Here is a 71,168-nt window from a genome sequence, read left to right as displayed (position 1 = left end):
TCACAATGGACGACCAGCAGAATAAATACAACAAAGACCAACTGTCACATCTTACTGTGCTAAACAAAAATAATGGAGGAGAAATATGTTCATATGGTGCATAAATATGAATGTTTACTGCCATGAACCCATATAGACCTTCAGGTTCGTCCTCTCTCCATACATGACTCAGACGTCCCTTCATTCAGAGCAAGTACTCTACCTTGCTCTGACATTTTTACTTAAGCAGATATTCCACATCATAGCAACCAGACACAACCAGAATGTCTTGGCTGACAAAATATTTAAAACAGGTAGATTACTCCCAAAAAATATCTCCCCAAAGGAGCATGCCCTCTTGGGCTGAGCCCCAGGTGTTTACAATATCTGGCTCCGTCCCTGCTTATACATTTTATTGAAGACAATAGTGCAATAAAGTCTATCAGGATCAAGTGAACAGAGTATTAAATTGTTAAATTATTGAGTTCTCAGCCCACAATTAGTGGTGTGGGCAGCATGAATGTTGGGTTCTGTGATTTAATGCACATTGACACCTGCAGTAACTTCCTAAAGCTGTTTTATGTACCCACTCTTTTACCTTTTTAAACGTTTCATTGATGAAACATATTTTTCCACGTACGTTGCTGGTGATTCATCTGCAGAGTTTTGTGAAAAGCATGGAGGTGCTTTACTGGTCAGTCACTGAATATCATCAGTGCAGTCTTATGCTATTTTTACTGTGTTTGTCTTAACACGCTGACAATGGACAGTCAGAAGCCATAAGGTATTGCTCTGACCAAAACGTTTTGACGTTTTTACCCCATTAATCACTAAGGAGCAAGTCGTCTCTGACGAGTATAAAGTGTTTTTAACTGTCATCATCTACATCTTTCTCTATATCTTGATCCATCTCTATATCTTTGAGTATAGTTTTTTTTTTCTTGGTACAAATAGCCATAGGCATACATTTAATTGTTTTTTTATCAAATTGCGGCAGGGACAGTAAACAAACTGACTCGAATTTCACAGGCATAAGTGAGATTTGTGCACCCAGTCAGGATTAAAAAGAGAAGTGAAGATGAACATTTCAGATTGGAGTTAGGAACACTGTTACGTGCTGATCGTGGTTAGACTCTGTTGCCACACAGAACAAAAAAAAAACTGCTGTGCAACTTTAAGGAGTCATGAGCTTTTACCATTAATGCGTGAGAACAAACAGTTTATGGAGCTGCTTCTGCAGCTCAGGTCACATGAAAGCATCATTCTGTGAGTACAACTGGCAACACACAAGAAAGACCGGCTGCCGTGTATAATGCGTTTGGCTGACTATGACCCTATAAACAGTGCAGACCCAAAAATCCACATGTTCTCAGTCTTTATGATGCTGTTTCACTATCCTAGAGGAGATGTCATGCTCCACAGGAGAGACTCTCTCCTTGTGAGCAGTGAGCAGAAGGTGTGACATGCTATAAGATCAATTTCTCACTGGAGGGCCGATCAGCTCACTGCTTGAATTAATCTTACAATACCATTTATTTGTTTTGTTTGTGGCCGTTTCATATTCTTATAGACGGGAACATTGAGAACCATGAGTTTGACATTGCAACTGTACTTGAGACTTGTTATAACTGTGAACTACCAGCCATCTTACAGTGAAAGGACAGTCATCTCCAAGGAATTACATTTGTATTTTACTGAATTACATTCAGAAATACATAGTGGTGACAACATAATCGCTGCCTGGATTATGTTCAGAGACATTTTTTTGAGTTAACTAAAATAATCAACATGCTCCCCCAACCACTGCTTTGTCTGCAACCCTACACATCAAAATATGACGCACCGGTAACCCTCCTTTGGGTTTTGGACTGTCAGGGAGGGTGTGCTTGGTGACGCTTGTTACAGGCATTGTGTCTTTTCAAAATACACTTACGTCTTCACAGGAAATGTACAGTTTCTGCTTGTTAAGTGCATACAGTCTCTTTTAAAAATAAACTTACCATGTATGGGAAATACTCCCTTTCTCAGTTTTGTTTCCTTCAATTTAGGCAACAAAAACACATAGTTAGGTTTAGAAAAACATCGTTTGGCTTAAAATAAGTACAGTTGTTACTAATGAAATGTGACGTCATGTGACAAGCATCAGTACACATACTAGCACACTATGTTATTATTGTAATAACGGCATTGGCTTTTGGTTTTACACAGGAAACAGCAGAATTCAGGTGAAAGTATAGACTTTCTCACCCTTTATACTAAGGTTGTCGCGTGCTGCATCAGAAACAGCTGCCGTCTGGTGTGTATCATACTTCCACAAACAGTGCCTCTATGCATCTGTGACCGACGCTGAGGTTCACTGACAAAGTGGCAACATTTGATGAGTTCAGGTGTTTGGGTGCCTCTGTGTGTCTATATCTGATTCTGAGGTCCACTGATAAAGTGATATTATTTAATGAGTTTGGAGTGAGAAAGGGCTAAAATTATTTAGTCACAAGTTGCAGAAAAAAACATAATATTTATTTTTTGCTTTCTTACTTTGACATTGAATCTCTCACCTCAAGGTCTAGGCCCACCATTTGTGGCATTGCAAATGACCCTGTCTGCCATGACAAATGTCTTCATGAATACAGCAGTTGCCTACATGCACCACCCAGAACATAACACCCTGAAAATGATCAGTTGAGACATTTTAAGAGTTGCTTTTTTTCTGTGCAGTTTGAGGTTCAAATCCCAAAGTCATTAACATTAAAAGGCTTAATACTGCTGTATAAATAGCATTAACCTAAAAAATATAAGCCATTGCATCCCTGCTGCATTGCTTCAGCTCAGCTAAAGCAAGGTGATTATACAGTGTAAATACTTGTCATCCAATCCCTATTAATCCAATTTCCAGGTTAGGAGGCCTTTCAGCTACAGGTTAATAAGCATATGAGCTGAAACAGCTGAGTCAGCACTGATTGACTGCTGGGTTTTGATTTACTAGATGTTCTTTTTTGGCGACTGAGGATACATTACTTGCCAATAAAGCATTTAAAAACTTTCTACTGGGGTTCAATAAATCACCCATTTATGTCAAATATGACCGCTGTGTTGTCCTAATGCTGAGCCCAGCATGTTAGGGTCAAGGAAGTAGGTCAGTATTGTAATTTAAAATGCATTATTCATAAATTTTATTTATTCACCTCGGCAGCCAAGTAGCCAGCAGAAAATGTTGGCCTTGTGTTTTTAGAAACTATGAAAGAGTTATATTTGCATGTTTCATTTGTGTCATATCAACATTTCTAAAGTGAAGTAATATGTGAGCTGATTTTGTCCTCTGGAAGAGGAGGGAACGGTGGACGAGACAGCTGCCAAACTGCAGACTACTGCAGACCACCATTTGAGACCAAAAAAATAATGAAACCGGTCGTGTTTTAATGACTTTTAGATTCCAACCATGGGTATTTTGTAGTGACCTGTCAGCGGCGGTGATGCGAAAAAAAGCCATCGTTTTTCACCAATACATCACAGCTTTTCCTGCTGGGATTGTGCCCCCCAAAACAGTGCTTTAAACCAAAATATGGTCTTTTCCAAACTATACCATAAGTGGTTTTTGTGCCTAAATTTAATCTCACGTTATTCATAGTGTGGTTGAAATGTAAAATTTCAACATATCTAATGTGAAAATGTAACATATCTGTAGTTTGTAGAAACATTCAATGCCAACATTTATTCTGGCTTGTTGACCTCAGAGTCCGTGCACACAGTCACTCAAGTACAGTGCCTTCTACGCAACTTAAGAGTTTTCATTTAGGAAAACACTATCGAGTACATTTTGACCACCTACATTTCTTATCGCTATATTTACTTTTGAAATTAAGATTTTACAAATAAATTCAGTAATAAATTGATTACACTGTCATAGATGAAACTGCAAATTTTGTACCAGTTAGCATTTCTGATGCAGGACTTTTACTCATAATAAACGCTGTGGTATTACTGTTTTTAGTGAAGTAAAGGATCTGAGAGCTTCCTCCAGCGCTCAGTTAAAAAATACCAACACATTCTGACTCCTAACTTGAATACCAATGCTTGGTCAGTGGCCCTTCATGCCAAATTTTGATGCTCTGCGTACCCCTCTAGCATTAGTTTTGCACGCTCAGGGATGGCGTGTAAATTTCGCTAATTATTTGCATCTTGTCTTTTCAAAATGCCTCATACTGCTGTGGAGGAGTGCCTTGGTACATCAGTATGTGATGCCAAGGACTACTGACCAAGTGTGTGAGTTTGATTTTTTGGGAGTGGACCAGGTTGAAAATGTACAACAGTGTGGCCCATTTTTCTGCACCTAGTATTTTGACAGAGTACATTTGTGTTGATGACTTTTTTTTTTTGTACTTACATCTCTTTTTTTTTCCCCATTTCTACATACATTTTTACTAGTGTTTCTACAGTGTGGTGCTCAAGTACAGGATTTAAAACCTCTCCCGTCAGATTGCTGTATTGTAGGTCCGACATGCAGCATTTTTATAGGCTGCATGTAAAATACACGGTTAGTATTGATGATCAATATCTAATGAAATTGCTTTGTGGTTGAATCTTTTGTCAGGACTTGTGTCTGTCTCCTCTATGCTTCACTTAACCCTAATCAGTTGTTGCCAGACCTCTATTGAACAATTTGTCTCATACACTGTAGATAAATAACACTTTCTCCATACATATATATTTGTGTATGTGTGTGTGTGTGTGTGTGTGTGTGTTTAACTCTGATGCTGAATCAATGCGACACCTCAGGGATGGCACAGTGGAGGGGGGTGAGGAAGAGGAGGGGAGGGTCGTATGCCAGGCTCGTTCTTCACACTTTTTTTAAAGGAAGGGGTGTGAGCGAAATAATACTCGCTCATTAGGAGCGCGCGGGCTCCTGGTTAATTCATCCTGGACTGTCATGGGCTTGTGTACGACCCCCGGGTAACACATAAATCACACGCAGAACCAACCGGTCGAGCGGCAAGCTTCATGCCCCTAACGCCGCTGATTTATCAACCAAATTACTGCGAGTCCTGCTCGGCCCCAACACTTTGCCGAGGAAATCACCGACTAACCCCTGAGCGAACCGATTTATTGAAAAGCTGTCCCCCTCCACTTCCATCTCCCCGCCCTGCTCCGCTTTCTGTGTCACTCCACTCATCTCTCACTGACTTAATTAAAATCTATCCCGTTGGCTCGTTGGCATTTATTACAACCACTGGGCTAATGAAACAAAGAACACGACAAAACCAAAGCTGCTTTGTGCCCATAAACGTTCATTACACTACAACACACACACACACACACACACACACACACAGACACTCACACACTCGCGCGCACGCTTCTGACTGTACTTATTGGCATCTAAACAAGGTGTGCTTATTGGGATGTGTGTGTCTTAGTCAGCATCTCACACCTAGGGGGCTTTGAGATATTGAAAAAAAACAAAAAACTATTAAGTGCAAAATAACCCTCCTATTTGTTGACTTTAGTTTTGCTTCTTCGTGGGTTCAAAGCTGTAGGGCCTATGTGTTAAATTAACGCTAAAAATAATAAATGCAAAATCAAACATTTTCTTCTCAGCTTATTGAAACCTAATATGTAGACAAGTATTAAGTGGTGACCCTTCATTTGCTCTCCCACAGACTGATCCTTACAGAACATTCAAAAATGTTTATATAAAGCATTGTTGTTGCCCCCAATGAGGAAATATTTAATGTTTTATATGCTATTTTGGCTATACATAATACAAATACATGTTATTTTTATTTACTGTGAAGCCTTGCTTGGTGTTTTCACTTAATTGTTGGTTAATTAAGCTGAGTTGTAAATCCATGTCAAACTTACAAAACTCCAATAAAAGAAATCCAAACTTATTTGGGAGTGTAAGCAAGGGTTAAATATACTGTAAACACCAATCATAAAACGTAAAAAAAAAAAATCCATTGGTTCAAACCACATTTTATAACTGTTTCTGAGATGCCAAACAGACGTAATATGACATTTTCTTCAGGTGGCTGATGATTAAAATAATTTTTATAAGCAGTTCCCAAAGAATTAAAAAGTCATAAAGTATCAAAGTGATAAAAAGTTAAATATTTTTTGTGAGCTGTTCAATATTCTCCAGGAGACCACAGAACATCGGGTTTAAAAATAAACCAGCTACAAACCTTTTGATGTGAAAAAGAAAATCAAAAAACTCTGAAGATTGGCTGACAGGCTATTAAAGTATTTAATTTGTGTTATCTAATACCTCTAATTAACTTTAATTGAATAACACTCATTAGTTTTGAGAGAATTCAGATTATTTTAAATGAAGTGTAGCTTGATTTGAAAGAGTTCAGGTGCAGCTGCTTTAGAAATAAATTTGGCTGAGGTCTAATTTAAAATAAATGCATGATTTAATTGTGAAGGAAAAAAAGCTCACTTTTTTTGATAAACGAGTCACCTTATAAAAGTGAAAGATCATTTAAAGACCTTGGAAAAAGAAATTTGACTCCCACAATAAAGCTATAGCAAAACTTTCATCCACATCTCACAATCTTCTGCTCAGTGAAACAATGATTAATAATAATGAGTTTAATTATACAGCACCTTTCAAAAAGGTGCTTTGCAGTAGTGATTAAAAAAAAAACTATGCAAATGGAACTTCAGGTGTTTTTTCCCACTACCTTGCACTGTAAATCTGACATATTGATCTTACTTTATATAATCTTGGAAACCAATTGTCATGAAAAAGTTAAGTAAATGTAACTTTAAATCTTAATTTAAGATTACTTTATATCTACGAGTTACGTTTACTTGAAATGTAGCTGCTTTACTTCATTTTGTGAAATTGTTGCAACTTAAAAATGACAAGTAAAATTACCTTGTCCTTTTAGTGCCAGCAGCTTCTGTGAAGCAGGTCAGTCTGATTTAATTTGATCATGACAAAGAGTATTTTGCCAATAATGAAATGAGGAGATCTGCGAGTTCTGTTTTATTAACATGCAAATACCATGGACTTGTTTGCAGCTGACAGAGCACAGGACAGTAGGGTTTGTCAAAACTTAGAAAGCTGATTTAAAGTAAACTTGTCATTTTTAAGTTGCAGCAACTTTACAAAATTAAGTAAAGAAAAAATAATGAATAAAGACTGATGGTTAAGTTTACTTAAATTTTTAAGGCAATTGTTTTCCTGGATAGTTTAAAGTAAAAACGACTTGTCAGTAGATATTTCTGAACAACAAATAAGAATATACCATCTGATCTATGATCATTTGCACCTAGACCTGTCATAATAAAAAATAAATTACAAATAGGCTACTTATTTTTAAAGGGAACATTGCTGTCTGTATGGGGGTTAAGGCCCAGTATATCAGTGGAGCACTGGCTTTCTAACAGAGGATCCTTGCTGCCTGATGTTGGCTGCAGGCCCATCCAGTCCGGATCAAAGACGCCTAAACCTAATAACAAAAGCTGCTAATTTACTCCGTGTCAAAAGGAGGGAGGGAGGTGATGGAGAGTCAGAGACCGGGTGGTGGTGGTGGAGCAGGAGGGGTTTATAATAGGTTCTTGAAATTACGTTGATAATTAATTGTGCAAATTTGTTTCTATTAAATAAAAATAACACGTATTGGAGAACTTAATTAGCGTTAATTAATCCTGCTTCTAAACTGCGTAAGATTGGAGGACTTTCTCTTCTTCTCTGACATTATTTTTCTGATTCTTTCCAACCTCAGGGTTTTTTTTTTTCTTCACTCCTGGAGGTTAGGCAGGCATTGGACTCTCTCCTCTCCTGCTTTTTTTCTCCTCTTGCCTCCTCTTGAGAATTGGAAATGGGGGATGGAGACGGGGAATGTGGAAGGTGCTAAATTAGCTGGCTGATCCGCGCTCATTGCCGCATACACATCCCCCTATTACTGCGCCCCAGCGCCGCTTAATATTCCGGGCATGGCGGGCGCGTCTAGATAGCAGATTTATCAAATGGGAAAATGAATGTATGATGATCAGTTAAATTGAAAATCAGCGCCCGGGTGACAGGCCGCACTGACACCTCGGTAATTAGAAAGAAAAATGATGGCGTCCGAATGCATAATAGAGCAAAAACAATTTACGCTATCCCCCCACGCCGTAATGATCGCGCGTTCAAATTGAAAATTTCTCCCGGTTGAAATTGAATTCATAAAGTGTGATGCATGAGCGGCACGGACACAGCGGGAGGGCCTGTCCGGTCCAGGCTCGGCTTGATCGATTGGTCGTTTGTGCTGGTGAAACAACTCTCTCTCTCTCTCTCTCTCTCTCTCTCTCTCTCTCTCTCTCTCTCACCCACACTCACACACACACTCACCCACTTTCATTCAGAGTCAGTGTTTCATGAGGATAGAGTTACAGGGGCCTTTTCTTCCCAAAACTTACAGAAAAAGTAAGATTTTTGTCTCGTTTTGACATGCAGACTGCAGCTCAAGGACATTCTTTTTATCTTTTCTAGTCCTAAAGAAGAATAAGTATCAAATTTGCACAATACGACTATAATTTGGTATAAAAATGCAGTTTGGGGTTATCTGCTAAAGACAATTAGGCTGCACTTCATTAGGCCTTTTATCAAGGGTCCAATAAACATTATATGATATAAGGTGCTTTGGCTTAGTAAATATTAATTTTTCACATTCTGATTGGATCTTAAAAGTGCAAAACAAAACAACAAAAACATCAAAACAATATACAAACGCAGCTAAAAATCACATGGTGACTTTTTTTTCGAGAGCTGATTTACACAATATGACTGCACCTCTAAATGTCGTTTGGGGTTATCATTATTTCCTACCGATAAATAGGCTGCACTTACCTGACTGTAAGGCTCTTAATAGAGACAGATCCAAATAAACATGCTTAAGCTGAGTAAATATTAATGATAATTTACAGTCAGATTTTGATTGGATCTTAAAAGTGCTTGATCGTTCACTATGTATACCTCTGATAGGCCTATGTCCAAAGTTGTTTCCACGTAAAATGGTAACCCTATTTTCCACTTTATTTCTTTAATTATTTAGAGAAAAATGCTCATAATCTGCAACAAAGGCGCATTTTATGGGCTCGTTGTCTCCACACACGCACTCTCACACACACGTGCACACGTAAAGGCCTTGCGGAAGGGAGATCAGACCTATATTTTCTAATTAATCGCACTCTTGAAACTAACCGATTATAATAAAGCGTTTCCTCCTCCCCAAAAAAAAAGGCAGAGAATAAAAGTCGAAATTTCACACAGCGCACGCGGAATGAACGATTTAATGTGATTGTTTCGGTCGAAGGGGACGTTTCCTTAGGCCTTATGGGAAAATAATGTCCTTATGAATTAAATAATAGGGTTATTACTTTCATTGATTTTAGCTGTCTGGGAATTTAGTGTTCAGCTTCGGTCTTAACCCATCCTCCTCCTGCTGTTTTTCACTCTCGCTCCCTCCTCGTCCTCTTGTCTAATTATTTTTCTATAAGCCCCCCGCTTCCTACAGCGCAAATAGCACAGTCACTGAGCGAAAATTATGTAAATATTATTAAAGGGACTCAGGCACGGAAATTCATTTTAGGTCGGCGCAGCAAAGTAAAGCTCTGTCCCTCGGATCCCCCTCAATTTATTTGCAAATAAAGGCGAGGTGACCGGGAGGGATCAGGGATATTTAGCCGGGCTGTCAACACGGCTCCTCCGCGCACTGGCTCACCAGAATTAATGGTTTTAATAATTGGGATTTCAGTTTCCGGGGAATTGGTGGCGTTTACACTTCATAAGCTAAACACACTCTTTCCTAAACGGGCACGACCAGTCAGTGCACGTGCACCTGCACATTTAGGAGAATCTGCCCCCAAAGATTTTTAATTTCAGCCATGTTTCACTTTCTTACTTTTTTGAGCTAAGCTACTATTGTTGTAAAACTATATATACCTAAATAAATAAAAATAAATAAATGCAATAGCACGTCACTGGCCTGCACTGTAAAATCTGACAAGCTGAGTTTACTTAAAATAATCTTGGAAATAGAGTACCTTGAAAAAGTTCATTAAATGGAACTTTAAATCTTAATTTATGATTACTTTATATCTAAGAGTTACATTTACTTGAAATGTAGCTGCTTTACTTCATTTTCATTTTTGCTGAAATTGTTGCAACTTTAAAATGACAAGTGAAATTACCTTGTTCTTTCCAAGTGCAACTTCTGTAAACCAGGTTAGTCTAACTTAATTTGATCATGACAAGGAGGATATTGCCAATGATGACATTAGGAGATCTGCCAGTCCTGTTGTATTAACATTTTTAAGGAAATACAAGTATGACTGCCTACTTTGCCACCAGCAGAATACGGATATGTAGCACAGAAAACTCAGTTTACTGAAGTTACTCAAACTTAGAAAGACTGATTTAGGCCTAATTAAACTTCATTTTTAAGTTGCAACAACTTAACAAAATTAAGTAAATCTCACTCAATTTTACATAAACTCAACAAATGGACAACAAACAAACATAAAGTCAGTTTCATAGTTATATTTACTAACATTTTTCAAGGCAATGAGTTTCCTAGGTGTTTGTAAGTAAAATCAACTTGTCAGATTTTACAGTGTGCTCGCTCCCTCTTCCTCTCCTATATCTTTATCTGTCTCCCCCCGAGGGACTCACAGTCCTATTAGAACAAATGACGAGGGGCCCAGGCGCTTTTGTAAAAAGGCGCAGGCAGGCGGGCGCGCGCCTGTCCTATTATGTGCGACACATGATCAATAGGGCGATAACGCAGCAACATCAATATAAGCGACAGAACAATGAGGGATATCATCGAACATCTATCTTAATATAGCCGACTACAAGGGCCGTCTGACAACCGCGGCAGCTCATGAAAATTCCGCCCCACGAATCTACCACCATCTCATCCTCCTCCTCCTCCTCCTCCTCGCGCTCAATACACTATGCGCACTCACGCACACACGCCTGCAAACACGCACACATGCACGATGCAGCTGGCGCGGCTATTATTTTCCCATTTCAATTTGACACCCCTGCCTTTCATGCTAATTCTATTATTGTAGGAAGTTTATGTGATTCCATATCACTAGAAATCGGTAATGTCTAATAACCCTTTGGGCTGAAAGGAGGGGAAAAAAACTGCCTCGAGACCCGCGGCAGCCAGTGGGAAAATAATTACTTTCATATCAAAACTCAGCAGGAGGCGCAGGGTCCTATAGCCCGCGGCCACTAACCTCATTCCAGCTCGGCCTTTCAAATGAATAAATTTGTTAAAGCAATAAATACAAACAGCCAGACGGACTTGAGCCCCAGCTCTGGCTCACTACACAGAGAAAAAGGGGGATTTATCTGCTGTAACACGACAAAACTCCAGCCGCCATGATCCAAGGTTCTGCCACACAACAACCTCTCCTTCTTTACCTTCCCCTCCTTCAGTATGGCTCTAGAAAGACAGTGATTCAATTTAAACAATAACTTTATTTATCAAAATGTTTACATATAAATATCATTTTCTCGTTTTTACAATATCTGAGGATTTTTGTTGTGTGTAAGATGTTCATTGTAGCCTAGTTTTTGTTACAAGTTGGTCACCAAAAAAGAGAGAAAGAACCTGCTTCTAAAGGTGTTAAGGCCTAAAGCCTGAATATGAAGACAGCCACAGCTTTTGGGGGCCATCTGGATTGATCACACATTATGATTAAAAAATAGATGAGATTAAGTCTCCTGATTCCTGATATGTTTTTCGAGTGTCTCAGCAGAGCTTTGGGAATGTTTGAATAGTCTGAGCAGTGTTCCTGGTCCTTTGTTTATGTTTGCTCCTTGCAAGTGTTAGTCCATATCGACATCCTCTCCATCTGTTCCGGGTGTTTCTTGACAGTCTGTGTTTGCCTTGAGACATTCAGAGAGGTCTGGAGACGCTCGCTCCTCTCTTGCACCCTTCTCTTTAGCGCACAGCTCGGCAGCTTGGCAGCCGTTGGTCGCTGCCTCCGTTAGAACTTTCAAACTTGTCTCCTCGCCACTGTCGCCGGACTGCGTGGAGCTCAGCCTGACCACAGCCGTCTGAGCCACACTGTTTGGTGCAGGAGAAATGGGGAATCTTCCATTACTGCAGTCACCACCACACTCCTCCAGGTCTGTTCCATCCACTCTATTGCTAATGTGACTGTGGTGATGCTGCGTGTTATGCTCCATATGATCCGAGTTTAGAGGCTTAGTGACAAAGCTGGAGAGTTCAGAGGGGGCAGGACTCCCTTCACTTGGCACACACCTCTGTCCCAGGCTGAGTCTGTTGTCCTGACATGGCGAGGCCTTCAGGGCTGTTTGGGGCACTAGAAAGCCCAAGGGCTGATGGGTAATGGGGTAAAGCAAGAAGTGACCTTTACCCACCAGTGTCCTCTGACTGGGCAATGAGGGGAAGTCCAGCTGAGATTTTCGTCGAGGCGTGGCGTCAGAGAGGAGGCTCTCCACGCTGAAAGGGTTGCGTTTCTGCAGAGCCGAGGACCTTGGGCCTCCAGGACTGGAGCTGTGCGTGCTGCCTGGAGAAACCTGCTCAGGTTCCCCTGTGGTTCTTTGGTTTTGGTGGTTTTGTAGGTGGCTGAAGTCGTGTCGTGTTTGGTCACAGCTGGATTCAGTTTGGTGTCCTCCTGCACCCTTTGATGCTGGCAGTTCAATGTGAATAGTCCCAGTAACGCCTGAAGACTGCTGCTCGCTGTCGGTGAACTGGGAGACCCCGCTGTCACTCTCTGAACCTCCGGGTGTGTGGAAGCTGTCACCTGCGAGAAGTTTGTTCTGCGACTTCAGTAGCTTCCTCTCCTGCTTCCGTTTCTTCTTCTCGGCCCGCTCTCGATCCCTGCGTGCGATCTCCTCAGGGTCCATGGGCTCGCCACTGCACGTGGTCGGGTGGGAGTTGTGAGCAGGCCGCCCCGGGCCTTTCTTTGTGTTCTCCTTTTTTCTCCATTTAGCACGGCGGTTTTGGAACCAAACCTATGCACACAAACACACACACATAAAATACACAGGTGGAAAATTGACACGAGATGAATTTTTTAAAAAAGTTTATTTCCATGTCACCATCTGTCAAACACCACCTATTGGTTGAGAAAATTCTTATCAATTTGTTTTTTTAGTTTGGGGAATTTATACTTAAAATGGCTAGTTAATGAATGAACCCATTACCAAATAATTAAGCATCAGCAATTTTTATAATCAATTAATAATTCAAGTCATTTAAAAAGAGGAAATGTCAGGATTTGCTTGTTTTAGAATCTCTTAATTTATGGGTTTTTTTTCTGATTTGCATCATTTTGAATAAAATATCTGTGTTTTGTGACATTGGTTGGACAAAAAGAAGCAAATCAAAGACATCTTGTGCTCTAAAGAATTGTTCTGACATTTCAGACTAAATAACAATAATAACAAATGATTAATTTGTCATTTAACACAATTGTTAGTTGCAGCATGAGTTGTGTCAACAATGATAGTACAACAGCCCATTGATTTATTTTAGGCCAGACTTGTAGCTACATCTTTTACACCATTAGCGTGAACACCCCCACAATCTGATGCAATTCAGTCCAAAATCTGAGCAATAAATGCCTCCTGTTTGCACTATAATGTTAACTGTTTAAAAATGTATCTGAAATTATTTGATTAAATTCTGTGTTCATTTCTGAGAATTAAGCGCATTTTGGATAAAAATGTTCCTGGTAATGTATCCCTCTCAAGAAAATGAAAGTTGCATAACACAAAATTATCCCTCTGGTGTGTATTTAGACAAACTCAGACCTCACACCTGCCTTGACAATAGTGAAAATAAATCAGTGTCATAGTGTTTATCAGATGGTAAGGACAAAACCATATTGTCTACAAATCCAAACAAATTCCACAAAGCCCTGAAACAAGTGAAACCACTGTCCTCCGCCTCCCTGCCTGTCTGTGTCTTTGTTTACTGCAGCTCTAAACGTCGAAAGAGTACATTAGGTTAATAGGTCACAGCGGTGGACCAGCAGATGCACAGATGTGCCGGTGTTAATTACCAATGAGTCTGTGTAATGGGTGACTCCGCCAATTAATTGCACCGTGAATAAATCAGCCATATCCCGTCTCTCTATGTTCTTTAACACCCAGCCCTGCACTCATATGGGGCTTAACACTTGCACGGCAATCCCCGGCTCTCCTCCTCCGTATACCGAGCCAAGCGAGGGAGCTTCCCCCGCCTGAGAGCCCTCACTGCCCGGCCTCTGGGCGCGCTCAGGGCCGTATGTTCGGCGCTGATAACGCCAGGAGTTTAGCATGCAGAAGTAGGATCCGCGCACATTGCATAATAAGGACGGGACACCAACATCATGTGCGACAATGGCGCTTCTTATGAATTGTTAATGTTGGTTATATCTTTCCCCCGCAAACCTGGTGATAAAGGAGCGTTAAGCAGCTTGAGGGAACAATAATCTGAGGTTTAGGAGCGAAATCCCCAAACAACATACAGCAACTGAGAGCTCTGCCTCTGTCCCGCTTCTCCTCGATCCAGCCGTGCATGCGAATTGTATGTTTCTCATCAAAAATACACGAATATACGTTATATTACACAGAACTCATAAATGGATACACAGCTCCGACATGTTGAGGAAATAAAACGTGTTAGACCGTATTTCTTGTATTATTATTATTATTATTATTATTATTATTATCATTATTGTTATTTTATTATTATCATCATCGTCATGAATATTATTGTTACGATATCAGGCTACTATTAGCAAATTAAATAAACATCTCATGGTGAAATATTAAACATGGAAGCTTTACTTTTAACAAGATTACATTTGGGATGTTGTGTATTGTATTTCTCAAAAAACACATCATATTAAACTCTTACATATTGTTAAATAGTAATTATTATTATTATTAGCTTTTTTGTAATAACAGGGTTATTACTTTTATTATTATTTTTTTTATACATTGTGTAAATAGTGTTAGTATGAATATTTCTAGTAATACAAAATATCATAATTCTAAATGATTGTACATTTACTATCATTTTCTGTATTTTGTTTTTATAACAATAGTAATAATAGGATAATAACAGATTTAGCTTAAATTATTGTAAACCTTATATTGAACCACCAGTGTACAAATAAATTAAAAATAAGGGGAACATTGTGAATAAATTGAGAAAAAAAATGATCATAAATGATATCGTATGTAACTGAAGGTAAAGGAAGAATACTAGTTGCCATTTACACTCCTTGGTTTGCTCAGTAAATAGCCTTGTTTTTATTAACCCATAAATCAATAGGTTGCCTCCATGCATAATTCAAAAGAGACCCTTTATTGATGCTTTGATAATTGACAAATAGCTATCTCAGTATGGGGCAGGCCTCCACAAAACAAACGCCCCTCTGGTATTTTATTTATAATAATATTATAGCCTAATAATTTGTAGATTTTGATACATAGGCTAAGTCAAATTGAAATTTATTGAAAAATAACTCAAAATACGTGTTTTCTATCATCAATTAAAAATAAATGAATTAATGCCTCTGAAAATATTTAACTAATGTCTTTGAGTCTTTACCTGGACCCTGGACTCCACGAGGTCAAGCCTGAGCGCGAGCGCCTCCCGCATGAACACATCCGGATAGTGACTCTCGTTGAAAGCCTTCTCGAGCTCCTCCAGCTGCCACCCGGTGAAATTCGTCCTCGTGCGTCTCCGTTTACAACCGGGACTATCCTTATCCGGATCCCCAGAATCTGCAGTGGTCGACGTGCGTGTTTGTACAAGTGTGTGTTTGTGTGTGTCCACGTGTGTGTGTGTGTGTGTGTGTGTGTGTGTTTGAGTGAGAGAGAGGAGAGAGAGGGGACTGTCATTACTTGTAAAGCATCAGTTTAGTGTGAAACTGACCACTTTCATACCTTTCATTTCTTTTTTTCTTATTTCTTTTTTCTTTTTAAATTATAGCTCATGAACTCTTATAAATCACGTCACAAAATTCAGGCCAAAAAAAACCAAAAAAAAAAAACACTTAAATCCTATGTTTGAGGTTTGGAAGCATTCAAAATAACTGCAAAATTTAGCTCTGAGTGATTATTGGCTATTGGTTCTTGAGTATTGCATGGTCAATTAAAAAAAGATGATGGAGAAATTGTTGCCTTTACTGTAACCTCAAGTGCATTTCTTATGGTTGAATTTTTTAAAAACTTTTTTTTAAAATTCATTATGCTAAAAACTTTAAAACATGTTCTTCTCTGCAGACTGACTTTCTAGTTCAAAATTTATCCCCAAACGCGTGCAAATGTCTAATTCAGCCTCAAAGTTCGCAAAAAAAGCTCTTATTTGGCCATAAAGCAAGCCACTTACTTCTATTACACTTCCTGTTACAGCGCATTGTTTCCACACGGGTCTATTAATGAGACAAAAGAAGCAGGCCTACCTGAGAGTTTGAACTGCTGGCTGTCGGGAGAGAGCAGCGGGTTGGAGCTGACCACCGAGGCCGAGCAGGAGCCGTTAAGTAATCCGTCTATAGAGAAGGGGCCGGCGGCCGCAGACTGCAGCTGGTGTCCGCCGGCGTAGACGTGCTGGTGATGGTGGTGGTGGTGGTGATGGGGGCCGAGCGCGTACGGGAAGCCCACCAGCCCGCCCAATGAGCCTCCGAACTGGGCGTGAGGATGCTCGAGTACCCGACTGTCCATGCTCGCCCGGGCTGCGGCGGGGCCGAAGTGAAGATGCAGAAGGAGGCAGTGTGGCTGAACATGCAGTCAAAACACAAAAAGTCAGGGAGAGGAGGAAGAAGCTGCGAGGAGGAAGAGGAGGTGAAGGGAACCCAGGCAGAAGGACCGTCTCCCGCGGCCACGGTACGATCTGTGGAGGAGCGGCGGACACCGGGCTGTACGAGGTATTTCGCGTTTACGGTCCAGCCGAGATGTCAACCCTGCTCTTTCTCTCCGCGAGCCAGCTCATTAGGACTCCTCCATCTGCTCGCGGGACCAATAAGAAACGTTAATCGCCCTGTGACGTCAGAGACGCGGTTAATGGAGTAACGGAAGGCAGCACGAGGAGGAAAAAAAAAGAGAAAGTGAGAGAGCGTTTCTTTTTTTTCTGTCTGGATCGATCGCTAATTACACCTGGCGCGCTCCTTTAATTCAGCCCTGTCAAAACAATGAGGACGAGGCTAAGCTGGCGCGTGGAAATAACCAAGTGATTGATGGGCGGACTCCATTAAATTCTCGGGAATATAACCTGTATTTATGTACCTTTATCACGAGAAAACGCGCCTTCTTCCAACTTTACCAAGCAATGGCTTTTCTCCACGTCTGTTCTCACGTGCGTGCGCGCGCGTTCCCGGATCGCGCGCGTGTGTGTAAGTGTTTTACAGGGGGCATTCAGGGCCAGATTGATCCAATAACAGCGCCTTTATCATCCCCCCTTTTTCCTGAGCTGTCACATCGCATTTTAAACTACAAGCCTCTCTCCATCTCCCAGGCACCCCACCACCTCCTCCACACACACGGTCACACACTCACACTGAGCCGCCCGGCCAAAGCCAAACTCCGCATCATTATCTCGATTTTTCACCTGAACAGCTTACAACGATTTTTAGTTGTAAATGTGGGTTGTAGCCTACATGATGTGACGCTTCAAACAATCCAATACCCGCACGTGCAGGCTCCATTCAGGTATAACGTGGGTATGTTATTTGGACAGCATTTCTTTGCCATTTATTGCTTTCCCCTCAGAGGGTTTGTTTCTTTGTTTGCTTAGCTAAATGTAGAAATAAAATGAACAACCTAGGTCACGCGTCATAGAATACTTTTCGAGTTTTAATTAGTCTTATATTGATAATATTAGCCAATAAAAATAGCATTAAACTTCACAACCTGTAAACTTGTATGGAATTCATATCTAAGCTATTAAATGCACAGTATTGCAGGATCTCAGTCATGAAAACGTAAAATTTATAATGAACTAATTGAGAAAACAGTTTCATCTCAAGGTCCAGCTGTTCTGCAGCTTTCAATCACATCACATGACAACAGGGCAAAATCCATATAAACATCATGTGATGTGATTTAAGCTCCACAACAGCTATGAATCTTGAAGTGAGATTGTTTTCAAATCTAGTGCGTTGTTTGTAAGTTTAAGAATGAACTTCAGTCAATAGCTAACACAGACCCAAAATACATCCAGTGAATTTCAGAATGACTGCAGGAATGTGGCTCCCCCATAGTAAAATACACTGTTCTCCTACCACTAATGGATGGAAGCATAAAGAATGTAATATAATCTATAAACTACAGTATATTATTAATGCTAATTTTAATTTGTTGTATGGCTGCCCATTATGATACAAAAATCTACAATTGCTGTTTTACTATTTTTACGCAAAGTTTACATTGAATCACATAGTTATAGTCTTTTCCAAAAAATTAAGATAAAAAATAAAAAAAAAAATAAAAAAAATAAAATAAAAGCTCAACAAGTAAAGGATCAACTCACTTTGTCATTGCTGCAGTGGATACTACCCTAAGTGTTCGGTCTTCATGATAACTTTGCTCTGTAATTATGCCATTTTTGATATTATACTGATGCATTTATGTTTAGATCCAAACATAATTACATGCTTATCCTCACACTTCATTCTACACCTACATATGACCATTTACTACACTGTCCCACAAAGGCTACAAGCAGTAACTATGCTGAAAGAGAAAAATGGCTTCAAAGTTTTTTGACTGTCCAGGCAAACGTGTTACAGGTAGAAAAAATGGTAACACATTTATTAACTAGGTATTCATAAAGTCTTTTTATGCCTAAAAATCATGATCAATGATTTGACCTATGACCCCATAATAACGCACTAAAATTGTATTGCTGCGTGTTGCCCTAAACAGCTAATGCAAAAGCACAGTGCAGTAACTTCAATTTTATATTCTTATCGTTTTCAGTATGTTTTTCATTGCTGACCAGATTCAATTTGAATTTGTTTCCTTTTTATATGTCTGTTTTCAAAAGAAATAAGAGAAGTAACAGAAAAAATTAAGCAAACCTTATGTTTGGTTGAAATATTCACTTCATCAGGTATGACCAAAATGAAGATTAGCCTACTTGATATCATCATCATCATCATCATCATCATCATCACCATCATCCTCATCTTCATTAGTGATCTTACTGTGGTTATTATCACATTATTGATAACTTTGTCGTTGGCATCATCCTCATTCTCATGTTCACCATTCGCTGTAATACACTCTCTGCAGTTTTCCTTGGACTGATAGAAACCCAAACATCTGGGAACACCAAGTAGAGCGTTGTAACTACATTTCATGTGTTTTGCATTTGGTTTTGGTTGAATTTTGTGATTTCTGCAATTTTTACATCCTATTTTTTCTAGAATGAAAGAAGATTGAACCAGGATTTTTTTAAAAGAAAGATAGCTCAGATATCCAAAGGTTTAGTATACATACATTATACAAGAAACAGATGCTAATAAACATAATACATTATGATGTTTGGGTAGAAATTACAGTTGAAACCGGTTCTCCCACGTACCTGGTGGTACTTCTCTGTTTTCTCACATGCCACTTTTATTAGTGGCACCCAAGGTTAACAGCATTTGAACTCAGGTTAGTGTTCCTCTTAGTATTGTGCCTCTTCTTTGAATCATGATCTCCTTTGAATAAAACCACACAATAGACACAAAGCTTTAAATGGCACGGAGGCTCAGCAGCTAAAGAACTGCAATAGAAAAACACAAGCACTGCTAATGGAGTTAGTGGGCCCTGGTGGTATTAAGTCAACCACTATAATTGCTCCACCACGTACAGTTTAAGAAACCTTGGAACAACCAGTCACCACGTGTAGCCCGTTGGTAAGAACATCAAGCAGAACAAGCATGACACTGGACTTCTTTTCCCTCTCTGACTCATAACATAGTTACTATAATAAAAAGTATTCTCTATAATAATCTCTCAGAAAGGGCACAAAATCACACCTAAGAGCAAACAGGGGCAGTTTAAAGAACCCGTAAAGATAGCGTTGAATAATTTGAATATTTTGACCCTGAGTCCAAACACACACACATGAGGACTGGCCTCCGTGGGCCCTTGGGATGAGAAAACCCAAAGTTATGACTGATAAATTCTTCTGAGGAGAACTATAACAACAACTTCATGGTAATTTTTTTTTTACTTCTACTTTGATCTATGACATTGAGGTAGGGAACACAAATTACCGAGTCCTCTTCAAATTAGAGTGTATAGACTGAAAATTCAAAGCACTTAATCAATTATTGGTAAAATTGAAGATCAATTAGTCGATTAATCATTATTTGACAAAACCATAAAAACATTGCTTATTTCAAACAATACCAAATGTGTCTTTTCAATCCCTCTCACAGCAACATATTTATACTTGGACAGCATTGCATATCCTATTGAATGAGTGATAAAATTTTACATGTTTGATTAAATTCTTAACGACCGATTAATTGATCATCAGTTAATTATTATCATCCTGAATGTATACCATTGTTAAACAAGATATTACCAGATGAAACATGGATCATCTTTACGGTCATAGGTTACAGTTCCAGAAGACACTTAAATCACAAACAACCAACGTTTTTTTCTCTACAGCTTTGTCGATTTCTGCAAAATCTGGATGACTATGGAAACCAAGCAATTAATAGATCTTCTTTGACGTCAATGTCATAATTCTCTTCATACCGTCACACAACATTATGGATACTAATTTGACAAAATAGTATCCCTTTTGACATAAAAAACCCCAAATTATATGGACCGCAAACATAGGGAGAACATCTGGCGACGTGTAGCAGTAGTATACATATTTCCTTGTTAAGGTAGGCTAAAAGTAGTAATTTCTAAGTGTGTTGACTGATGTCATGCTGTGGACATTATACGTGTCAGAAATCACATTTAGTCTTTAAGAAAGGTACACTGTGAAACCCTACTATTGAGGGTAAGTGAAAGAATTATATCAGCTGTTTATATTATTATAATTATTATTACCAGCATTAGAAGATTATGAGCTCACTTTCCAAGAAAAAGCCACTGAACAGGTATTATACGCTGACCATTATATACTAACCATTAAACGTCGTATTAAAGGTCATGTATAAAGACATACATGTGATAAACACATTTGGAATCAGTCCAGTCATGAATGAGCCAGTGCAATGAAGCTCAGCGTTTAAACTCTCAACAATAACATGGCACCACCCAAAGGAAATACAACCCCATTGTAACTTTTCTACACACTATTGCATACTTGGAGTAGTGAGCCAGTTCCCAGGGTGTAATGTTGGGTGTTGGTTAAACACCAGTGAATTGATGATTGTGTGATTTTTTTGACTGAATGCGTGGATTGTGTGAATAATCATGTTGGTCAGGTGTGAAAGGTTTGAATGTAGAAAATCGTCACTGGATATTCTGCGCTTTTGTCTGTTTTTTCACTCTGTCCCGGTGTTAAAAGGCCTTAAAGCTGGATTTATAGCTCTCCAGGTTCCAGGTGTTTCTCTCATACATTTTGATTGTGATTTCTTTTATACTTGTATGTAGTGCATTTACATTTGTTTTCATCTTTTTTTGAACTCATCTTCCAACGGGAGTGGAATCAATTGTTCATCTCACTTAAAATGTATGTCTGTACAATGCACTCTTGAAATCTGAGAGGTATGCATGCTCATCTCTGCAATCTACTGTAACCCATAACACCCTTCCTTGTGTATGTCTGCAGAGACATTTATGTGTGTCTTTGGAGAAGCAAAATTCAAACATACGAGTCCAGAGTCGCACTAGCAGCTATGTTAATCTGTACTTGGGTAAAGTGGTGCTTTGAGCTAAATGCTAATGTTTCATGGTAACATGCGGATGTTTTACAGTAGCAGCCCATTCCCATTCCCAGGTCTTCATATACAGAAACTTTTTCACACCCCCTCGGTGTCTGGTCGTGAAACCAAAGGCATCCTTGGCTCTATGAGATGTCGGACGGGGGGGTGGAAAGGCCAAATGATCTCAAATTTGAGACCACTTTTCTAGTCTTGTTTGAAACCAAGACTTGATGCTGTTTTAACACAACTTACATAGGTGTGTGTACATCTGTGTGACACTAAAAGTCAACATTATTTTAACATAAAATGATGTAATTTATGCAGGTATGTGACATACTTACATCTTGCAGCTGTGCATCAGATACAAATGCTAAAAGGTAGCTTGTGCTTCGGTATGGGACACTAAAGAGGTGTGACAGTGTCACTGTGTCAGTAATCAACAGCCTTAGAATGAGAACAGGTTGGTCATGCTTACCACATTTAGTTTGGTGTGTTTGCTAGTTAGCGCTAAACACAGAGTATACAGCTAAAAATCTCATTAATGCTGTGGATATTTGGTGATGAACCCAGGCATTGGGTAGATAAAAAATCTGACCTGATGAAGACCCTGAATGAAAAATGAGGTGACCACCAAAGTTAATATAGTTCAACCTGTGGGGGACATACATTTCATAGCAGTCCATCCAGTAGTTGTATTACATTTTACTCAAAACCACAGAAGTCAACCTGATGCTTAAGGAATAGCAGGGGACAAAGCCATCAGAATTCATCCTCTGAGTCTGTAAATAAATGTACCAACTGGCTGCTGCTGCTGCTGCGTCTGTGGCCAGAAGACAAACTGAAGATTTCATAATGCCATGATCTACAGTGAAATTATGAGTGGTTCTTTCCAGAAAATAAGTTTAAAGTTTAATTGTGAACGATAGACACCATCTTTTCCAATTACCAAAATAGCCATTTTAGGAAATCTGTAGTAGTTTTGAACAATATGTGGCGTCTGTCTGGTGCAGGTGAAAAAAAAAAAAGAAAAAAAAAGAAAAAAGATTACTGCAATTAAAATTTCAAGTTATCCCATCGAGTTAAGGGTCTTGTCTAATGCAGGGGAAATGGTGCTTGAATTGAAGTGTGTATTGGAAAATGAAAGGTTTTTGAAATTTACAATCATGGCACAGGCCAGGAGCAACTGGGTGTCCGGGTGGACATCTTTGGTGAAGCGATGGAGGAGGGGAGAGAGAGAGAGAGAGAAAGATTATACATATAAATTGTAAACGGTGTCGCAGGGGCCAAATCTTGCCCAAGGCGGTGACTGCTTCATTTTGTGTTAAATTTCTTGACAGAAAGCCACCCGCGTGCTGGTGAATACTGAATGGTAATCAGAGCTGGTTGAATAAGTGCCTCCCCCTCCCTCTTCCATTACTGTGAATTAATTCGACTTTATTTATCCAATTTCTGGAGCTGACAGAATGTTAATTTGAGTTGAGATTTCTCTCTGCTGTTCTGCCTGTGACCCGTAGCCCTGGGATTGGCGTGTTGTAATAACCTGAATCTTTCACCAGAAGCTCCGATAATTGTTACCTTATTAGCATGTAAATTGTTTAATTAATATTATTATGAAGAACCATATAATCCCTCCGTTACTTGACCCCGAGTCCACACACGAGCAGGCTTTCTGCATTTCAATGTCTAGTTTTTAAATGGACTCTTTAATGTTGGCTGGTCGTCGGGCTGTTATAAACCCCCTTTCCCCAATCTCAGTGCAACTTTGAACGGCTTGAGAGGAGCTTTTGATGTCACCCCGTCTCTATCTCTCTCTTCTGCTCTCTCCATTCCCTCTTTATTTCTTTGCTGCTCTTTCTGATGTGTATTTATTTTCCTGCTGCCATTTTTGAACATCAAAATCCAACGCCTTCTTGTCATTTCCTTATAAAAGCTCTTTTTTTTTCTAAAAAGCCCCTCCTTCCCTCCACTTTCCCAGTGGCTGTGCGAGCCAAACACATGCGGAGCTCGATGAAAAGCAGCCCTTGACATGAGGTCCTAAGAGACCGCAGCATTTAAATTCGCTTTTCTTCCTTCCTCCTCCTTTTTTTTGCCGGGCACGAGTGACATTGTCAGATGCTAGCTTTAATTAATTTGATAATAAGATGGGCGACTCGCACACAAGCCAGGGTTCGGCTTGCGTTGCCTTCAGCCTTCCTCCTCTCTCTCATCTCTCTGTGCAGACAACAACAACCAAACCCATACATAAGGGAAAAAGACTGTGTGTCTCTGTTCTAATGTCTGTATGTTCACAATAAAGTAATGCAACAAACCCTGTACTCTGTTCACCTGCTCGTCCTGGGATAAAATATACAATACATCCATTATCAAAACAACCTGATCAGGTGAGGTTTAAAAAGGGAGAGGATTTAAGTTGTGTTACTCGACTAGCAGCTCCATCCAGGGCATGCAGTTATCATATGCTGCATTTTAAGAGCCTTTTAGGTTCAGCAACACACATTACTTCGTTGGATTACATTTTGATGATTTGCTAGCATAAACAAAATTGATTCAAGTGCGTTTGCTTCTTTACTTCCCCTTGTAGAATTAAACTGCAGACGGCCTTGTGATGGAGTCTCTCCAGCTGTGATACAGTGATCAGCAATTCAAAACTAACGTGGGCAAAGGGCATAAAGTAGAGAGGCAGTGACCCTCTCCCAGTGACCACACCCATCTTTGTGCTTTTGGCTTCAGTGTGCAATGCCAAAAGGTACCTTTCGTGCTTGCATGAAACACCACTGAACGGCATTAGCTGAGAATGCAGCCGAACAGAACTGTCCATGGCGTTATCATACACCAGTGGACAGCCAGATGGCACCTGGTGCGTCCACATGACATGAGCACGAGAGGTGTCGCTTGACAACACGGTGGGATGGAACCTGTGCGACAGGACGGCATTAGGTTGAAACCCTGCCGGTAACAATGTAATACAAGGAGCACATGTGCACCTAAAGGGCAGGCGGGAGGTGCGGTGAATGGGTTGAACAAACTCGGACTTAGGTGCAGGAGTCCGGTGTTCGCCTCCCATATAATTGTGATGTTTTTTTTCTACACATTACCATGTGCCTCCTTCCCCTAATCCTAACCATTGATGAATTTGTTGCCTAAACCTAACCATCCATCCCACCATGTGCATTTGTTGACGTCATGGCAGCACCATCCGGGGACATAAATAGCAGACACAGAGGGATACCTAACTTGTAATTTGTAGACACGGAAGTCCACTGACAAAGTGGCAACATGTGATGAGCTAGGATGAGAATGTGTATATTTGAATTGGTTTATTGCAACTACACACCTAGAAGGTTTTGTGAGCCATTGGTGCAAAGCAGGAAGAGAATGGTTCCTTTGCTACTTCCTGTTGTGTTTAGGTTGAGCAGAGATGCTTATCAACAAACTTCCAGCAAACAGCTATTTAAGCAACATCCTTCATTCTGCTGGTTAATGATTAACAGCCAACCATACAGTTAAAGAATTGAAAACATAGACGATATGAAAATAATGGAAGAAACCTCTGTGATGTCATGCATTGGATTGTGGATTCCCGTTTTGAATCCCTGTGTTTGGCATTTTGGCATCTTGTTGTTTTAGAGCCAGAATTGACCATTTTTGGACAAGAGGTAGGACCTGTGGAACGCTGAGGGGTGGATCTGACTGTATGCCTCACAAACAGCCCGTCACTGGTTATGCGGATCATAACAGATGAGTTACGTATGTAAAAATTAACCCCCGTACAGTTGTCTTGAATTTTGAAATTAGTTACAGAAACCAAAACCATTTTTGAACCAGGCTATAAACATGTTTCTGTTGTTAAATTTGTAATTACCATGGGGATCTACAGGGGTTGACTTGCTTTTGGAGCCAGCTTCTAGTGGCTGTTGGAGGAACTGCAGATTTTGGCACTTGAGCGCTGGCTTAATTTTTTTGGCCCAGGAGGTTTCTTCTTGGTTGTGATGGGGAACTTCCTGCTCAGTTATAAAAGTAACCACTTTAAACAGAGGTTGGAAACAGAAAGTCATAATTTTCATAGATGAAGATCTTTGTGGTGCACTTGAGATCACCGTTAAGTGCATTCTGATTGAAATGCCTCTACAACTATTGGATGAATTGCCATGAAATGAAATGGTCATTGTCACGTAAAAACAGTAGGGATGCACAATATTATCAGCATGTTATTGGTGTGAGCAGATATTGGCTTTAAAATGAAATATTGGAATAAGCCAACATGCTGATAACATTGACATTTCATTGGCATTGGCCTACATGCTTTTCCTTATTTTGCACAATGAATAAATACTACAGACACTGAAAAGCATTGTATTTTATAAGTCCATCTGTTGGTGGGTCATCACGATAAGAGTATGCATAATATGATGTTAATTCTACTACAGAAGGGACATGATGATCACTTAAATTAGGTGGGTAAAAAATGTACATATCAGTATCAGTTATCAGCTAAATGACCTGTTATATATCAGCATATCGGATATCTACAAAGAAAACCAATTTTGTGCACACCTAAAAAAACAGACATTCATAGTCCTTAGATGATGTATTCTAATGGCTTTGGTGCTTCCCCGACTCTTTCTCTAGTACAACCATGAGGCATACACATTTGGAATATCATTACATTTGCCTTTGGTTTAGCACCAAATACTTGAAATTCCTCAGCCTTTGCTGTACTTAAGATTCAGTGCAGTTTAGTGTAACATCAGTTAGCACTGCCTTACAGATACACTAGCATGGTTGTAGACTCATAGATTATCTACAGTGCCAGCTATCAGTCATTTACCAGTAAAAGCCTGCATCGGGATATGCCCCAGACACACAGTTTTCCAATTTGCACAGTACGACCACAATGTCACACTGGTGGCCACTGAGCAGCCCCACAAGACCAGTTCAGAGCTTTACTCTTTGCTCAAAAGCATCTCAACTTTGTGTACTAAGGGAGGTGTGAGTTTTTATACTTTAACTTCCTCACCTGTTTTTTCTGCCAATCCAGAAACATTCCAGTCAAAACCCCAGTTCCCTCGTATTAATAGCCCACCACTGCCTCCAGACTCCAAATATATCTATTATATATACAGAATCAAAAAATCAAAGCTACACTTGTGACCACACATTAGCAAATAGACTCCCAAAATAAAACTATATTAAACTCATGCAATTTGGCCATTTTCTACCCAATGTTAATTTGAGACAAGCTTGTGAGTATTTATAGGATTAAAATTCAATGATGATGAATATTTTCAAGCTCATTTCAGGCTGGCTGTCGTTCCCTCTTGTTCTTGCCAGTGGTATTACTATTATTATTCCTTCCATGAAAGATGCCTTCATGCATGGAAATAAATGAAACTATGCACATAAGTCCAGTCGTATGTTTACTCAACTTTTTTTTAGGCAAGGCAAGTTTAGCTTAAGACTGATGCCAAAAAACTTGAACGGAGAGGGTAGTATTTTCTGTAAGTGCATCATTTCATGGCACTAGATAACGGGCAAAAATTAGCACTTCCGAAGAGTGTCACTTTACATCACTGCCATTTTTCTCACCTTCCTCCTCTTACTCCCTAAAATGCCCAGCCCAGACTCACAGCTGCTCAGCAGCTATATTTGTTTCAGTTGTGTTCTTGAACAAAAACTGTCTATATATGTTACGCACTTTACTTCACCTGAGGTTACCTGTCCTGTGGGGATACATGCCCTAAACCAGTGGTTCCCATGTGGTCCAGCCACAGGTCCTCCTTTTAGGCCCCCCCTTAGTCGTTCATTCAAGGTCCATACCAAAAATTTAAATGACATTTGGGCTTAGAACACAATAAAATAAAACAAATTGCAAGAATTAAGTACACATACTTGAAACTTAGTGAATAAATAGCACTAAATCCAAAGAAGTGCATATAATTGCAACATGATCGCTGCAAAGGCACAATATATTAACAGACCAAATGATACCAAGAACAGGGCAATAAATGGTTGCTGTAGTAAAAACAGGTTGGGGTGATAAACGAGTTCCTTAACAAAGTCTGTAGGTCTGCACTTCAAAATAAAGTGCAATTTTTACAAACTTGACGTGTTGACAAGTCAATTGCGGTCCATACAAAATGTATCTATGATCCACTTTTGGACCATGAGCCACCAGTTGGGAACCACTGCCTTAAACAATCAAATGTAGGTCAGTTACATTTGTATTGTTAAAAGGATATAAAAAACCCTCTTTTTTAGAGAAAAAGTAAAACTGTGACCATGGAGAGTACTGCACAGAAGAATAAAAATATCCCTTGAGCCACAAAACCCTCAATATGCCTCTTGAGAGTAGGAATCAAGTCATATTTATTTTTTAATTAGTAAACTAAGGTGAAGCAGTGGAGAGTTAATTACTCAATTACTGCGTACAAGTTAATTTTTAACTATCTGAAATGAAGTCAGTCATTATTTAGGCGATTGGTTGATAATTAAGAGTCTAATCTAAATGAATTGTTGGGAGGCAGTTTTTGATCCTGCAGTGCGCTTTGTGCAGCCTTAAACCAGGAGAGGATGCCATTCCAATTAAAAGTGAGGGATTTAATGTATTGATGTTTTGTTTTTTTCCACAAATCTTTTTCCTGACACATAATGGAAGCTTTGATCATTTAGAAAAGGAAAGAACCCATTTCCAGGCGAGTGTGTTTTAGCTCCATCTCTCCACGCAATTATTACTTTTTCCTCCATCTAATTATGAGCGTAATTGTGCCTCTGACAGAATATTGGGAGGAAATGCAAATTATGATTGATTTACAGTTATTTTTTAAAAATTCACCTCTTGTTTGATAGATTAAACATGATGCCTTTGAAATCACAAGTCTCCCTGAGTGAGTGTATATATTTAAAATGAGTATGAACAAAAGCCAAACTCTTCCTCTGGAGCCATAATTCCATTTCAATTAAAAGTAACTTATCACCTTCTCCTAAAACGTGCTTAATATGCCAAAAATGTTCTATGCTTGAAAGAGTCCAAAATGCCATTTTAATTGTTATCAGCAAGTCAGATCTCCCCCCTCTCTCTCTTGCTCTTTCTTCTTCCCGCCCCCACCCCCCTTTTTTTCCTTGGCTGTCTTGGCACAAGCCGCACGGAAATAGACCTAATTAACCCCCCTACCCCACAGGGAAATCCGCTATGCAAATTAACATTTTCAAAATATAGTAATGATATAATTTGAGAAATGGTGACGCCAATTTTTTATGCAGGCTTGAGTAGTTACATGCATTTTAGCAGCTCGATCAATAGTTTTCGTCTCATCTCTTCATCATCTGGAAAGTGTTCGTGCGTCCGTGCATGTGTTTGTGTGCGTGTGTGTTTGTGTGCGTGTGCGTGCGTGCGTGAGTGTGTGTGTTTGTGTGTGTGTGTGTGTGTGTGTGTGGAGGGGGGTTGTTAAAACAAATGCTCTGATCTGATGGGCACAGAGGAAGAATGGATCAGCCTATTCGGCCACTGGCTGGCTACTGGAGCCCAACAAAACCATCTGCCGGGAGTGAGACAGTGGAGGGGTGAAAGGAAGGAGGAGAAAGAGCTCAGCTTAAAGCCGCTCTGTAAACGAGGAAAGATGTTTTAATTAGGAAGCAAGTTCACGCGCGTCTCATTTAAATCACTTTAATGAATAGCTCAGTCAGAGTGGCCTGTGTGCACTGAAATGAAAGGACTAATGCTGTTTGAAACAAAGGTGTTTTCTTTGGTTCATGTTTTGTTTTCTCAACTAGCCTCAGTCTCCTATCCCTTGTAATTCCAATTTATAGTATAAGCACCATTTCCGTTCACTAAGTATGTGAGGATAGTTAATCTTACATAAACACTGTTGTTTCTGCTACCTATTAGGGTTCCAAGTACGTGTGGATTAAACAAGGACTCTGACCACCCAGTATAGTATAGTCTGGTGATCACATGTAGGTTCAGGTACAGTATGTGCAAGCTGCACTTAACCACATTTATTGTTTATTTCTTTGGAGATAATCTGCTGATTCAGGCATTATCATCATGAATGAGATGTTTATGCTCTTTATTCTGATACATAATTCATATATTCTTTGGAGCAATAAAGGACTAGCACACAGTCTGGATTTTGAAATGCTTTTTATATATTGGAGCTATAGTGTAAAATGTGCTAAAGTGCATTTCAGTCCATGCTGGAGCTACATCAGAGCAAAAAAGCCAAAGCGCAGTCCTAGTGAATGATAAGTCAGGGTTTTTTTTATACATCTTTACACTACCTTGGCAGCAATTTCTTCATCATTTGTCCATAATCTACTAAGCAGATCAAAGTGCTTATGCCACAAACTTAGTGTATGCCTGTAACAATCTATTATCAATAATCCTAACACTGTAAATGTTTTTAAAGCGCAACTTCTCTTCAATGTAAAACAAACATAGCGACTTGTATTTTTAGATTACATGAGTGTTGAGTTGACTTTGGTCAGACTTTTCATGTTTTATGACTTTTTTTTTTACAGCCAAGCAGACAGATTCAGCTGTTCAGCTCACACACTTTCATGGGTTTGCCAATTTGAAAAGAACAGATTTTATTTCAACAATGTGAGGGACACACATGAAACAGGGAATTTGGGCCTCCTCCTCCAGAAAATTTCCCAATAATAATAAAGTTCCCATATTCTGATGATTTTATATATATATTCAAAATTGTGCCTTTTCTACATCAATTTGAGGTGTAAATGTCTTTAATTTAATAAAAATAAAAGTCCTCTGCTACTGTCATGTTTTTATTGAGTGGGACAATGGTGCATGTTCTTAATATTGACGGGCACATGTCCCCAGCACCCCCCTCTACGCCTGTAGCCCATATAGTAACCTTACAGCTGCGTCCTTGCATAATGCTATTTAACAGGAACTTGTGTGTTTGATTTGATTTGGCTTTTTTTTTGTTTTTTTCTTTTGGCTACATTTCTAAAATGTTCCCTATTTACATGGTCATGACTCAAAGTCAGGGGGGTTTAGGAACTACTGCACTATATGATTCCACAAGCAAGCGCATTGATTTTGTTTGAACACGAGGGAAGACTAATATGAAATGGGGGATTTGGGCATCCTCCTGCATTTTGGGGATTATTTTTTATGCACCAATTTGTGCCTTGAGTAAATGTCTTCAATGCACATGGATCCTGCCCGAGCAAGAACCCTTCAAACCTTGATATGTTTTTAAATCTAGGATTAAACCTGACTGATGTAATTAATTCTTTAAAATGTGGTTGATATTTTGCAGTTTCCAGCATCAGCTGATGAACACTCAAACGTGAAACATGTTACACACAGCTGCGATATTCACACACATACGTGGCAGGTGTGCATCCAATTAAATATCATTTTATTACATTACATTACATACATTGTTACTATACAATATACAAGTTAGAATGAAAGTCACAGGATAAAATACATAATGAAACTGAGCCACTTCTAACGTGTTCATTAGTATTGCGTTTGCAGGAAACACTTTCTCGTTTCCTCTCAAGTTAAAGTTCACTTCTCTTTATTAGTCAAACAACCTCTTTCAGAGTCATTTTTCTTGCAGTCTTTTTCTGTATTAGTCATGACAGCATGCAGTCGATGGCACGCAGCCAAAATGACAGGACAGTTTAAGCAATTAATGCTCAAAGATATCAGCCAGTGAGTGAAATAATTTCAGATAAACTGCCAGTGCACCAAGCACAGCCTGATGATACCCTCTGGAATATCCCATCCTAACATATGCCTAATTGTTTACTACTGCTTGTTTACATAAATACAAAATGTTGCAGGGGAGGAGGGGAGAGGGAGGAGAAAGAGGAGGGGGTGGACGAGGAGAGTCAGTACACTATAAGACAGAGCCGGAGAATTAATAACAATTTGTGGCAGATAATTACTTATCAATTAAAGCTGTTATCCTGCCTAATTAGGCAACGTTCATTAAATTCAGCCAATTTAAACCTTAATCAAAGTTAGCAGGGCCTGACAGCAGAGCGAGGATCAGTGGAGGAGCGCCCCTCAGTGGAGGAGAGCGGGAGGAGGAGGCCCTCAGGGTGTCATTTTGTCTTGCTTTAAGAGTGGGTGAGAAGAATGAGTGGCTTATTCATTTTTACATGTTCAGCTGTACTCATTGTTACTTGTATTAATAGTAGTTGTAATAGTAGTAGTTGTAGCAAAAGAAATATGGAGGTCCTTTACTGAAGTAAAAGTAGTAATATCATAAATTAAAAGTAATGTGTTACAAGTAAAAGTACTCATATTGGGCCTTTTCCCTTATTATATTAATATATGTGATTATTTTATTGTCGGATTATTTAAGCAGTTATGTATTTGCACATTCTGTCAAATAAATGTAAAAAAGTAAAACTCAAAACAAAGTAAAACATTTCAATCTAATGAAAATACATAAGTAAAGCACAGGCAGATTTGGCACCAATCTGCTTGGTGCCAAAAACTGAGCTGCTAGGTGCACATTAACCCCCAAGTCCTCCCACTATCTGGGCGATGTGTACAGTATTTCTGTGTTGGAACATTACATGGCCCAAGGTTTTCTGTTTGACAATTTGACTTAAAATAAACATGTTAATTAAGGACATTTCTGGAGACTAGATTCAGGGCTGAAAGGTCAGGTTACAAAGTAGGATCCACATGAATCTTATCAGTTGATATTTTGATTTGGTAATGCATATTATGCACACTCCCAAAAATGAATTGAATTTAATAACATTTCCTTGAGATTCACTTATCTGTAAAACCTAAGATACTCAACAGGGACAGAGGCACTGTTGCAGTTTCAAGTTTTCAGTTAAACTTTAAGCACTACAGGAGCATGTGAAAGTGAAACAACAGTCCAGCCCACTGATCTCTCAGGTGCGTCTGTGTAGGCGAATTATGTCACAGACCTAAACCTCTGGCTAAAGTAAAACACAACGCTGGATGTTGATATGTTACCAAAGCAATAAACTGCTCTGTAGTTTTTTTGGTTTTGTTTCATTTTTTTGAGTACTGTACCCCTATAAATTCATCCCCCAAAAATCGCCACACAATGAACCCTTGGGGTCTGGGGCCCTGTAGCAGTTGTTCCCTTTGTCTGGTTGGTCCTGGTCCTGGGGCAAAAGTACCTCAAAAATTGTAATGATGCACATGACTCTAGTAAATGTATCTGGTAACTTTGCAACAATCATGATGACTATCAGTATTATCAACAGAAATACTAACAGTGGTGTAAGAAGTACTCAGCTCCTTTACTGAAGTAAAAGTAAAAATACCAAAAATTATACAACTTGCATTCAAATTTTTGTCTTAAGTGAAGTACAAAAGTTAAATGTAGTTTTAAAAGTACCCGTCTTGCAGACTGGCCTCTTTAAACGTATTGTAGCCTTATAGACTAAAAGGAAAAGGTAGCAGAAAACGAGAATACTCAGGTAAAGTAGACCTACCTGACATTTGTACTTCAGTTTGGAAGCATGTGAAAAGTTACAGGCTTCCAGTGGTTATTATTAAATATATTGTTTTTTCTTATTCAAAATATTGTTTCTTACAAAATCCACAATAAAAATCTAATCTCATGCACATGGAGACTGGAGGTGTTCACCCTGTGGCCCGTCAGCTCTGTTTTTTAAAGCCTTCACTTCCAAGATACTGTTGTGGCCAATTGACAACAAAGCACGCGCTTCTCGGGGCGCCTCGGCACGAGGAACGAGTTAATTAATATTGGCTCTTGTTTGGCCTAGTTAATGAATGAGTGAATTATGCACCTCTGGGACACCGCCTCCCCAATCGGTTTAAATTATCCCCCGCACCCCCTTTCCGACATTGTCCTCCAATTTCCCCACTCTGATCCTGCACTGATGGGGTCCCTGTCACCAACTAGACCACGACACACACACACACACACACGGAGACCGAGGCTACCCCTGCAGTCTCCATCTGTCTGTCTTTGTCCTGCTCGGGTGTATTTTAGTTCTTTGTCTCCAGCACATTTATTGACGCCCCCTTTTTATAATTCAACGACTCTGTTCGACCTCGCATCGTCAGCTCAGGGTGGCAAATAACTTCCATCCCATTAACTCGTTTGAGAGGGCAGGCTAGTCAAACAAAGCTTGGCTGCAATCTGATCCTCTCTCTCTCTGACACACACACACACACACACACACACACACACACACACACACACACACACACACACACACACAGAGAGAGAGTCCTGTTGGTCAGAGAAGGATGAAAAAAAAGATCCATATTATTTGCATTAAAAGCCTCGCACCGTGAAATTCATTTATAATTACAAAGCAGGGTACTGTGTGTTATGCAGATCAGGGACATGTGTGTGGTTGTGTGTGTGTGCCTCGGATTGGTTATTTTGTGATATGCTAACACTGAATGTATGGTGACAGATTGCAATTATCCCGTTATTGTAATTGTCAAAGTCAATTCACTGCAGCCTGTGTGCACGCTGCATGAAAAAGACTTGGGATTTACACACGACTTAGATTTGGTTGTGTGTTTGACTCTTTATTTTTTTTCCAATCTAGTCTTTGCTTGAACAGACAAACTGCTGTCAGGCCATCACCTAAGGTTACACAGTGACATTATGAGGATTGTTTATTTATTCATTATATATTAAGTGCAAATTTTATCTGTTAAGGTATGGATTTTATTTTAGGATCTGGTGAAAGTAATGTTGTTTTAGTTCAGATTAAGATTCTGCACATTTCCAAAGTATACTGTAAGCTACTAATTGGCCTGCAGTGATTTCATGGCAATAACTGACTGAAATGTTCATAAATATCTACGATAAAACCACTGATTGTGAGTTAAAGTTTCACCACCAACCTGCAGCATTGTTGACATCCGCATTATATCAGTTTTCTTAATAACATCTCTATTTCATTGTCAAACAAAATATGGGCCTACTGAGTATCCTGTGTATGTGTGATGAGGAGTTCATTGTGAATCAAAATTAAAGAGACCCCAAAATATCGCAGCATTTCACTCACAGTAAGCGCCTTTCATCCTCATGGACCTCCAGCACCTCCATGTGGTGAAAAAAGGAGAAGGTATCCTGTCCATCTACATCTCTCGGTGTACATAAGGATAAGAATGAGAAAAATAACTATTTATATAGCACAGTTTAAAACAAACTTGTATAGTAAAAGCATATAACAGAAGATAAAATCCAAGTTATAAAAAGAGATAAAAGAATTTAAACATGGCCATATCTTCCATCCCATCATTTATCATCAAAAACAGCATTTTAGCATCAAGTAGAGAAGGATGGGAATAGATCATGAGAGCTGGCTAACACCAGTATCATCTAAAGGTTTGCACTTGTGCAGTAAGCTGTGCAAAGCATGTTCTCCTGAGAATTATCATAAAATGTATAAAAAATAAGAAATGTTTTGACTGGTTCAAAGAGACAAATGTTTGCCTTGGCCCTGCTCACACAGCCAAAAAATACATTGCAGTGCACACAGATGTCAACTTCCTTACATTATGCACAGATTTCCAAAAAATAACCATTGCCAGAATACTGTCTGGCCTGTTTTCTATGTGTCAGTCAGTATAGTTGTTTGATTTTGACACAAAGCCCCTCTGCAAGACAGAGTCACAAGATTACATAATGCCAACCCAATTGCCAGAATAAATGTTGGGATTGTACATTTCTGCAAACAATGAATATGCTACATTTATAATATGTAGTGAATATGTTGAAAGTTTACATTTCCCTACGTTTCACCATGTTGCTGTGGTTAACATGTAGTCGGTTTTAGGCACAAAAACCACTTGGTTATGTTGAGGAAAATATTATGTTTTGGCTTAAAATACCTGCTTGTCTTGGCACTATCCCTGTTGGAAACACAGTGACAAGTCACTAAAACACACACATTTGGTGGCCAAGAGCGTCAGTTTAAAACTTTAAGTATGTTTAGTGTTTTTTGGCACAAGTCTAATAAATGTTATAGCTGGCTGCGCTCAGCCCTGAAAAAACAGCAAAATGTTAATTTAAACAGAAACATGGGTGCGCTGAAACCTTATTGTGCCATGCAGGCATACTGCCTTTTAACAAGGCAGAGTTTATTAGGTTCAGCTCAGAGGACTTTATTGGAAAGTGTGAGAAAAAACCCACAACAGTTAAGAACAATAAGTGAAAAGATCTACTAAACACTTATTTATTTAGGCCTAGGTGTTGCTGCTGATTGGGTAAGGCCTACCTCTGATTCTTACATGTTAGTTTACATCACACTTGATTCGGTAATGTAAAGTGTTTGGAATCGAATTGAATTAAACCCCACTGTATAAGCTAAAAGGCAGTGTGCCTGTGTTGCACAACAGAGTATTCACTCCACCACCATTTTCTGTTTAAATAAACTTTTTGCTACATTCCTGTTGCACATTCAAAGAAACCACTTGGTGCGCAAAAGGTACACAGTTTTTAGTTTAAATGTGCCCCTGCCCTGCTAGGAAAAAGAAACAAAAACAAACAAACAAACAAACAAACAACAGCTCATGGTGATAGCTGTTTTTTGCTGGTTAAAGATTGTCTTAGATGGTCCTGACCCGGTTCTTGCTGGTCTGTGATGGTTTGACATGCTGGTGGGATCAGCCTATCAAGTTGTGCGCGTTTATTTTTGACAACACATGACAGAAGACTTAACTGATTTAAGCCTGTGATTAACCATCTTAAACTGGTCAAACTTTTTTTCAGCAGTGTGGTTAGCACAAACGTACAATTGCAACTTTTAGTCTGGCCCTGAGCAGTTGCCAGGCAACCAGAGGAAACCACAGGAAGTTACTGCTCCACGAAAAAAAGTCAGATTAAAACTACTTAAATTTCAGTATCGATTTTTTTTTTTTAATTTAAGAGAGAGATGTAAATTAGTGAGTTTATAGACTATGTGCAGGTAGGCGGGTTTACGTCAGGTAGGGCAGCTGTGACGTGAGCACACCTGTGTGTATTTCGACTTAATGAAGCCCTCCAAGCCTCGGCGTGACTCACGCCAGAGTCCGTTTGTGTTGTCAGCTGTGATGGCTGAATCTCGGAGGGTTCAGTTGACCACGTTGTCCTGTGATGTAGGCCTACCTTCATCCCCTGTAAAGCCGGCCTCGACCCAAAAGCCTCCGCCAGGTGTTCAACGGGGGAAAGAAAGCGGCCCAGACCAGCCCGAGGACACCAAAACAGTCCGGCTGATGCTCACTTTATTCGAGCCTGACGAGAGCAACTTTCCGGAGTTCAGCTACAGTCAGCTCATTGACAGCGAGGTGGGTCTAAATCCTGATTTCTACTGAAAAGAAATGTTATTCTGCAGCTTTAGGGATTCAAACAAACAAAATAATATGTGGCTACTGACACACTTGCTTTTCTCCCCATGCGCATGTCACATCAGTATCTGACAGGGTTTACCTTTTATAACGTTTTTTCTTTTTCAAACTTTTAAAATAAATACATAGGCCTAGTGACTGCATTTAATCTTTTGAATTGCTGCACTACTTAAAAATCTAATCAAATTGAAATTGTATTTTTTTTTTCTTCACATCATCGGTTTTGTCTTAAGGCAGGAAAATATGGAGAATCCTTTTTGCAATCAATGATTTTTGTTTTCCAAAATGCAAATAACAGGATGGTTTATTTTTTTAAAGATAAGATAAAAGTTTGTGTTGGTTTCCACCAGATGCCCCTGGTCTTCTAAAAAAATAACAATAGTGACAGCAGAATGATTAGAGATACTGAAATCAAAGGTGTATGTGTGCACTAAATGTTTGACTGTAGGACACTGAAGTCACACTGAACAGATTCGAAGAAGAAGAAAAGAGAGAAAATGATGAGGTTGCTGCTATTGCAAGGAAGTTGGAGGAAAAATATGTGAGTATTTTTTAATTTTCTTTTTCGTATTTTTTTTGTCAAAACTGAATTATTGTTAAATGCAACAGATTTTACCCTCCTTTTTGAAATTATAAAATTAGTTTAAATTGTACTATAATTTTTTTTAAATGGCAACATTACTGAGTAAAATCAAGCTCTTTATCAAGATGGTGTCATATACAATATTTTGCATCTTTTTGTTGCAGGGTGGCAAACCTAAGAGACAGAAGGACCGCATTCAGGACTTGATCGATATTGGCTATGGTTATGATGAAGAGGATTCTTTCATTGACAACTCTGAGGCTGTAAGTCACCGTTAAACCACATGTTTAAATTTCCCTAGAAATTTATTATATCAGCAACTTTGTAGATCTGTTGAATTGCACAAAGACAGTTTTGATTTACTATTTATTAGAATTTATTGCTGTAATTACTCACCAGATATTCTGTCTGCTCAAGCATTGGCTCATCATGAGGGCAGTTCACTCTGGTCTTATTTTAATAATATTTCAAATATGTCCCCAGTTTTGATATTTAGAGGCCCATTTATCCCTCCTAACATTATTTTAAAAATATTTTTCTAATTGATGATGTTTTAATCATATTATTATCTTGTTTCTGGCTGGTCTTTGTAGTATGATGAATTCGTGCCAGCTTCCATCACAACTAAATTTGGTGGATTCTATATAAATTCGGGCATACTGCACTTCCGCCAGGCTTCTGAAACCGAGGACCTCACCACAGAAGAGAAAACGCCTCAGTCCTCAAAAGTAAGTAATGCATTTAAGAAACTCACACAGCATAGCAGTGGATGTTTGTTATTCTCTGGAAACATATCAAAGCTGAAAAAGCATTTTTCAGTGTTCCTTTATAAGCGATTGAGTGTTAAAACTTTTCTTTGCACTAAAGTTTTCAATACCTTCTAACATTGATTTTAAGAAACGTAAAATCAGTGGCAGACAGGATAAGACCAAAAAGAAACGCTGCAGAGAAGCTGGAGAGATGATAAGCAATGCAGATCTAAAATCAAGGTGAGTTTGACTGAAGCAGTGTTGCCTTTTGTACACAGCTTCTCTCATGCTAATAAACTTGATTTATTAAGATTCTAGAAATTATTCTGTTGTAAGCATAACATGCTCATCTTGCAGCACTTTGTCTGAAATTGGACCGAATGATGAGATGAAGAAGAAAAAGAAAAAAAGGGCTGCTGGCACATTAAGCGTCACCAGCATGTTGAAGAAGTTTCAAAGAGAGAAGGAGAAGGAACGACAGAAGATGGAGAAGATGAACCCAAGGCCAGCTGCGTTCATGGGCGCAGTCACTATCCCTCTGTGCCCGGCAGATGCAGCTGGGGGTGGAGGTTCAGGACTCACTGACCCTCTCCTCAGTTTAATTGGATCAACCAACGACCATGCTCTAATCCAAGCAGCCAACACAGCGGTTTTTGATATTGATTTAGACTCTTTATTAGACGTCAGTGAAGGGACTTTATCACCAAAGATGGCTCCTCAACCTGCAACAGAGCTTTTCACACCCAAAACAGATGATTCGATCCTGATCACTCCCAGTCTTACCCAGTCTGATGCTGCTCCAGAGGTCCAACCTCCAAATTCAAAGAGTAATTTGCAGCTTCAGCCTCATTCAGAGCAAGTCCAGCTCCTGACACAAACTGGTTTTACCCCATCTCATCAGTGTGTCCCGTTGCCAGAGGGACTCCCCCCAGAACTGGAAGACAGCATTCGAAAACTCATGGTGGTGAGACTAAATTTTATTTTTGTGTTCCGTGGTGAAGATGTCTCTGTGTGCATGTGCGGACACAGTATGTCATTATCATTAACTGTAAAATGGCAAGTGCAGGATTTATGCATAGTTAACGTGCAGTCATTTTTCAGATTGCCAAGACCTCAGAGGGAGAGTCAAAACTCAAGTTCTTCACTCCGGAGATCAACTCAGTCCTGTTAGAGTGAGTAATCCAAAAAACACAGACAAAACGTGAATCCTTGTGTGCAAAAAAAACAAACAAAACAAGGACCCACTCATGAACACACTACTCCATAGCAGTGGCACCCAACTTTTTTCCTCAAGGGACCCTTTTTCTATCATTGAGTAAGCTGATGACCCTTGATTAGTTGACACATTTTATGGATATTTCATATAATGTTCAATCGATAACAGTACAGAATAATTGGTACTGTAACCTAAATAGTGAACCCAATAACTGCAGGAAGTTTGTGCAAATCAAGTGATTCATTTTGAGAAGATTATTTCCTCTGAATAGTTAATCAGAGATGAGTTATCCTGATATTTATGATAATCGTTTCTTGATTATGTCTTTATAACATTTTTAGCGATCATTAAAAAGCTTATTTTTTTGGCGAATTTAGTGTTTTCTTCTCCCTAAATGCTTGTTCATTTTTCATTCCGCTCTTTGGTATTTTTAACTGTGAGCTCACACACAGATCTGAATATCTGCTCTATATTCTGACTTTAAAAGATGAAGCAGTGTGTTCTGGCTTTTGTTGTTCACAGTGATATTGAAGCTGGTTTTCAAGTGTGTTGCTATTTCAGCTCACTGATTGTGTCTTAATCCAGAATTGAGTTGCAGTGTCGGGAACAGGGCGGCCAGTTGCGCTCCAGAGTGTACACACACCTGTCATCTTTCCTGCCCTGCAGCAGAGAGACACTCCTCAAACGTGTGAAGAAACTTTTACTCACACACATGGTGAGTGTGTTTTAAAGTTTGAGTTAATTATATAGCTGGTGTGGGTTGTTCATGTTATATATTTGCATTTGACTTGCTTTTTGAATTCTCAGAAGGAGGAAACCCCTGACATGAAAGATCCTGTGCAGAAACTGAAGGAGGCCATCGGTAAAGCTATGCCTGAGCAGATTGCATGTTTTCATGAAAACTGCCGTGCGTATGATCAAATCAAGACTTCAAAGTAAGTTCATCGACATTTGATCTTGCATTATCTTTGTGTGATTTGATTCAAATGCCAGAAGTTTATTTAGTTTATTTTGCACTGATTGATGTAAAAAAAAAAATGTATGGAAATGCAGACTTTAATTCAGATGGCCAAAAATTCACTTACTAGAATATTAACTGAAAATGGCAAAATTGTACCAGAAGAACAGACTAATACATCAATGGAAGATCTTCAGAAGGTGGCATTTTGCTGTAAATGCTCTTTACTGCCCCCCCTTGCCAAAACAAAGTGTGATGCAAACTTTAAATTTTAATCCTGAAGGAAAACATCATAATGAATGCATGTCGAATACTTTTAGTATGTACAGAAGCTGCCATTACAAAGCAAATACTATTTCATGTAGTATGCAAATAGTTATGAAATACTATTTGTCATAAAATTACACATTGAGCTATGACCTTTTGGCTCATATATCTGTTGCACTCCAATCAGGATAGGAATGTTTCATCATAGGATAAAGCTGATGACTCAGCATCTATTTTTCATGTGTCATCACTCATTTATTCAGTTGTTTTTCTTTTAATTTGCTGCCAGTCTGTATCTTTCTCCCTCTCACCTTGAACTTTGCTTATACTCATGTCAGGGAGGAGGAGAAAGACGGCAAACAGAAGGTAAACGTAGGCTCAGAGGACAACGTGGAGGACAAAGGTGGGAAAAGAGGAGGTCCAAAGAAGTTGTTCAAATGGAACGAAGAAATCAGGTGAAATATAATTAAGATTTCTTGATTATTTGATGTTAGTTAACTTACATGCTTTAGTGCTTATTATTCCATTTTTACTTTGTGTAAATATAATCATATTTTCTCTCATGCAGTGAGAGTTTGTGTGATGTGTTACGGGTGAAAATGGAGAGATACGAAAAGGAAAGGAAAGGGAGTCAGGAGATGGAGGAGTACCTGAAGACCTTGTTGGACAATGAGCTCAAACCGCTTTGGCCAAAAGGGTGGATGCAGTCTAGGTTGGTGACATTGGTGCAAATCCCCACCTTCAGTCATGAAATGTTCATACTCTTAAAAGTAGTTATTATCTGCATCTCATCTTTTGTTGTTGCAGGGTGCTGCTAAGGGAGAGCAGGAAAATGTTGAGCCCCTATACATCATTACCGTGAGTAGAATGCAAAGTTAAGCTCCACCTGTCTGTGCTAATTTTGGTAGCAGTTTCTAGATGCAATTAAAAGCTCCAACTGGTTATATGAAAAATCTGATTTTTTTTCCCCTTTTGGTAAAAGGATGTCCAAATACAAATTAATTTGATGTCTCATGTCTTCTCAGAGTAAAGAAGGCCCGGCCTGAGAAGAGGCAGCCAGCTATCGCTGGCCCTCCAGCTATATTGGATGGCTGCACTGTTCTCCAGGGCTCTCCACCAGTGATAGGACCCCCACAAGAAGCAGACAATGTCTTTATCAAGAGCTCAAATATCTCCAATTCTATGCCACTTGGAGCTGAAAAGAAGGAAGCTGCTGTCTTGATAAAAATGGAGGGTAAAACAGGAGGAGAGGTGGCAGTAGATGTTGGTTCCTCTACACCTGCAAAGGCAGACAAACCTCTGATCACCACTACATCTGCTCCAACAAATTCCCCTCTGGATCTCCTTGCTGATCAAGCGCTGGCTCGGGAACAACCTTTTCCAGTTCCCCAGGAGCTCCTATCAGCAGCTGTTGCAAAATACAAACGTTCAGTTCAGCACTGGAGCTTTGGGGTGGACATTAATAGTCCTCCTCTTCCTCCTCCGCCTCCTCAGTCCAGCCCAGTCGGTTTCCCACTCAGTGGAGTCTGTCATGGTTTGCCCCAGCTGCTGCAGGCTAAAGACTTTGCCCGGCCCATGGATGGTCATGTGCAGATCATCTCTGATGATGATGACGTCGTTATTATACCGTGACAACTCCTAATGCAGACACACAGTAAGTTTCATTTACTTTCATTTTTTATAAACTTTGGGTGACCTAACAGTTGTTTACTCTTGAGTTTGGCAGAATGTTTTAAATGGTTCTCCAGTAATTTAGTATTAAGACAAATTTAAAAAAATGATCAAAATCAAAAGAGCAACTCTGACTTTTAGTTTCTACTACAAATCAACTGCAACTTTATTTCCTGTATTACAACTAATAGCATATTTTCCCTACCTGTTAAAGCTCTCATTATTCAAACTCTGCATCTGATTTACAGATTTAACTTAAGGTTCACCTTTCAGTTAGGTTTACATAGCCAGACCTATATCACAGTGTCAGCACTGGAGAATGCTCTGTTTGAACCCATAATGACTCTGCATGAAGGGAAAGAACCCCACTCGGGGTTGTTAGTATTTCTTTAAACCAGTCCCTGCTGTGTTGGGTGGTGCTAAACCTCAGGTGCAGCTACATTACCTTTGCAAAATAAGTGTCTGGAGGAAACTTACTTTGGTGGAACATTTGCACATGGGTTTGCGAGCCCTGGCATTAAAATGGCTGAATCCCAGCAAAAGAAAATGCTACATGATACATTAAAAGACATTTTAGCAAGTAGGTTGCTAGCTCTGAGTTTGTTGTTTCACACATGGTACTAAAACAAAGTGTTTGAAATGTAGTTATGTAAGACTAGTACCACATAGCGACAGGGATTTTGAAAACTGTAACATGCACTAAGTTTGTTACCATTGGAAATAGGTGGCTGATGACAGGCTCATACTAAAGTCCTGTGAGCTAAACTACTTACTTTCCAACTACATCTGCAGTATGGCCTTGAGATTTGTTTGAGAGCTGTGAAAAAATGTAGTCAATGGATCTTAAATTGCTATTTTTTTAATGTTGGACTACTATATTATACAGCATTTTGCAATAAAAGCCTGCATGTGACCAATGGGAAAACAACTGCCAGTAGTCCCATTTAAAGATAACATAATGCAACAACCAATGCCCAAAGTGGAGTCTATCTTTTATTTTTATTTCTTGGTCCAAAAACAACCCAAAGCTTTTGTTTTGTGAATTGGGACATTTTTATGGTTGCAAATTATATTATATATAAATCACCCACACTTGGTGACCTTATCTTCCTAATATATATAAAATGTTGCAAATACCTTATAGATCCTAGTAGTTTGCCTCAGTGCCAAAATCCGTATGATGTTCAGTGACATTTTGTCAAATGGATGAAAAATAAGTCTTTTGTCTTCTCTTTCTAGCTGTGAGTGGTTTCCTTGCAGATGGACTGGACACATGATGGGATTCTACTGTGATAATGACACTTTGACTCACTTGTATTTGAAAGGCTTTGTTTAAAATGTGAATTATTTACTTTGGATAATAAATAATTAAGGGCTTGCATGTTGTGTAGCCTTAAGTTTTAAAATTAACTACATCCAAGAGATTATTTAAATCTCTCCCTCTCTCTCTCTCTCTCTCTCTCTCTCTCTCTCTCTCTCTCTTAATATATATATATATATATATATATATATATATATATATATATATATTCAAATTAATGAAAACGAGGATGGTCTTTTTAAACAACACATTTAAAGGCTTAGTGACCATCGTGTGTGTGACTGAATATTGTCTACCTTTTTTTCTCTATTACTGAAGAGCTACCTGCGAAAAAAAGGATGTGTTCTTTTTTTGGTGTGAAGTTGAGCCATCACAGTCGGACCATATTTTGTTATTGAATGAGGCAGTCCAAAGCAGGAGAGGGCTGCTTTTGGGTAGATATTCCAGATATTCCAATATTTTAATGCATAGAAGACTGAATGCAGCCTTGGTGAAAGAAGACCTGGTGCTTTACAGTGTTAAAAGTGTAGACACACACAACACTTTGAATAACACTGATCATTTTGTTACAATTTGATTTTCTTCTGGGAAACCATTGGTTTATTTGACATGCTCAATCCACGCAAACACCATTGCAGACAAAGTACCTCCACTCCCAGCAAGACAATACAACCCACCACACCTTAAAATTGTTCAAGAATAGCCCAAGGAACGTGACAAAGAGCTCAAGGCGGCGGCCTTTACTTCAAATTCCCCAGATACCAATCTGATCAAGCATGTGTGGGACGCACCTTTACCCCACCTCACAACTCACAAGACTCAACAGACTGCCACCAACACCCTAATGCCAGAAATCACAGGACACTCTCAGAGGTCTTGTGTCTAAGTCTCCACAGGTCAGAGCCAAGTGTGAACCAAGGAGGTCCCACTATGTAACTGACACACCGGTATAGTGCACAAATGTTCGGATCGGTCTCTCAGTAAATTAGAGGACAGGTTAACGCCTTGAGCTCTTTGTCACTTGGGCCATTCTTGCTCAGCTTTTATGTTGTGGCATGGTGAATTGTCCTGCTGGGAGGGACACTGCCATTGGGCAGTGCCATTCCCATGAGGGCGTTGTACTTGGTCTGCAGCAGCGTTTGGGACAGTGGAGTGCTTCGAGTGGCATCCACCTGAATTCAAGGACTCAAGGTTCCCAGCAGAACATTGTAGTTGAATTGAAATGATCAATGTTATTAACCAGCTACTGGTTGTAGTGTTTTGGTTGATCTTGTATATACATACGACCGACCTTGTAAAAATTCTGGAAAGGATTCAGACAGCTCATAAACATACTCTTAAAAGAAACGGGCAATCAAGAAGGCACACACTATCACACATCAATAAAAGTGTAGATTATTAAATTGAAGAAGACTGTGAATTTATTCCTAGAGCAGCTTTCAGTCTTTGAGATATGAAAGTTAGCTTTTCTGCAGATTACATAAAAAAACATTTTAGTAAGAAAACTGTACCTGGGCAGAAGCTCTCAAAAAGAGAACTTTCTCTGCTGCTAAGACCCCAATGTTTTTTGGAGTGTTGCAAATTAAGATGTGCAATAAGACACTGATGCAAAAGTCATTCATTTGAACAAAAGACAGACAGCAGGAGGCATTCATCTGGAAAGCATGGAAAGGAGACTCACACATCACGTCGGGTTCTCTTAGGAGATATTATAGCCAGTTAATTATCTGAAAAAGCAAGATGGCCAACAGGAAATGTCTATTACAGCTCTTTGTAGTTCCTAGAAAGAGAAAGAGACAAATTAATTCCACCAATGCAGGCTGACATTTTAACCTAAGTTTAATTTTTTTACTCTAATAACGGAACAAAGCAGTATTTTTCAGAAAATTTGTAAGGAAGACAAACAAACATTTCTAATTATAACTTGATATAAAAAATAATGTGGCTTTAAAATATTGTTTGCAGGTCTCATGGTTGCACTGATAATTTTCTTGTTTAAAATTTACTGTGAAAATGCAACAACATTCATGATTTTAATAATACAGAAAACATACACTTACCACTGCCAGTAAGGACCTCCACCTCCACTGTAAAGTTTTTCTGTCCAAGATGTCCATTTGCGGAGATGGTGTATTTCCCAGCATGCCACTTGTTTGGGTGAGTGGGCAGGGCAACCACCTGCCCATCTCTGAACCAGGTGACTAAGGGTTGAGGGTTTCCTCTTACCTCACAGCTAAGGCGCTCTCCTTCTCTCACCCGCAGCTTTGTAGGACAAACAAGCTGCGGCCCAACTAAGAGGAGAAATCAGTAGTGAGTGAATGAGAGGAGGAAAAGATGAGAAAGCCGATATGTTTTTATCAGGAAAATGCATGAGAGAAAATAAGGGATTGAAAATAGGAAAGGTGTAAAGATTCGAGACTCGAGAGAGAGAGAGAGAGGTAGAGAGGCTAGAAATAAAATTTCTACAGAGGTAAAAACTATGTATGTTAAAAACACAGTACATATGTTAGTAGTTCACTTACAGAGCACAGTGGCTGTTATATTTTGTGACTTCACCACTGGAGGGAGCTGTGGCCCTTCAGGTCCCAGTTCCAGCCTTGCTTCACACCAGTACTGGACTCCGTTGTCCTCTTTACTGGGGACGATTTCTAAAGTGAAGGTCTCATTCACTGGTGTCTTCTCTGTATTGTTTTTGGACTGTAGTTGACCCAGTGTTGTCTGTCCTTTGTAGAAGGTCACAGTGAGGTTCTCAACAGGAGCGACATCCTCGACTTTACACTGCAGAGTGTACTGATGACCCTCAAATATCGGCCCACTGTGATTAACAAAGCTGATGGACACACTATCAGGAGGCTCTGTGGAGATGCATCAACAGATAAATCACACAGAAAAAAGAGAAAATGTTTCTCTAACAGAAAGAGAGAAATATAAACTCACTGTAGACTATTAGAGGGAGATGAATGTGGCACTGGCCTCCCTGTTCGGATAACGCGTAGCACGTAGGCTTGATGCTCCATTCAGTCATACTGTCCACACTCCAGACCAGAAAATGATCCATAGTTATTTCAGGAGGTGCCTGGAATTGCAAAAGTTCACAGATCACAAATTGCTAAGATTATATAATAGAATGGTACCATATGATTAGCAGTCTGTTAGGTAATGTAATCAAATACAGTAACCTTGCAATAAATCCAGTATCGGAGAAGCTTATTGTCTGTGCCTATGTGTGGAGTGGGTGTTGTCCTTCTTGGAGTCTCTAGGTTTGGTATAGTAGAGCGTACCACCTTCTTACTTTCATAGTTGGGCTGAAACATTAACAATGATTGTCTTTTATTGTTTGGCCCAAAGCGCAGCTAAGGGGTAATGACTGTCTGTTGTGGTGGTCATCTCTACTTTCTGCAAATGGTGTTACTGCCCAGTGCACCCTGGGAAAGTTTACAGATAAGTCTGAGGTGGATCAGAAGATCAGCACCACTGAGGTCATTGTACTCTGTTGGAAAATGTGAATTGCCCCTGTTAAGAGTGAGTTGCTGCCCCGAGTGAAAGAGTTAAAGTATCTTGTGGTGTTGTTCACAAAGTGGAACATTGATAAGCTGATGAGATTAGGTGGTGCCAAGTTACTCTTTAAGCTAAAAGGGTTTTCATATATTAGAAAGCATAAATATCCCTACCAGCGAGACTTCCCAACCAAGACCAGAAAAAGCCATCGTGGATACAGAGCAGTTAGCTGTAACGGGATCTTCAAACCTGAGACAAAAGAGTTGACATACAGTTATTAACACTTATTTATTTACATAGAAGCATGGAACAAGTATGCTTCTCAACCACAATACACAATAAATAATAGGTGATCTGTCTTTCAAGCTTTTTTTGTGTGTGTTTGCTTGACTTTTAGTGCCCACATTTGTGCACAAATTGCTAAAATTCTTCAATTTTTTCTGCACCTTAGCAGTAGTACAAGACACTCCAAGCAACTGCCATAGTACGAAGAGCAAGAAAGTCTGCATGAGGTGGGCAGGAGGGGAGGTGGATGGGTCAAATAATTTCCGCACTTGTGTTATTATGCACAGCTAGGCGTCAGTTAAGAACAAGGTCAGATGGAACTTGTTGTGTCTGCATGATATGCCACTGGACAGCGTCACGTTGAAATGCTGCCAGAAATGACATAATATTAAGAGCACAAAGGTCATATTGGGGTGGGTGGAGCATTGGATAGATCCAACAACCCCAAACTTTCATGCGGGAGCCTGTTGTTTGCTTCCCATCTAAATATGATTTTTTTTCTTTACCTATTATGTGCCTTTTTTGCCTTTTCATCTGTGCCATCATGTGCTTTTGTTGATGTCCTGACGTTGGTTGCCATGTGCTGTTGTTACCTAGGCATAACCACGTGCAGCACAATTCCGCAATCTGCTGCTGTTGCAGAACATCAATAGTAGATGCATAAGGATACCTGGTGAAAGTGGAAATCCACTGCAATATGTGACAACATGGGATAAGCATGTGCTGGACCGTCCAAAACTGATGCTGGTGGGGTACTTAGACCATCATAATTTGACACCAAGGGCCACTGACCAAGCATTGATAAGTTGGGAGTGACTCCCTTCACCCAGTGCTACCTTGTGCACAACAGCAATTATGGTATGTCTCATTACTTTGGTACAAACACTTAGTTTATACATGAGTGTAAAATGTAAATATGTAGATTCTTTTGAAATGAAGACAAGAAAAACACACAAGTAAATGTTATTTGGAATTTGACTGAGCAGAACCATTAATCACTGAGCCACTGCACCACCCTGAAATAATATTCCCAACATACCTGACCACGAGAATGGAGGGTGACATCGTCAGAGGGCAGCGGACTTCCTTTGTTGACTCAACAGAGTTGCTGACAAGGAGAGGGAGGGGAGGTGGAGCACTGAGAAAAGGAGACAGCAGAGATGGGAGGATTGTTGGGGAGGGAGACGGAGGTGATATTTGTGATGGAAGAGGTGGAGCAGGTGTGTAAGTGGAAACAGGGGATGAGGTAGCTGAGGTCATAGGAGCGGTCGGACAGCAGGAAGGAAAGGGCATAATAAGTCACTTTAATGCAGATATATAAACAAACATATTTTAAAGACTCTCTCCAAATCATTGGGGATTAGTGGAGTAAGTGGAGTTTCACTCCAATGATGCTCAGATACTGACTTGAATCCACAGTAGTAGTGAAAATCCAATTGCAGAAAAGAAATGCTGTATCCTATCACATGTCTGTGCTGATGCTGTGAGCCTTATGAACTCATGATTCATTTCCCCCTATCTTAACATAATACAGACGAGGGTCAATTGAATTTTGCCATCTCGTGAAATAATACTCTTTTTAGCTGATCTATTGTGAACCATTGTTTCATAGCACACTGAATACACCCAGTATGTTCCTCTGAGGAAGGAAGGACACCCTGCCCAAGTCAAAGAACTCGCTCCTCTTTTCTATGACCATTGTTCCACTGAATCCTGAGGTTGTTCTGCTGCCTATCAAGTGATCTCACTCACAGTAGCTCCCTGGTGTGTTCGTGTCGGCATAGCGGCTGCCAAAATTTATAGTTATGTTTTCCATATGCCAGTCTGTAAAATGAGTGAATTAAGACAACTGCCAGGTTATGACAATCTCATCTTGAAAGCTGAAGTCTAAATTAAACATTTTTGAAGTCTAAATTAAACATTTTTTTCCTGATTCAGTAGTATTCAGTGATAGAGGATGAACCCAGATCCTTCACTTAGGCAAAAGTAACAACATTACAGTGTTAAAACCTGCATTCATAATGTTACTCAAGTAAAAGTAAGGAGGCTTTAGAAGCAAAATATACTTAAAAGTATCAAATTTAAAGTACTCATGCAGAATGGACACTTATCATGTATAATATTTTTGGATTATTATTAAAACATTAACACTCAACAATCATTTAATGCTGTGCTAAACTTTTAAGCTGCTTTATGAGGTGCTTATAAATTTTATTGATTTGTAATGGATTCAATTTCATAGGATGAAATATTTTGTTTGGATTTTGTTGATTTTTCAAACTAAATAGAGACTAAAGATGTCCGACGGATGTAGTGTAAATCATAAATTTACCCAAGAGGGCTTTACAAACTCTATAACATACCTGTCAGCTACTCTGTTTACAGATTCTATTTTGCTAATCTTCCTGCATCAGTCTGTTTTTGTTTTCTTGTCAAAAGCTGGAGAGTTTTACCCCGTTATTGCCCTAAAAATGTCTAACATTACACAAACCGAGAAGAAAAAATCACTCTTTTGTTAGTCTGTTCACTCGTTATTGACATTCACAACCTGTGTTGAGGGGTACTTCCTTGCAGCATCACTCACTGTGAGGAATCACAAGCCAAAAAAGCGTTACTATTTTTAAACTCCAAGTCTGTAACACCTAACTGTTTCCATATCAAGCCTTTCGTCTTGTTAAACCTGCCTGTAGCATTCTTCTAGGTGTTATTTCACTCACCTGAGCCGAATAGGCAAAACAGCAGAAACGTGATTGGCTGTCCAGATTTACACATCCTTGATCAGATTCCCTTACGCAAAATATTGGCTGCTGATAAGGCTTCTATGTTGAACACCAGTTACTGGCTGTGTGATGCTGGCAGTGGCAAAGCCTGAGATTTCTGAGAAAACAAACTGGGCACTTCAGGTTTTTATGGGAGAGTGGGTGTGTATGTTTTTTTTTTAGCATGTGTGTTCTTCTTGTGTGTGTCTGAAGCTGCACTGAAGCTGATGATCAGGCAATTCCTTTGCTTTGGCCTCTGAAACCCACCATGGGCGTTCTCTGTTAGTAAATCAAGAGAGGAAGGAAGGGAGGGTCAAGAATTATGCAGTGTAGTGCTGCTGCACAGAGGGCAAGAATGAGTACGCATTGTGTGTGTGTGTGTGTGTGTGTGTGTGTGTGTGTGTGTGTGTGTGTCTGTGTGTGTGTGTGTGTGTGTGTGTGTGTGTGTGTTATTACAGAGTATCCAGTGTGATCAATATTCTGATTGTTATTGAAAACTCACTTTCTCCCCTCCACCATATTGCTACATGGCAGCCCAGTGAAAACCATGTATCTCCATATTTTTCCATTTCATATATCTCCTTAAAGGTACAGCTCGTAACTTTTACGGAAATATCTTTGTGTCATATTTGCTGTAGCTGTCGCTATATTCTGAAAGAAGTGTATGAGGCCAATAGTATGTAAAAAAAAAAAAAACCCTCTTTCCTCCTCTTCTTCCATTGCTTTTAATAATGTGGAAAAAAATGACCACGGCCCATTGAAAACAACCATTCAGAGCTGAGAAGTCTTTAATGCAGCTGTTAATCACATCAATCGGTGCTTATGAATGGTGGTCAAATCTATAAACTAGACAGCACTGATCAAATATGAATTAAATTTCTGGCTTTCATTGCCTGTTGGCCATTTTTCCAGATGTTTTCAGAAGCACATTTTAGTGTACTGTTCAGCTGTAAAAGGAGACAGTTTGTGACCTGGCCGCCATGTTGGAAACAGTCGACTAAAATGCCAAGCATCCAAATTGCCATCATGAAGTTGATCCTGCTGGTAGGCGGTGCTTGGCACTTGTGTTGACTGTTGACTGTAAGATGGTTGGGTCACACTCATTTTATCGTTAAACAGTACACTAAAATATGTTTCAGAAAACATCTGAGGTTAGAAATAGGCAATGCAGTGACAGAAACTTCATATTTGATCACTACTGCCTATTTGAACATTTGACTGCAATTATATTGACATGATTGACAGCTGCGTCGTAGATTCCTTGGCTCTGACTGGTTGTTTCGTTCACATGCTGCAAGGCCATTAAAAGTGTTAAAAGGCGAGAACAGACAGTGGCAACATAGACAGCTGCTAAAGGTGCCACCCAGAGGTTGTTTTTTGTATGTTGAGGCTAAATCGTGTCATGGCTAACTTGTTTGTGTATATTTCCCATAAGCTCTTGCTATTGTTAATAATAAAAACAATGTGCCAAATACGCTAGCTCCAGCACTGAGATAAGCAGAGGTATATGATTCTTTTTTTCACGGATCAGCTGTCTCATTAGTACTAAAAATAACTTTTTATAAAATGTACTGACTGCTGTTTTGGTTCTAAGAGCCTAGAATCTAAGAGAAGATATTGGTTGTTATCAGGTGGGCACAAACATAACTTTAAATGTAAATTTGTTGCCATATCAACAAAGACTTGTGATTGACAAACCTTTGCTCTGTCTGTTAATTTGTAACCGCAAACTTGGTGTTTAAACAGGTTTACATCCGCGTTGACGGTTACTCAAGGTTGACTGTGCTATCGTCACTCTTCCCGTCAGATCATAAGGAAATCTGAAGCAAAGAGTAATAAGAGATTAAGCGTCAGGTTCGCTTCAGTTTCAGTCTACTTGGATTGTTGGACATCTTGAAGAGTTGAGTTGACAAAACGCTGACTTCAGGTGAATGGTCTTTGATTTATATTTGCATATTTGTTCTGCACTGAAATTCATTATAGCTGTTTAGCAGACACAGAGGTGTCCCTGCCCGATATCTGGAATGAGTGACTTTAGAGAGCTGTGTTAGTCTAGGATATTCTTTTCTACATACAGACATCTGATTATTGATATGAATATTTTTGCTTTTATTTTCAAAAGAACATTTTGAGGATGTATTCTTTACAAATGTAAAATATTTTATCACTGTCCAATCAAAACCATATATTTGCAAATTCAGCCAAATTAAGTGATTTTTTTAAAAGGAAAATCTTAAATAAAGTGTTATGTGGAGGACTGCATGTGTCACATAATAGTTTTTGAACTTATCGAACTGGGCTGGGTTTCATTCAATATTTTACAAATTAATAAATTAATCCACCAACATTTTATTAACTGATAAAAATAATTATTGAGAAAAATTACAAACAAACTCATTACAAGTAGATCAAACAAGAAAAAATACACAAAAATGGGACATCAAGTGTAAAAAGTAATTGTCTCTCAAATAGTGAGATTGAAATGTGCATTATTTTTGTTAAATATTCTATTAATTCTATGCTACTGACCAAATAGATACTGGTTGATAAATCTCTCAAACAATTTACTTGATACCTGTGGTCCTCTCTACTTAAAGGCTGAGAATATTCTCATTCCAGTGCTAAACAAACCATTTAAAACCCCACTTGATAATATGATAAATGCATTGTCACAAAACTGAAAAATGAGCCAGTTGATTAACTTATAAAAAGCTGTCATCTTAGAGACAGGTGGTTTTTCCAAGACAGTGACAATGATGTTCAGTAATCATCAGAGCCTTATTAATTTCAGATCATAAAATGCTCTCTCGTGACTAATTCATTCTCTCCTCTTCAGTGTTTCAGGATGGAGGCGCCAAAACTGCTCTTGGAGACTCTGGAGGGTCTGAGTAGACGTGATTTCAATAAATTTAAGTGGTATCTTGGTCTGAAAATGTTGAAAAGCTGCAGAAAAATCCCACTGTCCCATCTGAGGAGCCCACATCCACATGACACTGTGAGTAAGATGCTAGAAAGCTACGGGGAAGAAATGGCTGTGAACATAGCAGCTGCGATCTTAAAGAAAATGAAGCACAACGACACTGCAGAGGAGTTACAGAAAGCACACACAGGTAAAGTAAATCCCTGAGTTTATAGACACTGTGTAAGATTTGTTAAATTGTGTCTTTTAATGATTCTCTGTCTCTTGATCTTTATTTTCCAGAGGGAGCAGCAGCTCAGAAGAAAGTCTCTCATGCACTTCCAAGATCCTCATCTGCTTTGGCCCTTCCAACTGATCAGAAAACCTCATCTGATGGAGCAGCTGGTGCCAGCACTCCGAGGCCCATTAACCACACTAATGGTAGCAAGAATATCACTGGTAGTATTGATTGTGATGTTGGCGAAAAATGATAGCAGTATTATTGGAAGTAATGTATCGGTGACTAATAGTGGTACTGTTCATGGAAATGTTCTGATTTTCTCAATGTTTCTCTGTTTCTTTATCTTTATTTTCCAGATGGAGCAGCAGCTCAGGAGAAAGTCTCTCATGCACTTGTGAAATCCCTGTCTGCTTTGGCTCTTTTAGGTGGTCAGACAAGCTTTACCGATGGTGAAGGTGGTGGCAACACTCCAAGGCCCATTAATGCCATTAATGGCAGAATAAATTTCTTTGGTGGTTACTGTGGTAATAACAGTGTGTTTGGACATAATAATGTGGGGATTAATGTTGTCTGTGGAAATGGTGGAAATGCCTGCGTTGTTAGCGGTATTGGTGGTGTGATTACCGATGGTAATGTTGTAGAAAACACTGGGAATGATTCTGGCGGTGTTTTTGTCAGAAATGGCGATGTGTTTATCGAAGGGAATGTTGAAGGTGATATTAGAGGAGATGTTAGTGATATTATTGGCAGAAATGGTAAAGTGATCATCAGCGGCAATGTCTACGGAAATGTTGGTCCTATTGTTGGCTGTAAAGGTGATATGATCATCTCTGGTAATGTTGTTGGTAATGTGTTTGGTTATGAGGGCACTGATGGTCAGCTGATTATTACTGGTAATGTTAACGGAAGTGTTTTCGGTTTTAGTAGCGATAAAGTGATTATCAGTGGTAATGTCAACGGTAATTGTGTGACTAATGCCTGCAGTAATGGTGAAGTGATTATCAGCGGGAATGTTAATGGTGATGTTTTGACTAATGTTAGCAATAATTGTCAAGTGATTATTAGTGATAATGTTGGGGGTATTGTTGAGGATAATGTTAGGAGTCTTGTTGACAGTGTTCGTGCTATGGCCATCAGAGATGCTGGCCGTCATGTATCACTGCACACGAACAGATGGACAAACCTGCCTGGCAATAAAACCTATTTTGATTCTGATTCTGATTCTGATTCAGATTCAGATTAAGATTCTGGTGCTGGATTAAGGAGATCAAGACCTCCAGTGGCCCCAACAGTTTACCTTCACCACTATTACTATAAAAAGTAAGCAGAGGACAGGAGGAAGGTCAGTCTACAAAAACTGAAAGGCAGTATTCTTGGAAATGTAACCATCTGAAGCCTGAGCAAAGTGGCATATATAATTAAGAAGTATTATAAATATATTTTTCTAAAGTTTTTTCCTTAGTTTTTTCCTAATATGTAATAGTCCCTCCAGTTAATTTTCAGATGATTTCCTTGTCACCTTTTACTGTTTTTTAACAGGACATTTGTGGGACATTTCTTGTCACGTTATTAGATTTTCCCGATGATTTGGAAATAAAATGAACCCATTTTTCTAAGATTTCAGAGGTTTAAATGCTAGTAAAAGGCATCTGAATGCAGCACAAGAAAACTAAACAATACATTTGTCTTGTGTTTATTGTGTTTTCATTAAATTTGACACTGGTATCGTACAAATCATGATATGAAATGGTTCACTTGAATTAAAAGCAGCCTTTATCCTTTACAAAAGGGATAAAGCCTGAACAGGCAAACTTACATTTTTGCAAATTCTCCAATACCACTGACAGATAGTCGACTTCAATAACCTCATAATTATAAAAACACAGCTGCAAGCATCCCAATCATGTTTATCACTTCGTTGCAGCATTTCTGTATTTGCTTTTTTCTTTTTTAAGTTGCACTGCACTGAGCTCTCAGGACCATAATCAAATCATCTTTTGTCCATGTAAAACACTTTAGACATTTTTTTATATTGAAATTAAGTTCATTGTTATTATATGTTATGAGGTGAATAAAGAATCAAAAATTAAGGTCTATAGGTTCATTTTTTCTGAGTGGACTTTATCCACCGAAGAAGACTGATATGTGATTGAAATATCTAATAAAAGCTAATAATTTGACCTTAAATTTTTTGACAAACCAAAAAGTTTTGGTAATAAAATGTGTTGTTTCTTTATTTTGTAGTTAAATCTAGCCATATAGCTAGAAGCTTTGGTTTATTTTGCTGCTTTTATGTTGTGAAATTGCAGTATTTGAAATGTAACTTTTCAATGTTATGAGCACCATAAACTTCTGTATAGTCTGTGCACCATTGTATTAAAAGCCTAATGTGGTGTCATTCTCTTCTATTATTTTGTGAAAAAAAAAGTTTTCCCTTTTTAGCATACCTGTTTTTATTTTTTAATTGAAGCTCAAATTGTATGTATTTGTTTGACAATTAATTAAATGAAGTTTGGGAAAAAATGGGATTATTAGATTAGGAGATATGAGACCTGTTTTTCTTATAACTCATTCACCGTAAAATCAAGATACTATTATCTTTTTTAGGTAAACAGCCTATTGTACTTTTCATTTCACGCCATTTATCTGCCAGCTTCAGCTACTTTTCAGTTAACAAGTTTCCATACCCTTTCTGTCTAGCCAAAACCAAGTATTTCCAAATTGGTGATTTTGAATTTGTTTTTGATCAACGGAGCAAAAAAATAGAAAATTTTCCTTAGCTAAATTAACATTTTCTAGCAATAATATGGTTATAACAGGGCAGAGAGGCTAGACACACCTGGTGATCTTACAGAATACGATGCATTGCTGCAGATTAAACTACCAAACAATACATCAAGGAATTACAAATATCTTAATCGTAAACTAGATGTTGACGACTAAGATATTTGTAATTCCTTTAAGCAGGAAAATGCAACATACACATTAATGCAGCAGTAATATTTATCCAAGACAACATATGTATAAATACTGACAGATAACATTTTATAGCATAATTAGTTCTATTTCTTTTGATATTAAGTTTATTTTGCTGATAATAGTCACTTTTTTTTACTCAAGTAAAGTTTTAAATGCAGGACATTCACTTGTTGTGGATTATCTTCGTATTGTAAGTGCTTTTTCTTAAGTAAAATAGAAGACTTCAGAAACAGTGGTTAAAACTGTTCCAGTTTTGAGTGAGAGGGCTGCAGCCAGCATTATATCTTTACTATCTTCATTAAATGTGGTTATTTTTGCCACAGACAGGATCAGTTGTTATTACAAGCGTCTGAAGTATCTCTCTAACTTTTGCTTGATCAGCTTGTTATTCTGTTTAAGTCTCACTCAAGGAGAAGTCTCATTCTGATGGTATTATGAATTAAATTTTACTTGAATAAGACATCTAGTACATACTTTGAACAAAACAACAACAACAACAACAACGCTTTCTTGTTCCTGACTCACGTGTGACTGAACTAACCAATCAGAAGCTAAGGAAAATGAGAGGGGGGAAGGGGAGGGCTGCAGAGGAGTTAGAGAACAGATGCACAGGTGCAGTGGATGATAAGATTTTAAACTGGATTAACCCTTTTCTTTCTTTCTTTTTTATGTGGGTATATTCTGATTGTCTACATCTGTATCCCTTTATCTGCAGGAGTGAAAACAACTAATTCTAGTACCTCCTCCCCTGCTGTGGCACCTCCTGCTGCTCCTGCCATGTCAGCTCAGCATGGAAGTGTGATCATTGCCCGGAAAGTTGCTGTTTGCATCTCTGGGACATGCGATCTGACCAAGAAAACACACACAGGTGCAATAAATCAATTTGTTTGTAGATGCTGTACAATATTCGCTCAAGTGTGTCTCTTACGGATTCTCTATTTATTTACTTATTTATTTTCCAGCAGAAGTAGCAGCTCAGGAGAAAGTCTCTCGATCATTTGTAATCCTCCTTACAAATTCTGTACTAATGGTGCAGCTGGGGCATCACTCCTAGGGACCTTTATGGTAGTTTGATTGTCAGTGGTAATGTTGGTGGTAATATTTGGGGAAATGTTGGCGCAAATGTTGGTGCAATGTTAGACCTAATGTTGGATCACTTACAACAAGTCTTCCAACCGCTCCAACAGCCACAACACAACTGAACGCAGAAACAGAAGGAGGAAAAGTCAGTCTCTAGAAACTAAATTTTATTGCATTTTTTTTGCATTTTTTACTGCATTTTATTTGGCAGATGTTTTTTCATGGTAGCTGTGAACTGTTTTACCCATGTACTGCCCTTTGAAACTTTGTTTTGAAGGGTGCAAACACAGTTTATTATGATGTTATAAAGTTACTGACGTGTGCATACTCCATCCACTGTGTGTGCTTGCTTGCTTGCATGCTTGCGTGCGTGTGTACGTACGTGCGTACATGCACGTCATATTTATATAATGAAAATCTTTGATAAACTCACAGCATGCTGCTTTTGCTACATGTCCACTCAATGCATATTCTTTTAAAGGTGGTGTTAGTTGAGGTATCTGTGGGTTTTTAAAATGGGCAATACATTTTCTTTCTCACCTTCTCTCTTTCTGTTAAATTTTAACCCTGAACTATGACCAGTTTACGCCCATGTTGGTGTTTCCGCGGGGATTACTGAGCTGTCGACAATCTTCCCGAATGACAAAGAGGAAGAAGCTTTAAGTATCGACCAGGCTTCAGGTGCACTTCAGTTTCTGTCTGCTTTCTCTGATTATTGGAGCTCTGGTCATCTTGGATAGTTGACATAAGAAAATACTGACTTCAGGTAGGTGCTTGATGATGTATGTATCACTTTTTCTGCTGTGATTTTAATGGTAAATGTTGTGCAGATACGTAAGCTTTATCTGAATCATATATTGGTATTTTTGAAACAACCTCTTCGGGATGAAATTTGGACTGATATATATAATATTTTATCACTGTCAAGTGAAAAACACACATTTTTGTCATCTGAGCAGTCGATATCTAACTGAACAGTAAAACCAGATTAATACAAGATTTTACAAATACATTTAAATAAATCTATCAACAAATGATATAGACCGATTTAAGTGACCAACAGCAATATTATTGATTACTGAAAGAAACTACAAATAACTTCAATTAAGAGTCAAGTAAGAAAAGAAACAAGAAAGTGGAAAAGCAATTTTTTTTTTTTTTTATAAAAAAGCCCCCTCAAATGCATACTTACAAATTATAGCATAGTTTTGTCCAGCTCAGATGCAGAGTCTGACTATTTATAGTCTGAGATTTTCCTAATTTTCAGGCTGTTTTTGTGGATTTGGAGTCATGGTTAAACATTGTGTCTGGGCAACATGTATACTAACACTTGTTAGCTGTAAAGGTTGAAAGGAGATATATGTTAAACAATATCCACTGTTACTAAATTTGCACTTTTATGTGCTATCAACAGCTGTGTCTCCTAGACATTACGTTTATGTATAACTAATTTGAAACAAATACATATTAAGGGAAATGTACTGAATCGCAAATTATGTTTTCTTTTAAGATTTTTAGAAAATGTTGCTTATTAACATTACTTGGATCAACTCGTCTCGTCAAGAATGATTGGTCTGAACTGGACTTAAGAGATACATGCTTTTCCAAGACAGCAACATTAAAACTCAGTAATCACCAGAACCTTATTAATCTCATCCCGTACATAGCTCGCCCCTAACTAATTTCCCCTCTGTTATCTGTTCAGTGATTCGAGATGGTGGTACCACAACTCCTCTTGGACACTCTAAAGGGCCTGAGTAACATCGATTTCGAAGAATTTAAGTGGTATCTCAGTCTAAACATCCTGAAAAACTGCAGACAAATTCCTAGATGCAATCTGGAGAGCCCACACCGGCACAACACTGTGAGTAAGATGATAGAAAGCTACGGTGAAGAATTGGCTTTGAACATGACAGTTGCGATCCTGAGGAAAATGAAGCACAACAATGCTGCTGAGAAGTTACAGAAAGCACACACAGGTGCAGTAAATCAGTGAGTTTTCAGACATTGTTGAGATTTGCTAAATTGTGTCCCTAACTGATTCATTGTTTCTCAATCTTTATTTCCCAGATGGAGCAGCAGCTCAAGTGACTCATGCACTTGTGACGTCCTCGTCTGCTCTGGCTTTTCCAAGTGGTCAGAGATTCTCTATTGATGGTGCATCTAATGTTATCTCTCTTGGGTCCCAAAATGCCACTGGTGGTAAAGTGATAATCAGTGGTAATATCAATGGAAATGTTGGCGGTATTGTTGGCAGTAATGGTGCAGTGATAATCAGTGGTAATGTTGGCGGTAATGTTAGTAGTATTGTCGGTAGTGATGCTGGTGGTATTATTAGCGGCAATGGTACTGTGATAATCAGTGGTAATGTTTGCGGTAATTTTGGCGGTATTGTTGGTAGTAATGTTGGTGGTATTGTTAGCAGTAATAATCTATCAATTATAGGAAGTCCTACAACAAAAACTGCAGTTTACCATTACCACTATCATTATAAAAAGTAAGCAGAGGACAGAAGAAAGATCGCTCAACAAAAACGGAGACAGTGTTCTCAGTAATTACTCTTAACTAATACCCTTGTCTTGCATTTAATGCTGTTTCATTCAAAATCAAGTGTGATATCATAGGAATCATGACATGAAATGAATCACTCAAAGGTTTGACTAAAGCAGGCGTCATCTTGCAAAAAGTGAATACTCCTGAACATGGAAACTCATGAAAACGTACTTTTAAGATAATTTTCTGTTACCATAAATCATAAATAGCTGATTTCAATAAGCTCACAAATGACTTGCAAGTTTGGCAATAACAAGTTTGTCCCATGGATGCATACAGCAAACTGGATACAGAGTTTGATGGCTCAGTTGTGCATGAAGACATAAAACTTTTACTTCCTTGGGTATAAAATTACCAGGATCTTTCTACACATTGTTGGGCCCATAGAGCAAAAGATTTTTGCAAGCTAACTTTCAGTTTATCCCTCAGCTAAATAGAAAAGAGATAACATTATTTATTTGCACAGCTCATTTAAAGTTGTTATTGAACTAAACTGATCAAATCCCAATAGTGAAATAAGTCATTTTGTGGGGGGTTTGTTGCTCAGAAAATGTATCCCTGGATTTACAGACATCTCTCTAATGTTAGTGCTCAAGTGATGGACCCCAAAGTTGTAATTCCACTGTTTGGCCACTAATTGGCTTCAAAATCTGACACAGGGGGCAAATTTGTTTTTCCTAGGATAGCAAAGGAATGACCTGTCCTACTCAGCTTACTTTACCTTTGATTGGTTTTCCCTGTAATACCTTCACCCAAACCAATCCCATCCGTCTTTTCTTAACACAACAACCAACGAGGGCCACAAGAACTAGCAAACCAGAAGGAGAGTAAGGCATGTCATGCCTTCGCTATCTGAGGAAATGCTGATTCACTTCGTTGGGGTCTGATGTGCTAGCCCCCAGAGAGGGCGCTGTGCTATGAAACAAATTGTCATTTTGCCAAACAATGGAATTACAACTGCTGGGTTCTTCACGTGATGCTATGTGGCCAATAAAAAGGCATTTTCCTACTGACTTATATTGGGAAAGTGATGAGTAAATCAGTGGATGCATCTTTTGAGAGTGATGATCCCTGTGAAATTATTTGTTTTATTATCAGAATTTGATCCATTTGGACCAATAACATTTTGAAAGTCTAGAAAGAGCCTCATGATTAAATAATTTTATCCCCATTCAAGTTAGTGCAGGGCTAAACTAGAAACTGGCCGAAGTCTCTAGTAGCTTGCTCCATGGGCCTAATAATGTGGAAGCAACGCCGATCATCCAGATAATTTTATATGTGGCAATTTAACATTTTTTTGGGGTTCTTTTGGGTTCATGCTTCACTCATAAAAATGAACAGAGTCCTGCCTCCAACGCTGTATCCAGACCTCATTATGCATCCATGCTGGTATATCCTGGCCATGTTTGTCACTTTTTGTACCCCCCTGAAAAAAAATCCATTCTCATATTTGCGACTTGCAGCATTTCCATATTTACACATCTTCTTGAGTTGCAGTGCGTTGAGTTGTCAGACCCGGCATGGAATTTTTTCTCATGTGAAGCACTTTGTACATTTTTTTAAAGGTGTAAATAAGATTAATTGTCATTATTGTTATTGTTATAAAGTGGCTACCAGCTCTATCCATGTTGCAAACAACATTTTTGACAAGATTGAAGTTCTATGAGTTTAGTTTATGTGAACTGCAATCCAGGTAAACTTCATTCACTGTGGATGAAAGTGAAATGTGGTTTTGGTAAAGGCTAGTAAATTAACCGCAAGCTCTTTTTCTGATAAGAAATTGTTTTGCTTGTTCTCTAGCTGTGTCTGGCTTTACATTTATTTTTTATTTTTATTTTATGTGATCCTTTTATTTTGAGTTATCTGAACATTTAAAATTCATTAAAATAAATTACAAGTAATGTTCAATGTAGGGGCAGCATAAACTGAAAACAAGTTTTTAAAAAAGTTGTAATTAATGTAATTTTGCGTGTATTTTTTTATTTCTAAAATTTTCACTCCTTCACTGTTTATATCTATTTATATTTGACTTGAGACTCATTGTGGCATTTGTATTTAATGATTTGTTTGTAGATTTGATAATAAAGCTATAGTTGTTGAGATTACGAGATATGTCTTTTCCTAGCATAATGGTTATATATTTTTTCTGATATTATTTGAATTTTCGAGTGAAATGAACAATAATAAAAGCCTCTAGTCAACAATGATTTTATACATGAGAAGACAATGAATACATATAGAGTGATATTTTCTAATCATTCATGGGTGACCTTTAAACGTATCAACCTTCAACACTTCCTTTTTTCTGCCACATCGCTGCTGATGTGCTGACAACTTCCTGTTAAAAACGGAAAGCAAAATGTTAGCGCCATTTTCTGTACATTGTCTCTGAGGTGGCGTTTCCATAGGCTGCGGCTGACACGGTAAGTCGTTTTTTAAAGCCTGATTTGGATAAAAGTGCTCATTAAAAGTGAATTTAAGCTCTGTGGTTGCGCTGTGGTGCAGCCTGCTGCTGCGCTGGTTGCATAAACTTAAGTGAAACGATAGAAATGAAAGCAGATGTTTATAAAACTGGACGGCGGCTGTTTTCCGTCGACACGTTGTTGTAACCCTGTAGACCTAACACTAACCATGTTGTGTACTTTGGGACTGTCATTTCCGCAGTGATATTAATGGTTGTTGTTTATTTTTGTTGTTGTTTTACGGTTTAGAGTGGTAGATGTTTAGAGAACACGTTATTCTCAGATCCAGATGTGAATCCTGATGGAGGGGATGGAAAGTCCTCTTTTAAGCAGGACACTTTGTCTTTTTAGACTAGCCCTCTAGAGGAAGCCCTCTACTGATTTTATACACGAAGTTCAGTACAGTCATTACTCTAAAATTATGGTAACCTGTAATGTAAAAAAAAAACAAAAAACAAACAAAGAACATACCAAACACCGATGACGCCATCAGTTGCATTATGGGAAATGTAGGATCCAGTGGTTTTGATATATCGGGGACCAAAAGTCGGGATATCTCGTCCCCCGCTGCTTCAGTTTAGTTTATTTTATTTTTTATTTAATTTGTGTGTTCCCTAACTTTATAGACACAACATTGAAAAGCTGGAGCACCCCTTTAGTTTATCAGAAAAACCCTCTGGTGTACTATTATCTGGAGTTAGAAAAGTGGCAGTAATTTTTGGCACTGAAAATACAAATTGGTTGTTGAAAAAGGAAACATTGGCACTGAAAAATTAAACACGAATAAAATATTATTAATATTATATATATATAATATTATATTATTATATTATTATTAGTGATATTCATTTTTAAAATGTAAATGTTTGGGTTTTTTTTGCTTTCTGATGTGTTTGTCAGTGATCATGTGAGGTTTCCTTCATGTCACTCTTGAAGGGCTGTGGGTTAAAAGAGCCATTCTCTTCTTAGTATGCAAAAAAAAAAAAAAATCATGTACATTATGCTTTTTTTGCACCCTTCCCTCAAACTACTACCCCAACGACAGTTGATACTAAAGAGAAGCGTGGAAAAAGTCAGAAGATTAGCACTGAAAACACATCAGAAAAAAATAACTAAACAAGATATTTTTTATGCCTGTGTTTTACTTTTCAGGGGAGTTTTTTTTTAAGTTCCAATAATGTTTCCCTTTTTAATTATGATACATTTTTATTTTAATGCCAAATTTTATGTCTGATGCTAAATTTGCTCTACCTCCGCACTCTCGAAAAACTGACAGCTGAGCACCTTTACCAAAATCCATTTATTAATGACTATTTACTGAATAGTGACAACCCTTTATTAATGAGCTATAGTTGTAGATGGATTTTCAGTATTTGTGATTGCTCTTTACAACTGCAGACATGATGGCTTCTTTGAAAGTGATAAACTCATCAATGATTCACTAAAATTTTCTGCTGCACATAATATCAGAAAATATGAAACTTGTGACTTTTTGTGAATAGTTTACCAATCGCAGACTTATTAGAGAGTGAGAAACTCATGAAGTTTCCAGCAGCTGTATGTGGGTCAATAGTCCATTGGAGAGGTCTTCCTGGTTATGTAAAGAGCTAGCTGAAAATACTTTCCACCGCCTCACAACCCAAAAGTTGTTCTTATTAATGTTTTTACCTGATCTGTGTAGCATTATAAAAGGTTATTAAAGATATGAGAGTGGTATTAATCATCTCACCTAACTTTAGGCACAAAAGTATTTAGGACTATTGTTGAATTATTAATTTATAGTGAAGGCTATTCTGGAAACTTACTCCTCCTCTCCTTTTTCAGTGAGCAGACATGCTGGCTCCACAGCTGCTCCTCAAGACTCTGGAAGGACTGCGCAGAGATGACTTCGAAACTTTTAAGTGGTATCTCACAATGGAGGTCCTGGAGAGCTGCAGTCCAATTCCTGTTTGCCATCTGGAGGAGGCATCCCGAACGAACACTGTGAAAAGGATGACAGAGAACTACGGCGAAGATTTGGCTGTGAAAATCACTATTGAGATCCTGAAGAAGCTGGGAAACAACAACGCTGCAGAGGAGTTAAAGAAAAAATATGCAGGTGCATAAGTAAGATGATAAGTATCTTAAAACTTGCTTAACCTTTTTTTGTTTTACGTCTATATACTGATTCTTATCATTTGTATCTTTTTATCTGCCTGTAGCATCTCCCGCTGCTCCAGTAGCACCTCCCGCTGCTCCAGTAGCACCTCCCGCTGCTCCCGTAGCACCTCCTGCTGCTCCTGCTACGATATCAGCTCAGAATGGATCTGTGATTATCGCTCCGACAATCACCGGTTCCACAGCTGGGACATGGAATGTAAACGTCACTAGATAAACCAATGGAACACAACCAGACTGGGAAAAGGGGATAAAGATTTCTATATTTTTAAATAACTGGTAAATAAATAGATAACGAACATCTAGTAGTTCTTAGTAAAATGGAAACATTTGCAGGTTATAGAACCGGTGGGAGTCCTCCAGCTCCAGACGGACTAATTTAAAGAAAATTTTACTTAAACAGTTTACTTAAAAACCCAAAGGCACTTAAACTGACTTAAAGCACCAGTGGGGACAAAGGCTGACTGTCGTGCTGTAACACGTCACCTGCTTGGCCAAAAACTTACACCTGAACACACCGTGAAGCTCAATCAACAGGCTCACTATGTTCAATCAGCCAAAAAAAAACAGCCAACACTGCCAACTAGTGCCGTCAGTGTGGGACACACTGCAAAGACCACAGCAACAGACACTCGACGACAGCACAACATTCAGCGATGGTGGACAGTGGCTTGGTGTGTCAGGGCCCTCAGTCTCCATATTAGCATTTGTAAGCATTACACAGACATTTAATACATGCTTTATGAGTCACAATCATGTAATTGTAGTCAGATGAAAGTACATTTTAGTGTATATTAATGCATCTGTAATAACTTCTCTTATCCCCTAATGATGTTTTGTTTAATAATGACTATGTCCTTTACAATGATGTGACAACAGATTTGGCCGTATATATATTTCCTTTTTAGTGTTGTTCTTAGAACAAGCACCCTCACTACATTTGAATACATTTTGTATTTTAAAAATTGTGAGAAATGTGTTTTTTTCTAAATAAACGACAACAAAAACAAGCAGCGCAGCACGTCATTTTTTAAGCACTGTCAAATATTTGTGTACTCATTATACTTTTTCCTCTCAGAGTTTACAAGAGGTGCTCAGAATAAAAAACACACAACTGGAACATATCCAAGATTACTCAAAAGATTAAGTTATTTTTTTGTGCTATTTTGGACAGCAGATGACTTTTTTGTTGCTAAACAAAATACTATACTGTGACTTTTATTGTACCATTTTGGAGGACATACTTTATTATGACTGTTTCTATACTATTGTGGACGACATACTACAGTTTGACTTGTTGGTTTTTTTTGACATTTTGTATGACATACAATACTGATATTTTGTTATGGAACACCATACTATGCCTTTTTTGTCAAGTTTTGGATGATAGATATAGTATGACTTCATATTTTGGATGACATACTATAGAATGACTTTTTCAGTCACATATTAGATGACATACATGTCATATTTTAGATGACATACTATACTATGATGGTCCTCTGTGATAGTCTGGCGACCTGTCCAGGTTGTACACTGCCTTCCGCCCAATGACAGCTGGGACTGGCTCCAGCTCCTCCGCGACCCTTGTGAGGACAAGCGGTTATGGACGAAGTATGAATGAATGAATGAACTATACTATATTGTTTGTATTAATTTTTAGATGACATGTTATACTATGACTTTTTTGTCATTATTCGGAGGCAATGCAATACAATGACTTTTTATCAACTGTGTGCTATGTGGTTTTCAGCTGTTTTTCGGACATGACAAATTACCAAAGCCAAATTACAGTGTTTTTCAAAAATATTTGCACTTTTAACTGCTATGGTGTGTCTCAGCACACTATTTTATGCTGTTTTGAGGTGTTTTCAGCTGTTTTTAGGACATGTCAAATTTTGACATTTTTGCCATACTATAGCCTTGCTGTAATGGTCATTTTTGGGACATGCTATAATATGCTATTTTGGGCCAATTTTACACGTTTTAATACTATGCCGTGTCTCAGCACGGTATTTTACGCTGTTTTGAGGTATTTTCAGCAACTTTTGGGACATGTCAAATTTTGACATTTTTGCCATATCATAGCCTTGCTGTCAGTCATTTTTTCAACATGCCAAATTATGGCGTTTTCAAGATATTCACAATTTAAAATGCTATGGTGTGTCTCAGCACGCTATTTTATGCTATTTGGAGGTGTTTTAGGCTGGTTTTGGGACATGTCAAATTTTGATATATTGCTGTCATGGTCATTTTTCTAACATGTCAAATCATAGTATTTTTGACACTATTTGCCCGTTTAAATGCTCTGGCGTGTCTCACAACATTTTTGCCATGCTAAAGCCTTGCTGTGGTGGTCATTTTTTCGACATGCCAAATTATGGTGTTTTTGACAATTGTTACACATTTAACTGCTATGGCGTGTCTCAGCACGCTATTTTGTGCTGTTTTACAGTGTTTTCAGCTGTTTTTGGGACATGTCAAATTTTGACATTTTTGCCATACTATAGCCTTGCTTTTTTGGTCATATTTTTCGACATGCCAAATTATGGTGTTTTTCAAAATATTTGCACTTTTAACTGCTATGGCGTGTCTCAGCACGCTATTTTATGCTGTTTTACAGTGTTTTCAGCTGTTTTTGGGACATGTCAAATTTTGACATTTTTGCCATACTATAGCCTTGCTTTTTTGGTCATATTTTTCGACATGCCAAATTATGGTGTTTTTCAAAATATTTGCACTTTTAACTGCTATGGCGTGTCTCAGCACGCTATTTTATGCTGTTTTAAAGTGTTTTCAGCTGTTTTTGGGACATGTCAAATTTTGACATTTTTGCCATACTATAGCCTTGCTTTTTTGGTCATTTTTTTCGACATGCCAAATTATGGTGTTTTTGACCATTTTTGCACATTAAACTGCTATGCCGTGTCTCAGCACGCTATTTTATGCTGTTTTAAAGTGTTTTCAGCTGTTTTTGGGACATGTCAAATTTTGACATTTTTGCCATACTATAGCCTTGCTTTTTTGGTCATATTTTTCGACATGCCAAATTATGGTGTTTTTCACAATTGTTGCACATTTAACTGCTATGGCGTGTCTCAGCACGCTATTTTATGCTGTTTTACAGTGTTTTCAGCTGTTTTTGGGACATGTCAAATTTTGACATTTTTGCCATACTATAGCCTTGCTTTTTTGGTCATTTTTTCGACATTCCAAATTATGGTGTTTTTTACAATTGTTGCACATTAAACTGCTATGGCATGTCTCAGCACGCTATTTTATGCTGTTTTAAAGTGTTTTCAGCTGGTTTTGGGACATGTCAAATTTGGACATTTTTGCCATACTATAGCCTTGCTTTTTGGTCATATTTTTCGACATGCCAAATTATGGTGTTTTTGACAATTGTTGCACATTTAACTGCTATGGCGTGTCTCAGCATGCTATTTTATGCTGTTTTACTGTGTTTTCAGCGGTTTTTGGGACATGGCAAATTTTGACATTTTTGACGTACTATAGCCTTGCTTTTTTGGTCATATTTTTCGACATGCCAAATTATGGTGTTTTTGACAATTGTTGCACATTTAATTGCTATGGTGTGTCTCAGCACGCTATTTTGTGCTGTTTTAAAGTGTTTTCAGCTGTTTTCTGGACATGTCAAATTTTGACATTTTTGCCATACTATAGCCTTGCTTTTTTGGTCATATTTTTCGACATGCCAAATTATGGTGTTTTTGACAATTGTTGCACATTTAACTGCTATGGCGTGTCTCAGCACGCTATTTTGTGCTGTTTTACAGTGTTTTCAGCTGTTTTTGGGACATGTCAAATTTTGACATTTTTGCCATACTATAGCCTTGCTTTTTTGGTCATATTTTTCGACATGCCAAATTATGGTGTTTTTCAAAATATTTGCACTTTTAACTGCTATGGCGTGTCTCAGCACGCTATTTTATGCTGTTTTATAGTGTTTTCAGCTGTTTTTGGGACATGTCAAATTTTGACATTTTTGCCATACTATAGCCTTGCTTTTTTGGTCATATTTTTCAACATGCCAAATTATGGTGTTTTTGACAATTGTTGCACATTTAACTGCTATGGCGTGTCTCAGCACGCTATTTTATGCTGTTTTACAGTGTTTTCAGCTGTTTTTGGGACATGTCAAATTTTGACATTTTGCCATACTATAGCCTTGCTTTTTTGGTCATATTTTTCGACATGCCAAATTATGGTGTTTTGACAATTGTTGCACATTTAACTGCTATGGCATGTCTCAGCACGCTATTTTATGCTGTTTTACAGTGTTTTCAGCTGTTTTTGGGACATGTCAAATTTTGACATTTTTGCCATACTATAGCCTTGCTTTTTTGGTCATATTTTTCGACATGCCAAATTATGGTGTTTTTCAAAATATTTGCGCTTTTAACTGCTATGGCGTGTCTCAGCACGCTATTTTATGCTGTTTTAAAGTGTTTTCAGCTGTTTTTGGGACATGTCAAATTTTGACATTTTTGCCATACTATAGCCTTGCTTTTTTGGTCATTTTTTTCGACATGCCAAATTATGGTGTTTTTGACCATTTTTGCACATTAAACTGCTATGCCGTGTCTCAGCACGCTATTTTATGCTGTTTTAAAGTGTTTTCAGCTGTTTTTGGGACATGTCAAATTTTGACATTTTTGCCATACTATAGCCTTGCTTTTTTGGTCATATTTTTCGACATGCCAAATTATGGTGTTTTTCACAATTGTTGCACATTTAACTGCTATGGCGTGTCTCAGCACGCTATTTTATGCTGTTTTACAGTGTTTTCAGCTGTTTTTGGGACATGTCAACTTTTGACATTTTGCCATACTATAGCCTTGCTTTTTGGTCATATTTTCGACATGCCAAATTATGGTGTTTTTGACAATTGTTGCACATTTAATTGCTATGGTGTGTCTCAGCACGCTATTTTGTGCTGTTTTAAAGTGTTTTCAGCTGTTTTTGGGACATGTCAAATTTTGACATTTTTGCCATACTATAGCCTTGCTTTTTTGGTCATATTTTTCGACATGCCAAATTATGGTGTTTTTGACAATTTTTGCACATTTAACTGCTATGGCGTGTCTCAGCACGCTATTTTATGCTGTTTTACAGTGTTTTCAGCTGTTTTTGGGACATGTCAAATTTTGACATTTTTGCCATACTATAGCCTTGCTTTTTTGGTCATATTTTTCGACATGCCAAATTATGGTGTTTTTGACAATTGTTGCACATTTAATTGCTATGGTGTGTCTCAGCACGCTATTTTGTGCTGTTTTAAAGTGTTTTCAGCTGTTTTTGGGACATGTCAAATTTTGACATTTTTGCCATACTATAGCCTTGCTTTTTTGGTCATATTTTTCGACATGCCAAATTATGGTGTTTTTGACAATTGTTGCACATTTAACTGCTATGGCGTGTCTCAGCACGCTATTTTATGCTGTTTTACAGTGTTTTCAGCTGTTTTTGGGACATGTCAAATTTTGACATTTTTGCCATACTATAGCCTTGCTTTTTGGTCATATTTTCGACATGCCAAATTATGGTGTTTTTGACAATTTTTACACATTTAACTGCTATTGCGTGTCTCAGCACGCTATTTTATGCTGTTTTACAGTGTTTTCAGCTGTTTTTGGGACATGTCAACTTTGGACATTTTGTCCGTACTATAGCCTTGCTTTTTGGTCATATTTTTCGACATGCCAAATTATGGTGTTTTTCAAAATATTTGCGCTTTTAACTGCTATGGCGTGTCTCAGCACGCTATTTTATGCTGTTTTAAAGTGTTTTCAGCTGTTTTTGGGACATGTCAAATTTTGACATTTTTGCCATACTATAGCCTTGCTTTTTGGTCATATTTTTCGACATGCCAAATTATGGTGTTTTTGACAATTTTTGCACATTTAATTGCTATGGCGTGTCTCAGCATGCTATTTTGTGCTGTTTTAAAGTGTTTTCAGCTGTTTTTGGGACATGTCAAATTTTGACATTTTTGCCATACTATAGCCTTGCTTTTTTGGTCATTTTTTTCGACATGCCAAATTATGGTGTTTTTGACAATTGTTGCACATTTAATTGCTATGGTGTGTCTCAGCACGCTATTTTGTGCTGTTTTAAAGTGTTTTCAGCTGTTTTTGGGACATGTCAAATTTTGACATTTTTGCCATACTATAGCCTTGCTTTTTTGGTCATATTTTTCGACATGCCAAATTATGGTGTTTTTGACAATTGTTGCACATTTAACTGCTATGGCGTGTCTCAGCACGCTATTTTATGCTGTTTTACAGTG

At 38.5% G+C, this 71,168-nt stretch overlaps 5 protein-coding genes across 8 annotated transcripts; 3 read left to right on the top strand and 2 right to left on the bottom strand.

The window, feature by feature from the left end:
* Positions 1–11,471: 11,471 nt before the first annotated feature.
* Positions 11,472–16,943, bottom strand: uncx4.1 (Unc4.1 homeobox (C. elegans)). The gene is made up of 3 exons (XM_042484630.2): positions 16,411–16,943; positions 15,555–15,730; positions 11,472–12,964 (listed from the first exon to the last, which is right to left on the bottom strand). The coding sequence occupies exons 1-3, from the start codon at positions 16,667–16,669 to the stop codon at positions 11,810–11,812; spliced, it is 1,590 nt and encodes a 529-aa protein (XP_042340564.2). The 5' UTR covers positions 16,670–16,943; the 3' UTR covers positions 11,472–11,809.
* A 19,874-nt stretch (positions 16,944–36,817) lies between these two features.
* ubn1 (ubinuclein 1) lies at positions 36,818–44,003 on the top strand. The gene is made up of 14 exons (XM_042484623.2): positions 36,818–37,120; positions 37,629–37,721; positions 37,928–38,026; positions 38,357–38,491; positions 38,661–38,752; positions 38,870–39,476; positions 39,614–39,684; positions 40,314–40,443; positions 40,536–40,663; positions 41,292–41,408; positions 41,522–41,665; positions 41,761–41,811; positions 41,979–42,607; positions 43,864–44,003. Exons 1-13 carry the CDS (start codon positions 36,827–36,829, stop codon positions 42,583–42,585), a joined length of 2,568 nt encoding a protein of 855 aa, XP_042340557.2. The 5' UTR covers positions 36,818–36,826; the 3' UTR covers positions 42,586–42,607; positions 43,864–44,003.
* A 383-nt stretch (positions 44,004–44,386) lies between these two features.
* LOC121941765 (intercellular adhesion molecule 1-like) lies at positions 44,387–50,585 on the bottom strand. Of its 2 annotated transcripts, none has more exons than XM_042484636.2 (7): positions 50,446–50,585; positions 48,768–48,866; positions 47,617–47,692; positions 46,883–47,021; positions 46,468–46,800; positions 46,006–46,236; positions 44,387–45,725 (listed from the first exon to the last, which is right to left on the bottom strand). In XM_042484636.2, the coding sequence occupies exons 2-7, from the start codon at positions 48,791–48,793 to the stop codon at positions 45,655–45,657; spliced, it is 876 nt and encodes a 291-aa protein (XP_042340570.2). In that variant the 5' UTR covers positions 48,794–48,866; positions 50,446–50,585; the 3' UTR covers positions 44,387–45,654. The 2 variants fall into 2 exon arrangements, with proteins under 2 accessions (XP_042340570.2, XP_042340568.2); XM_042484634.2 differs by having other exon boundaries at positions 48,768–48,978; positions 50,446–50,500.
* A 1,672-nt stretch (positions 50,586–52,257) lies between these two features.
* On the top strand, positions 52,258–56,025 carry LOC148189965 (uncharacterized). Of its 2 annotated transcripts, none has more exons than XM_088075791.1 (4): positions 52,258–52,414; positions 53,324–53,597; positions 53,690–53,827; positions 53,984–56,025. In XM_088075791.1, the coding sequence occupies exons 2-4, from the start codon at positions 53,333–53,335 to the stop codon at positions 54,868–54,870; spliced, it is 1,290 nt and encodes a 429-aa protein (XP_087931917.1). In that variant the 5' UTR covers positions 52,258–52,414; positions 53,324–53,332; the 3' UTR covers positions 54,871–56,025. The 2 variants fall into 2 exon arrangements, with proteins under 2 accessions (XP_087931917.1, XP_087931916.1); XM_088075790.1 differs by having other exon boundaries at positions 53,690–53,845.
* Positions 56,026–62,550: 6,525 nt separating this feature from the next.
* LOC121966787 (pyrin-like) lies at positions 62,551–65,868 on the top strand. 2 transcript variants are annotated; one of them, XM_088075789.1, is made up of 3 exons: positions 62,551–62,662; positions 64,526–64,799; positions 64,924–65,868. In XM_088075789.1, exons 2-3 carry the CDS (start codon positions 64,535–64,537, stop codon positions 65,073–65,075), a joined length of 417 nt encoding a protein of 138 aa, XP_087931915.1. In that variant the 5' UTR covers positions 62,551–62,662; positions 64,526–64,534; the 3' UTR covers positions 65,076–65,868. The 2 variants fall into 2 exon arrangements, with proteins under 2 accessions (XP_087931915.1, XP_087931914.1); XM_088075788.1 differs by having other exon boundaries at positions 64,903–65,868.
* The last annotated feature ends 5,300 nt before the right edge of the window (positions 65,869–71,168 follow it).

The sequence above is a fragment of the Plectropomus leopardus genome, chromosome 3 (assembly GCF_026936395.1).
Source record: "Plectropomus leopardus strain MGB_pleo_1.0 chromosome 3, ASM2693639v1, whole genome shotgun sequence".
Classification (NCBI taxonomy): domain Eukaryota; kingdom Metazoa; phylum Chordata; class Actinopteri; order Perciformes; family Serranidae; genus Plectropomus; species Plectropomus leopardus.
The sequence above is the reverse complement of the archived record's forward strand: the minus strand, read 5'-3'. Positions and strand labels throughout refer to the sequence as shown.

Bases quoted from the DNA above. Each gene is read 5' to 3' on its own strand.
- ubn1 (XM_042484623.2), top strand. From the start codon at position 36,827: ATGAAGCCCTCCAAGCCTCGGCGTGACTCACGCCAGAGTCCGTTTGTG. The intron at 37,722-37,927 runs GTGAGTATTTTT...TTTTTGTTGCAG, and splicing joins GGAAGTTGGAGGAAAAATAT to GGTGGCAAACCTAAGAGACA. The intron at 41,409-41,521 runs GTGAAATATAAT...TCTCTCATGCAG, and splicing joins AAATGGAACGAAGAAATCAG to TGAGAGTTTGTGTGATGTGT.
- LOC121941765 (XM_042484634.2), bottom strand. From the start codon at position 50,500: ATGTGTAAATCTGGACAGCCAATCACGTTTCTGCTGTTTTGCCTATTC. The intron at 47,693-48,767 runs GTATGTTGGGAA...CTTTTGTCTCAG, and splicing joins CCCTCCATTCTCGTGGTCAG to GTTTGAAGATCCCGTTACAG. The intron at 46,801-46,882 runs GTGAGTTTATAT...GCATCTCCACAG, and splicing joins TCTCCCTCTAATAGTCTACA to AGCCTCCTGATAGTGTGTCC.
- LOC148189965 (XM_088075790.1), top strand. From the start codon at position 53,333: ATGGAGGCGCCAAAACTGCTCTTGGAGACTCTGGAGGGTCTGAGTAGA. The intron at 53,598-53,689 runs GTAAAGTAAATC...TTTATTTTCCAG, and splicing joins GTTACAGAAAGCACACACAG to AGGGAGCAGCAGCTCAGAAG. The intron at 53,846-53,983 runs GTAGTATTGATT...TTTATTTTCCAG, and splicing joins TGGTAGCAAGAATATCACTG to ATGGAGCAGCAGCTCAGGAG.
- uncx4.1 (XM_042484630.2), bottom strand. From the start codon at position 16,669: ATGGACAGTCGGGTACTCGAGCATCCTCACGCCCAGTTCGGAGGCTCA. The intron at 15,731-16,410 runs GTAGGCCTGCTT...CGACCACTGCAG, and splicing joins CCAGCAGTTCAAACTCTCAG to ATTCTGGGGATCCGGATAAG. The intron at 12,965-15,554 runs GTAAAGACTCAA...TTGTGTGCATAG, and splicing joins TCGTGGAGTCCAGGGTCCAG to GTTTGGTTCCAAAACCGCCG.
- LOC121966787 (XM_088075788.1), top strand. From the start codon at position 64,535: ATGCTGGCTCCACAGCTGCTCCTCAAGACTCTGGAAGGACTGCGCAGA. The intron at 64,800-64,902 runs GTGCATAAGTAA...ATCTGCCTGTAG, and splicing joins GTTAAAGAAAAAATATGCAG to CATCTCCCGCTGCTCCAGTA.